Source organism: Etheostoma spectabile, unplaced genomic scaffold (genome assembly GCF_008692095.1).
Source record: "Etheostoma spectabile isolate EspeVRDwgs_2016 unplaced genomic scaffold, UIUC_Espe_1.0 scaffold00001614, whole genome shotgun sequence".
Taxonomy (NCBI): Eukaryota; Metazoa; Chordata; class Actinopteri; order Perciformes; family Percidae; genus Etheostoma; species Etheostoma spectabile.
Window position 1 is genome coordinate 24,623 of NW_022602782.1, and position 72,089 is coordinate 96,711.

Below are 72,089 nucleotides of genomic sequence, written 5' to 3' on the forward strand. Positions count from 1 at the left end.
TGACTCCTTTTGCCCATCACTGCCATCAGGTTCAACATGTTGTATATTAAACCAATTTTTGTGCCTTCCAGAAGCCTTTCCTGCTCTGCCTAAGACCTTGGCTCTCTGTAGACGACTATCTTCAGGTTTCATAAATGTTACAGTCTGACCTGTTTTTAACTTTACACCAGCAGAAGAGACAGAGTTGCCACCAACACTGTGATCTGTTTCACTTTGTGTCATTGTAGGCTGAACCACTTCTCCTGTATTCTTCCCCCTATCACTAGTGTTGTGTGTCTGTTGTGTGTCACTGGTGTGTGTGCTGTCTGTGTTTTCTTCATCATCTGAGCTTTCTGCTACATTGTTTAAACTGCCTCTCTTGCTTGTTGTCTCCCTGTTGTCTTGCACAGTTGGCTCATCCTGAGACTCCTGTGTGTTTACCTTACAGAGCCTGGATTGGTGCACTCTAACTAGAATCCCTCCATGTCTTACAAATACAACAGCTCCATCCTGACCAATAACTATCCCTGGTCCCTTCCACTCAGGACAATCTGCTCTTTTGTAATATACCTTGTTTCCTGTCACATACATGTCATCTGTGGGCCTGAGCTGCTTTTTTATTGCCCTTCTTATCCGCTCAGAAGACTCTGCTTCTGAGAATGCCTTCCTGGAAGCATGTAAAGCTGAAATGTGTTCTCCTACTCTAGCACTCATGGTGGTACCCTCTAGAGCAGGTAGTTTATCAACTAATACAGATGGAAGGTTAGGATTCCGTCCAAACACTAATTGATATGGACTGTACCCCTGAACATTCAGCATACTGTTCTTAGCCATGAGGGCCCAGTCAAGGGCAGTGTGCCAATCACATCCATTCTCTCGTTTGACCTTCTGGATGATCTCAGTCAGTGTTTGGTTATGTCTCTCGAGCAATCCGTTGCTCCAGGGGCTGTATCCTGCTGTTGTTTTTGTCTCAATGTTAAAGTTTTCAGCCATGTCTCTGATCTCTTCATTGTTGAACTCTCCACCATTGTCACTGTACAGCCTCTGGGGGGCGCCATGGACACTAATCCAAGTGTGAATGAAGGAGTTGACAATTTCAGACGACTTCTTTGTTTTCACAATGTTTCCTGCGCTGAAACGTGTGAAGTGGTCGATGATGTGAAGATACCATAAACCTGGTTCCAACTCATGCAGGTCCATGGCCACTGTCTCGTTATATTCCGAAGCTAAGGGCAAGCCCACAGCAGGCTTTGGCTTTGTCTTCTTGTACTTCTGGCATACATCACAGTCATATACTATTTGTTGCAAGACGGTAAAGCATTCTTTGTCCTTGTTCCCTGAACTGCGAATGAGCCTCTGTAGTCTGTCTGCAGACGCGTGACCAAACTGTTTATGGAGCTTCAGAAGGACTTTGTGTTTCTCATCTGGGGACATATTTTCTGTTACTGTTAGAACTTCTTCTTCAGTTGAACCTTCTCTAGTTTCACTGTCTCTGATGTCAACACAGTAATGTCCAGAGCTAGTGAATTCAAGAGGTATGGATTGCTTGAACATCACTGCACTGTCCTTTTCCATGTCCAAAATGGTCCCTGCCTTCTTAAGGGATGTTTTACTCAGCAGAAGTGGAATGTCAACCTTGACAACTTCAGTTTCAATGTGGCATTTTGTTAGTCCTATTTTAGCTGGTAGTTTAACCTTTCTTGTGGAATACACCAGATTGCCATCTCCGAACCGAAATGGTCTGCAACTGGGAGTTTCTGTTTGCATCAATTTGTTCACTTGATCTTGGGTGAGGTCATCAAGATAGCTTTCCAGCCATTTCTCCCCCCACACAGTACGGGTACAGTCAGTGTCAATAATCGCAGATCCCAATGATTCAGTCATAAATATCTCAGCATCTGACATGGAGGCCTTTGTAAACAATGTAATGTTACATTCCTCTACATTTGCATCTTCAGTTATTCTTACTTGTTCAGTTTTCTTGTGAGGACAGTCTTTAGCCCAATGAAACGTGTATTGGCAAATAGCACATCTGGATCTCTTACCAAACTTATCCAGTGGATTAGTCCCCGGTAATGGCTGCCTTAGTTGTCCACTTTGCCATGTTGTGTTCCGTTTTCCTCTTCCTTGTGGTCTTTGTTCTGTGAAAAACGCCACGTCCTGGTTCATTTGTATTCCGTTTAATGAACCTGTCGTTTTTCCTCCGAAGATCCTTTTTAGAGCCGACTTCATGGAGGAGAACTTCAACTCCGTGCAAGCCGTCAGTGCCAGTTGTCTGCTTTTCTCGTCGAGACAGGCCGTGTCTAACAGCTTAAAAGCCAGTATAGCATCAGGAAGCGTCATATTATACTTTTTCATCCGGTTGTATTGTTGTTCGAAGTCAATTATGTAGTCCGTCATAGAAACGGAACTCTCTTTCGTTATGCCATCAAAATAAGAATAGGCTTCATATGCGCGGTCCTTTTCTTCCTTTAAGAACACGTCGTCCAGTTTAGCTAACAACGTTTTCATACCGTCTTCACTGTCCAACTCTTCAGCGGGTATTCCCATCGCTGTTTCACGAGCTCTCCCCTCAAGTCCCAAGGCAACAGCAAGGGCTTGTTTCGTCTTGTCGAGGTCGGTAACCCTCGTCCAGATACTGACTTCATTTTTCCAACACTCGTATGGTCTGGCTTCATCAAACTTCGGCGGAACTTTATAACTAGCTGCCATCTTATAACAATCCTCTGCTACCAATGTTACTGCTAATAAACACAACGTTTATTCAGTTCATACTTTTATTCAGTGCACAGCTAGCTTGGACACACGTGTCCACCATAAACCGCACAACCAACTACACAACTCCACGCATGCGCCAACCTGCACACACTGGGAAAACCTTCTGCCGTAGTGAACAGTGTAGAGGGGAAATAACATGTTAACAGTGATGACTGGGGGGAGAGAAAACAAAAGAAGTAAGTAACTAGTAACACAGGGATTTAAATGTTCAACACGAGCGAGAGGCTTGTTACAAGTTTCACCAGGGTGAACGAAGCACCGATCAAGCGAGGAGTGGATGGAGAGCTGGGGTGGATGTACTGCCGTTAATTGGAGATGGCAGGCAGGTGTGGGCGGCGGGAGCAGGTGACTGTGGATGGAACTCACGTGTGGATTGTCAGCTGGCGTCACCAGGAGGGGGAGTGAGAGACAAGACAGCAGGGAAAAAACAGGGTAGGCCGATACCAAACTCAGAAAAATAGAAAACAAAACAAATACTCACGGCCAGCCGGACCCCAAGCATAACATGAAACATATTTCAAATATAGCTTTAATTGGACATGTAACCCTTTAATTTTAAAATCATACATCAGAATGGGCTTAAATGTCTTATTTCCATCAGAAACCACTGTTCACAAACTGCTCCAAACAGCTCTATTGCAGTCCATATATATATATATATATATATATATATATATACTGTAACCAGTGTTGGTTCTGGTGTAGACTTAGATCAGTAGTGGGAAGGAGCCCCAGGATTGGCCAGCACAGTATGTAACAATTCCCAAACTCACTCGGCAAAGGAAAGGTACAACGCTTAAAATTAAGGTAATGGGCGGATCCCTGATATCAATCGGCTATAACCTTGTTTTCCCTATTTTAAATACACAACACCTGAATAAACCCCCCCCCCCAACACTACCAACACCCTAAATGCCTTTAGGCCGGCTCAATAACCAGGCTATTTAAAATAAAAAGTAGACCATAGATTGTAAGTTTAACTGCGTGTATTAATGACACAACTTATTACACATCGGACACACCCCCTCCGTACATACACGTCAACGCACTTAAAAGTGACCCACACATTTAAACACTTTTCCCCCAAAACACCCCAACGTCCCAACAAAACCAATGTCATTCAATAAACTTAAATAGTCCGGATCCAGGGTAGCAAACAAACAAACAAAACAAAACAAAACATGGCCGGAGAAGCGTGGCAAGAAGCCGCAGTTAATAACTGTCCGCACGGACAACTCACGCAACCTCGCCACGGTCCGCTCAGCACCAGGGTCGCCGCCGTAGTACCAAGGAGTAATCCCAGTTTGTAATCCACCGAAAATGTATTTGATCCGGAGGCTGGGATCTCCTGGAAAAACTGCCACGCTGCGCCCTCTGAACCCGACCGCTTCTCTCCGTCCTTCTCTCGCCCAATCGATCAGCCTTCTCCTTCACGTCACAACCCAGTATCATTATATAGAGGTATGCATTAGAAAAACATTTCAAAATAAAAGGAAATAATACACCAACACCAGACCATACACGTGATACCAATCCTGGCCACTGATAACTAGGCTACATACTTTATCAACATGGGAAAAACAACAATACACTACTGCATGTTCCCCACATATAATGTAGCCTCTATCAAAGATGGACATGGGCAACCATTACAAGTATACATTTGAATAGTTTTGAAAGGTTTTGTACTGGCTCTAATAAAGATGAGAGGTGAGAAATTGTCTGGGTGCCATCATTTAACTGTCACTTGCATGTCACGCTGTGCAATTTGGGAGGCCTGTAATCTCATAGGGAATCCCGTGACTTAGATTTAGTCTCAGTCTGGCTGCAGGAGAGAGGCCAGGCCTGCTGCTAAAGAGAGAAGTTGTGCTGTAGTGACGTGTTTGCCTGAAGCGGGAACCTGCCAAATGGCATCTCCTGTGACTCTTGTGTTTCCACACACCCATGTACATCGCCTTTCCAGGTATAATTTATTTTACATAAGCCTAAAAATTTTAGATTTTTACCGAAGCTGGCACCAAATTCTGCTGCACAGAGATCTTTGGAAGATGGTCTTTGAATTCAAACATAGATACTCACCAACTTTTTATACAGTGTTTTCCCTCAACTTGTAGAAACACTTTGGTGGGGGGGAGGGGGTTTAGGGGCCCTTTTTTAAACCATTATTATTACCATCTAAAATGCACAGGGCCAAAGTACTGTAATTGCTGTAATCCTCCGTTCCCCTAGATGGCGCTGCTCAATGCTTATAGGCTGAACCGCTCAATGTTGCGCGGCTGAAGAAGATCAACGTCTTCTTCTTTCTTTTTTTTTCTCTTGTCGCAATATAGAGCTAGTAAAAGTGGCAAGAAGCCTTAGATATTGTGAACTGCCGTTCACACTTTCATTTCCTTTGGAAAGAAGTTTTAGAATCTCCGGTGAGGGAGACTGAAAGTTAACTACATGCTAGCATGCTGCCTTAAGTTCATTAAAAGAGCAGAGAGATAAGCTACTTTTATAATTATATATTCTGTGCATTTTATGTTACTTTGCTGTTCCTGTTATGTTATAACTTAAGAAAAAAAAAACAGTCGGAGATGATTGATATGTTATCTTTGCAAAGCCGCCATTACAAGTTGTGGAGCCTTCTTGTACATGTGCGTTGTTGAAAATAAGACGGCGCAACGTGAATCCATGCATTTTTATTCCTCTACAAGGTTGCTCTAAAGGGCTAATATTTTGAGGCCTAGAGCAAGCATAAAGGGTGTTTGCATGTCTTTTGCCGTGCTATTTGTAGCTATACAGTTTTAATGAGTCCAGTTACCTTTTGGTTAGCTTAAACCTGTAAAATGTAGCATTATTCACGTGTCTTAAGTCATATTTGAGGTGGTATGTTACAGTGTGTTTTGTTCATGTTTAAACTGAGTAATATAGAACTGGATTTGAGTGACAGGAATTTCAAATGTGTTAATGATAAAGCCATGTACAGCTACTAATTGGACATTTTCCATTGCTGTATGCAGATTGGTTTTTTTGTTGTGCATATTCTGCCACTGTTGAGAGAGAGAGAGAGAGAGAATGAGAGATACGGCGAGCCAGCGACCCAGTGATTCAGCGATTCAGGGATTCTGGACCCAGTGATTTCAGTGATTCTGGAGTGTGGACCAGCGCCCACCAACCCTGGTGGACTACACTCTTTTGGATACAGATAAGATTTATGAGATCTCCAACCTTATCACACTGCCGAGTAGTGATTTGAACAAGGCCTAACCGAACTGAACTGCATTGAACTGACTGACTAACTGATTTTCTTTTAAGCTGACTGACTATTATTTTGGGGGGAATCTTTTGTCCTTGTTGTTTTCCATGTGTTATTAATATCTGTGCAATATTGAAATAAATGTTTTGAAACTGTTTTGCTACTCAAACAGTGGTCGTAGCCAATTCACTTCAAGAGCCGAACCTAATTCTGATTCCTAGTACTAAAATATAATTAATACAGATCATAGTGATATTTACGTTGATACCTCAAGTTACGAAAGTTACACATATATGTGCATAAAATGTAAAAAGAAGAAACTATAGCACATAACAAACAAATATTACATAAAAAGCTTAAAGAAAAGATTTGCTAAAGAAATCTACAACTAAATCATTAAGAGATAAGATAATTTGTTTATTAGTCCCCAATGGGGAAATTACTGCACTACACTCTGTGTACACACTTTTTGTTAGTACTCACACACAGGCCTGAAATACACACACATGCTCAGGACCTATACATGCACTATACATGGAGAGATGTCAGAGTGAGTGGGCTGCGGAGTGGGTACGTGAGTACTGTGAGTGGGTACAGTGCCTTGCTCAAGGGCACCTAGCAGTGCCCAGGAGGTGAACTGGCATCTCTCCAGCTACCAATCCACGCTCCCAACTTTTTTTGGGTCCATACGGGGATTTGAACCAGTGACCCTCCGGTTCCCAACCCAACTCCCTATGGACTGAGCTACTGCCACCCCACTAACTCTTAGAAGAATCCTTTAGCTACATTCATTTGCCTTATGTAGTGCCCAAAACAGCTTGGGTTCTGCGCCTAAGCCATATAATGGTAGGCATATATCTTTTAAAGTCTTTACTTGTCCTAACTGTGCATCTCTAGTATGCTGGCTCTAAAACAAACTGATAAACTGAGCCTTGTTTTTTGTGGAAAGAATTTTGAAATATGGCTTTTCGATAGTTGGCTCATTATGATGTGTAGATTCTTTGATAAATCATTCTAGAGCTAAACAATGTTGATATCCTTCTCATGTGACTGTCATGACTGACCACGTCTGCCGAGTTAACTGGCTACGCAACGCTACCATGGAGATGTCATGCTGCTGTAATTTGAGCGGCTGACATCCAGCAGACTCTCACAGCTGGTTGTGCCTCTGTGCATGAGAAATAACTGCTATTTTAGGCTAAAAATATATAGCAGGAGTCTTTATTATAGCAGGAGAATTAATATTATTCAGGTCCAACTAATAAGATTTCCTCCCAGCAAAGGTCCGAACGTCATAATGTCTCAATTACGTCCTGCAGCCTTTCCCTATGTATCAAATAAAATCAACAACCTACGTTTCCAAATCATCAACAATATGTGTTTTTTCAATTTCTTTTTTAAGTAGGATACTATTAACATGCAGACACGTTGAACTTGTAGGAAAAAAAACAAAAAGCTATCTTAACCAGAAATAAAATTAGTCATAACTGCACGATTCAGGGAAAAATATGAATCACGATTTTTTTGCTGATGTGATCTCGCTTACGAGTTCCAGTGAGGAGACGAGCGGCAGCATTTTGAACCAGTCAACACAAGACTGTCACACAAATGTATGAGAATGGCACTAACTCCATTTAAGCCAGGATTTGACTGCAGGGCAGTCACAGGCCCATACCTCTCTCTAGGAAAGGAAGCAGGACAGAAAAAAAAGTAAAAACATCAAGAGAAAATGCTGCTCAAACATGTGCTTGCACTTTTTCTAAAAAAAATATATATTTTATTTTGATGTATTTTATTCTATTTTCTTTTACTGTAACTGTAGGCTTTAAGTTTATTGTGGTAGGACTAGGCCTGCACGAGTAAATTGAATTATATTAAATAACTTTGATTATTTGTTTATCTTTTTTTAATGTTTTTTACTTTATTAAATGACTTCAATTCTCATTTAATTTTACGAGCCCACTGCATCACAAACTCTACTACTTTCTTCTGTTAGTTTTAAACATAGACTGTATAAAAAGATTTTAAAGCTCTGCAATGCTCCCCCTTCTCTTCATTAAAGCCTCTACGTTCACAGGCTCGTGGGGATGCCCCAAAAAAATCTTTGTTTGGTACTGCAAATTAGTTTTGTTTTGTCACGGTTGATGTGTGCAATAAACATTACACTTTGTGTACAACAAAAGTCGTAGCAGAGAATCGTGATATCAAATTCTAACATGCAATTCACAGAAGATCAGTAATAATTTGTGAATTTAAACCAGATCCTACCGCACAACAGATATGCAAGGCTGTAGTAATTATGTCACTTTATTGGATAAAGGACATGTTCTGATTTACAGCCGGGAGCCATACATTTAAAAAAAAAAAAAAAAAAAAAACATTTAAATGGATAATCTTTAAAGGTGCACTATGAGTTCCTGCATGATTTCAGCGCAATGTCATTTTTGTCTCAAATAGTAGGCATCTCTCTTTGATCCGCTAGCTGCTCGCCATACTGAAACCATGCAGGAACTCATAGTGCACATTTAAACAAAAAAGCCCGCAGAACAGAGTGTCTCACTAGTTCAATGTCCATGCCGCTGCTCTGTGAATTGCATTTTAGGGTAGATGTAACCCAGTTGGTTGTGCATGAGCGTTTTCTACCTTCTTTTTAACCAGTATTCTCTGATGTCTTTCTAGATTTTTACAAGAGTGAAGTCATACAAGACTCGCTGGTGAGTATACTTACTTTAACCTTGAAACTATTCCTGTCTGCCTCCTGGAGAGGTTCAGCCCACCGGCAGCCCACCTACGTTAGTACACCACTCATCATATGAAGTGCCACAATGACGGAAGACAAGCTTCCTGTAGTATTTATAGCATTTGTACCTGCTGCTTATCTGTCAGTGACACATTTGGACTTGTTGTTTTACTATAACCTTACTTAAAGTGGTTTTCAAAGTACGGTCATGCTGTGAAACCTGCTCTGTTGAATAAAATGTCAGACTTATGTGCTGTTCCCTTGTACAACGTTCTCTCTTGGTCTGTAAGCATCAGCCAGTTGTGTAAATTACCCATGATTCTTTGGCTGTTCTACTCCTATTTGCGTGGCAGATGTAGGAAGCTATAGAAGCAAGCAGCCAGAGCCAGTTCTCTCTGCATTTTGCACAGTGCACAGACGTCTCCTGCCACTGTTCCACACATGTTGTGCAACCAATAATGCTTCGACAACACAGTGTGAAGACGGGCTCCTCGATGAACTCTAAAAAAGAAAATATTTGTCTTTCTCATTTATCCCGTCTGTCCTCAAAGTTTTCTTCATGTATTGGATGACAGTGTTTTATTTTTACTAAACAAGTGTACAACTTTAGTGCTTAAACATTACACTTTGTTTTTGTAACATTACACTATGAGCTGGTACAAAAAGGTTTGCATCAGTAGATGCAGTTAATTGTTGTGGATGAGACAGCTGATCTTGGGTAGAGAATGTAAAAATGATTTGTATTTGGAAATCTCAAATTCTGTCACACAAAAAATAAAATAGATCCAGAATTATCTTTCATGTGGGACAATATCTATTGCATACTTAGTTATACAAACAACACAGCAGAGTCCTTGCTTGATGGTCTGTAGCTGTGGATGATTCAGGATGACTCTCTGAGTGGCAGCCAGGTTGGTGAGCTCTCTGATTGCTGCAGTGATATCTGGAAGGCTCTGGGATGCCAGCACAAGCTCTTCTAACTTCTCAGTGACCTCTCCAATGCCTGCAGCTTCGTCATCTTTTCGGCTGTTACAAGGGAAAACAATGTTAATAAATATGTACTTGTTGTTTTATTGCAGCTTTGCTTAACTGTGGTGGGGTGGAAGCCTAACCTTTTGTTTGAAAAAGTTAGAAAAGGGGAAAAAACAACAACAACTTAATAACAAAAGCAAGGGTTTTATTCATGAATGTAGCTTGGCCAAGTCAGGGCAGCTACTAATGTAATTCATCAGTTCAAAACAAGACTCTTGTCTAACACACAACAAAACAGCAGGGGGATGGGGATGAGCTCAAATTCTATCTCAGATTATTGGACTTAATAAAAAAAGTTGACAGGTAGACTGTCATGGGGCCTGTTGCACGAAACTAGGATAAGGGATTAAGCCGGGATATTCAAGTTATCCTGGATGAATTTAGCTTGGACTCGGTTGCACGAAACCAGATTGAATCAAGCCCAGCCAAGTAACTATGGAGATTTATTCTTTGCGGCTAGCCTGGTCCAGAGCAGGCTAACAGCCAGGCTAAGATTAATCCTGGAGTCTCATGTGTCAAATCAGCTGCCGTCTGATCCGAAATAAACGTGTTTAACAGTTATTCATTGTCTTCTGCATGTGTTCTGCTTTATTTTTATTAACATGCATTAGCCTATACTCGCGAGTTTGATTTAAACCCTACTACATTTGTTTAGATGTTAGGAATGGTTGCACTGGCACTCTGATGTGGAGTGGGACTTTTCCCGGTGGGACGGTACTATGTCGAGGCTGCCTGGCGTGCGGCCGCTGCCCGGTGGCTATTGCCCGCCAGCAGACTTGCGAGTCGCGTCAGTGTCCACTCTCTCTGTAAAAGTAGAGATGAGCAGCGCAGCGTCCGTGGTCTCAGCTTCAGGTTTCTACAGGACGCTCCGGAGATTAAGTGTGACGATATTAATGTAGCGATATTCCAAGATGATATTAATGGCAGACTGGTCAGAGACCAATACATTCATGATTTCATTTTCTTGTTGCTTGTCCTTCTCTAATAAAGGGTAGTTTGTGTTACTCCTTAATAAGTGGGCCTATTGTTTTTTGTTATAGCTTACATTGGTTTCATAACTTTCTTAATTAGTCTCCCATCCCTGGACCAATAACGTGGCCTATGTACAGCACGTATGTAGTGTAGTTTACATTCATCACACTGGGAACACCACAATGCTTCTTAATCTTTTTATTTTGGTGCGGTCACTTGTCAGAAGAATAAAAAAAACGTGAATATTGTTTTACATATATGTTCACAGCGTGTATTAAAGTCATTTACTTTTTTTTCTAGTTGTTGTCCCTTTCTGATTGTTCTGTATGAACATTAATTGTACAAAGAATTAGATATAGCTTATAGAGATTTGGGCATGGTTGTAAAACATGTTCTCACGTTGTGAATAAGGGTTTGAAATTAAGCCTAAAGTCCGTAGGGTCCATTTCCCGAGGAACATTAGTTCCCTCTGCTCTCTTTTGAGGCAAAGTAGATATTTTTAAACCCCCACACATTCAGTCGGGTCCGCTATGTTTTTTTTTTTTTCTCCGTTTGATAAGAGCCGTATTTCCCTTTTTGCATATTCTTCCCCTCCTCGTTACTGTCCATTAGAAGATGCTGCTCATTGGGTGAAACATTTGGCGCATGCGTCTTCTCATCTCTGCATCAGTAAATCTGTGATCGATACCGTGGTCTATTTGAGAAAGCCGTGAACGTGCACTTATCCCAGCTATCTACACCTGGCTTGACATAGCTTCCCCTGTTCATCCTGGCTCGGCAAACGTGCAACCGATGAAGCCGCGATGAGCAGGTCACACTAAGTCAAGCTGCGCTTTTTCACTTATCCTGGATATCTTTATTCTACTTTCGTGCAACAGGCCCCTGGTCGGGGTCCAGCTGGCCTTGAGTATTATTGTATTATTGTTTCCCTGCATTTTTCTTCTGTCCTGGGGCTGTTGCACGAAAGTAGAATAAAGATATCCAGGATAAGTGAAAAAGCGCAGCTTGACTTAGTGTGACCTGCTCATCGCGGCTTAATCGGTTGCACGTTTGCCGAGCCAGGATTAACAGGTGGAGCTATGTCAAGCCAGGTGTAGATAGCTGGGATAAGTGCACGTTCACGGCTTTCTCAAATAGACCACGTTATCGATCACAGATTTACTGATGCAGAGATGAAAAGACGCATGCGCCAAATGTTTCACCCAATGAGCAGCATCTTCTAATGGAAAATAACGAGGAGGGGAAGAATATGCAAAAAGGGAAATACGGCTCTTATCAAACGGAGAAAAAAAGCCCGACATAGCGGACCCGACTGAATGTGTGGGGGTTTAAAAATATCTACTTTGCCTCAAAAGTGAGCAGAGAGAATTAATGTTCCTCGGGAAATGGACCCTACGGACTTTAGGCTTAATTTCAAACCCTTATTCACAACGTGAGAACATGTTTTACAACCATGCCCAAATCTCTATAAGCTATATCTAATTCTTTGTACAATTAATGTTCATACAGAACAATCAGAAAGGGACAACAACTAGAAAAAATAGTAAATGACTTCAATACACGCTGTGAACATATATGTAAATCAATATTCATGTTTTTTTATTCTTCTGACAAGTGACCGCACCAAAATAAAAAGATTAAGAAGCATTGTGGTGTTCCCAGTGTGATGAATGTAAACTACACTACATACGTGCTGTACATAGGCCACGTTATTGGTCCAGGGATGGGAGACTTATTGAGAAGGTTATGAAACCAATGTAAGCTACAACAAAAAACGATAGGCCCACTTATTAAGGAGTAACACAAACTACCCTTTATTAGAGAAGGACAAGCAACAAGAAAATGAAATCATGAATGTATTGGTCTCTGACCGGTCTGCCATTATTATCATCTGAGAATATCGCTACATTAATATCGTCACACTTAATCTCCGGAGCGCGTCCTTTATAAACCTGAAGCTGAGACCACGGACGCTGCGCCGCTCATCTCTACTTTTACAGAGAGAGTGGACACTGACGCGACTCGCAAGTCTGCTGGCGGGCAGCGGCCACCGGGCACCGGGCAGCAGCCACCGGGCAGCGGTGGCCACCGGCCACCAGAGGCCGCACGCCAGGCAGCCTCGACACACTACCGTCCCACCGGGAAAAGTCCCACTCCGCATCTGGGTGCCAGTGCAACCATTTCTGACTATAAACAACTGTAGTAGGATTTAAATCAAACTCGTGAAAACAAAAGTGACAAGTAGGCTAATGCATGTTAATAAAAATAAAGCAGAACACATGCAGAAGACAACGCAATAACTGTTAAATACGTTTATTTCGGATCAGACGGCAGCTGATTTGACACATGAGACTCCAGGATTAATCTTAGCCTGGCTGTTAGCCTGCTCTGGACCAGGCTAGCCGCAAAGAATAAATCTCCATGGTTACTTGGCTGGGCTTAATTCAATCTGGTTTCGTGCAACCGAGTCCAAGCTAAATTCATCCAGGATAACTTGAATATCCCGGCTTAATCCCTTATCCTAGTTTTGTGCAACAGGCCCCTGTTTTCTGTTTTTGTTTCTCCCTCTTCCTCCCCCTCTCCTGTCTGAAGCCAGCTGATTGCCTACACCTGCCGCCAGTCTGCCAGCAGCAATCCTCTCCGCCACACCTGCTCATCATCACCCGCTCCCGCCAATCACACCTGCCTGCAATCTACATCAGCCACAGTATATCTACCCCGGTCCTGCTCTCATTCTTCACCTGATCGTTGCTTCCGCTACTCGGGTGAACCTCATCAGAAGAGAATTCTGAACTTCTTCACGTTTTTCCCTTGTGTCCCATCTCATGTACTCACCTTCCTTGCTCTACTTTTCAGTAATCCTCTCCTCCGGTCAGCTGGCTCCGGACCCTCTCCCTCGGCGCCCTCTTCTCGTATCAGCATCCGCTCTTCGGCCGCTCTTCACCAGCCTCCTCTCCGCTCCTCCGTGTGCCAGTGTCTCCTCCCCGCTCCCCAGCCGGGGCTCCTCTCAGTTCCTGACCCCTCACCTGTCCTCCGGTCCTCCGCTCTAGTGCTCCATCGTCCGCCTCCTACCTCGCTCTCCCTCTCTCTCCCCGCAATATTACAATAAAGGCTGCTGGTCCTGATGGTATCCCCGGACGCGCACTCAGGGCCTGTGCTGAGCAGTTGACTGAGGTTTGGACTGACATATTTAATCTGTCAATAGCCCAGGCAGTTGTCCCAGCGTGCTTTAAAACCTCCATAGTGCTGGTGCCAAAGCACTCTATGACAATTCACTCTGCCTTGTCCCACCTTGACAATAGCAACACCTATGTATGAATGCTGTTCATTGACTTAAGTTCTGCAAAATTAAATCACAAGGCCCTCAATATCACCAGTTTTACATGTTTCCATATCAGACCCTTATATGAAACTAATTGGCATGCAGTACAACATTATAACGGTCCAATCATACCAAGAACATGTCTGTGTTCCACCCTAATAAGTTTGTGAAGGTTAAAGATAAGGCATTTCAGAGACTGTAAAAATGATAAAAGTCAAGGGTGAAAACATTGGAATTTAACAGGTCTTAGTTTTGGGCCCTAAATGTTAGGTTAACAAACTTTGAGCTAAATCTGAGATTGTCCACCAAACATTTTCAAGGATTTTTATCTGATTTAACACGGAATGACTCATATTATATTTTACTTTTTTTATTTTTTTTTGCATTTTCATGCAGTGGTAATTTCTTGGAATTGAATTTGTAGTTGTATGTAGCACTTTTCTCCAAAGCAACTTCCATATGTCAATTATTGCAAGGGCCAGCTTCCCCAAGATCAACTACTGTAGAAGTTCAGTGTCCTGTTCAAAGGCACAACAGTGACAACTGGGAATGGAACCCACAACTTTTCTGGTTAATTAATGCTAGCATAGTTCCTTAGCCAGTATGCTACCCCACTTTAACTGAAATAATAGCCAATCTACTGGTAATGCACTCATTTTTCCCTCCTATACAAACCTTTTGATGTCTTTCACGAAGGACATTGCCATCAACGATTTCCTGGTGGCAATAGGAACAGTCTGAAATGAAGATATACTTGAGTGAGTATATATCCTACTGAAAGCTAAAGAATCACAAATGCAGAAAATAAATATGTATGTCCTACAAAGTATTATGCTACATTGTACATTTCCACTCTGTTCTATTTGGTTAACAACTTTTCAATACATTTCCTACCATTACTTTTTCTCCTCTCCTTTTTCTTCCTGCTGAGATCTACACTCACCGGCCACTTTATTAGGTACCCCATGCTAGTAACGGGTTGGACCCCCTTTTGCCTTCAGAACTGCCTCAATTCTTCGTGGCATAGATTCAACAAGATGCTGGAAGCATTCCTCAGGGAGTTTGGTCCATATTGACATGACGGCATCACACAGTTGCCGCAGATTTGTCGGCTGCACATCCATGATGCGAATCTCCCGTTCCACCACATCCCAAAGATGCTCTATTGGATTGAGATCTGGTGACTGTGGAGGCCATTTGAGTACAGCGAACTCATTGTCATGTTCAAGAAACCAGTCTGTGATGATTCCAGCTTTATGACATGGCGCATTATCCTGCTGAAAGTAGCCATCAGAAGTTGGGTACATTATGGTCATAAAGGGATGGACATGGTCAGCAACAATACTCAGGTAGGCTGTGGCGTTGCAACGATGCTCAATTGGTACCAAGGGGCCCAAAGAGTGCCAAGAAAATATTCCCCACACCATGACACCACCACCACCAGCCTGAACCGTTGATACAAGGCAGGATGGATCCATGCTTTCATGTTGTAGACGCCAAATTCTGACCCTACCATCCAACTGTCGCAGCAGAAATCGAGACTCATCAGACCAGGCAACGTTTTTCCAATCTTCTATTGTCCAATTTCAATGAGCTTGTGCAAATTGTAGTCTCAGTTTCCTGTTCTTAGCTGAAAGGAGTGGCACCCGATGTGGTCTTCTGCTGCTGTAGCCCATCTGCCTCAAAGTTCGACGTACTGTGCGTTCAGAGATGCTCTTCTGCCCACCTTGGTTGTAACGGGTGGTTATTTGAGTCACTGTTGCCCTTCTATCAGCTCGAACCAGTCTGGCCATTCTCCTCTGACCTCTGGCATCAACAAGGCATTTCCGCCCACAGAACTGCCGCTCACTGGATGTTTTTTCTTTTTCGGACCATTCTCTGTAAACCCTAGAGATGGTTGTGCGTGAAAATCCCAGTAGATTAGCAGTTTCTGAAATACTCAGACCAGCCCTTCTGGCACCAACAATCATGCCACGTTCAAAGTCACTCAAATCACCTTTCTTCCACATACTGATGCTCGGTTTGAACTGCAGGAGATTCTCTTGACCATGGGCGTTTCTCAATACCAAGTAAGCAAAGAACGGACTTGTGTTCTTTGGGAGACCGTACTTGCTAGCTGTACCTGGAAGACTGAACTCGCAAGTTCAGAAGCAAACAAAACGCTGTTGACAGTTTTGAGACGAAGCGTTCTTCCTGTTATTGCGCAACACCCCCAGCAAAGAGGGCGCTTGCCACTTTATAGTTAGCTTTGATGTGTGTATTCATAATAAAACATGGACGGTCACCCTTCACACCGCCTTGTTTTGTTGTTCAGTCTTCCAGGTTTCATTTAAAGTGCTAATAAGTATCACGGGCCAATAACTATATGAATACCGACAACGGCGGGGAAAAAATCCTTGTAACATTGTTCGGGATTCAAGTTTAATTGAAATCAGAAAAGAAACGTTAAAATAGGTATTAAAATTATAGATGGACTGGGTAAAGTTAGTCACTGCCGTCGGTACTTTACCGAGAAGCATAAGAGGAGCCTGAGAGGCAGGAGAGCAAGGGATGAGGAGGACAGATTTATATAACAGCGGTAAAAATTGTTTAAAATATCTTACAATTGTGGACCTGGCTTTGCTGCAGTGGTCTGTCTAAATGTGGGGCCAGAGTGGTCTGTCTAGACGTGGGGCCAGAGGGGTCTGTGAGCTGTGAGCTGACTGACGGACCGGCTCGCGAGAGTCATTCCCGGCTGGCGTAGCAAGCTCGCCCGCCGGGGTTTGCGGAGCTTTCAAACTCCGAAGGCTTTTTTAATTCACCGTCAATTTTTGTTGAACTGCCTATATTCAAAATCTACACAGCTGATTTCTCGCCTTAAAACATCTTAAAAATGAATTTATTGATTTAATAATAGACGTAAATTGTGAAAATATGTGTACCGGAAACCATAAGCGCTTTACACCCGAATTGAATGCTGGGATACCTGCCCGGCCAAGTTCACACAAGTCACCATCCGATGTATCCTCGGTAAAATGGGCGTGTCGAGATCACATCCGGGGATTTTAACTGTTCTTGGCGAAATGCTAACTTGTGTATTGGGTCAGTACTTTGGCCACCAAACATGACGTTTCACAAGAACACAAGGACACAAGTCCATAGAAGAACACATATTGAGAAACGCCCCACGTCTACATGCCTAAATGCACTGAGTTGCCGCCATGTGATTGGCTGCTTAGAAATTAAGTGTTAACGAGCAGTTGGACAGGTGTACCTAATAAAGTGGCCGGTGAGTGTACAGCTGAGGCAGGTAGAGTGGTGGCAGTGGCTGGTAGGGTGGAAGTGGGCAGGGTAGGTAGGGTGGGAGTGGTGAGGTTAAGAGGAGGTAGAGTGAGAGTTGAGAGGGTAGTTGGAGGTACGGTGGGAGTGGTGAGGGTAGGGGGAGGTAGGGTGGGAAGGGTAGGTAGGGTGGAAGTAGTGAGGGTTAGAGGAGGTAGGGGGAGAGTGGAGAGGATAGGGGCAGTTAGAGTGGAAGTGGGGAGGGTTAGTAAGGTGGGAGTGGTGAGGGCAGAGGAAGGCAGGGTGAGAGTAGAATTTATAGGGGGAGGCAGGGTAGGAGTCATGAGGGTTGGTGAGGGGAGGGGGAGCCAGGATGGGAGTGCTGGGGTAACGTGTAAGAGGGGTGGATGCAGCAGGCTTAGGCACTATGGAATACATATAAAATGTAAGTTGTCAGGTTTAAAACTTTTACCTCAAAATTCATAGTGCACCTTATTTGTAATTGTATGCTATTATTAATTAACTTGATTTATACCTTTTTTTGTAATGGTTATATACCATTTTTCAAATCAATACATTTGAGTATTGCAATATTTTATTTAGCAATACTGCATACATTTTCAAAACAATTGTATGCACATGATAATGCCTTTATAATATCACAGAACTCCTTACACACAGTATTGAAACATATACACTGTGGGGTCCCGGAGCAGCTCCTTCGGCAGCAGACTGATACACCCCCGGTGTAAGAAGGAGAGGTACCGCAGGTCCTTCATTAATTACATATATTACTATATTATTTAATTACAGATGTTACTAAATTATTTAATTACAGATATTACTATATTTCATTACATATTTTTCTATTTAATTTCACATCACTTGTTCACTTACATTTGAATATTGTTTTGTACTATGGCCACCTAACGTTACTTTACAATACCCTTTTATAAAAATGCCACTTCACATTCATTCAGTACTTTTTGCACATTGTCTGTTGTTTGCCTATTGTTGGCTTGTTTGTTTTGGTGTTTTTTTTACTGTTGAAAATGCTGCTGTCACAAGGGAATTTCCCCATTGTGGGATGAATAAAGTATTATCTTACTGCAGTACATTTAATTAGAAACCCTGCATAGTGTTATTTATCATATCACAACAAAGCCCCTTTCTTGTGATCGAAGGGTGGCCGACTGGTAGGAGACACGTGGGTGGGGGGACTCAACCACATCAACATCCATGGATGAGGTGCCCTTGAGCAAAATACCTACCCCCCAACTGCACAGACGGTGCTAGATCAAGGGCTGCCCACTGCTCTAGTGTATATGTACTCTTGTCAGCTATGTGTGTAAACTAATCCCTGATAGGTAAAATGAAGTGGAATATATTTCTTGGCGGAAGAATGATTATCTAGGACAAAAAAAATCCACTTTCTGTTTGCTGTAACTTTAGTATTAATTCCAGGTATGTGTAGTAAAAAAATTAAATGACAAAAAGGTTGTTGGTTCCACTGATTTTACAACAACTAAGGGGAACAGCTTTCATTGTGCCTAAGAACGCCATTAGTTAAATTGGAACCTGTGCTCTATCTTGGGGCTCATTGCTTAAATAAACACTACAAATATAATTTGCATATATGTAACTTTATATGTTACTTTACTCTGACTGCAGGGCAAAAAAAACACCACCATAACATTGGATGTCAATGAATTGTCCACAAACCATTCCTATGAAATGTAAATTAAACAAGAAAAAAGTAAAATCTGTAGGCCTTGTAAAACATGACAAGGAATGTACTGTTATGTGGTTCAATAAAGTAGGAGAAATGTATTATTTCGTTTACAAACTGAATGTATGTACAGTAAGTATGCTTACAGTTGAGGACGGACTCGAAGACCACTTTAACTGTTGCAAAGGCCTTCATCGTCTCCCTGGATGGCTGCCAGGTGGAGCAGCTGGGCCTTAAATTTCTTGTTCCTCTGCTTCGCCACCAGCGGCAGGGGGTAGAACCCCACTGCTTTCAATTTATGTAACTGTAACAAATCAAGAACAAAACATGACATGTTTATTGTTTGCATATACAGATACCTGAATGAACAATTAACTAGAAAATAAATTAATTCAACATGCTTACATCAATAAAGGCACTATCCAGTGCCTTTACGGCATTGCCCTTTGTTGGTGGTTTTTCTTCAATTTTTTTTTAACTTATTCATTTTAATTGCCTTGTATGGCTGCTCTCTTCCACAAAGGTGGCACTTCTTTCTTGCCACGCCAATCATGGTAGGGCAAGAGATACAGGACTTTTTAGTCGATCCAGGCATCTTTATGTAGGACACAGTAGGGACAGAGCTGGGGTGAGAGGTTTGAATGGAGAAGGATAGAGTGGAGAAAAAAGAGGGTGAGGTAGCATGAAAACTGACATGACTTCTGCACAGACACAACGTTTCAACACAATGTCCACAGAAGAGTTTAAAATGTTCACAATCCTGTTCGCAGCCACATATTGGTTTCATGAGGACATGCTTGTGGCCCATAGATAAGACTGTTGTTGTGAAGCACTACCCTTACAACTTACCTAATAGACAAAACATCATTACATCTGTTATTTTAGGTTGTATTTTGGTTCTAAATGGTCTTCATACCATGACAATGCAATAGTGAAAGCAGAGGTAACAGAATTTACATGTAAATAGATCCCATTCCTCTATTTGTATATGCACTAACATTATATGCTTGCTACAGTCATGCAACGTGTAATACAAAAAATAACAAAGTTAAATTCTTTTAATATAATTTTATTTTAAAAATTAGTCAGTAGCTCTGCAGGCTCCCCCCAGGCCGTAGCTAGTTAGATGGGGATAGGGACATGAGGGGGGACTTCAGACTCTCCAGGGGATCCTTCTACGGTCTGATGGCCGTCGTCGCCCCTAGACGTGCACATCAGAATATATACAAATTGTTAAGATCACACATTTAACACTTAAGTCTTCTACAGTGGCACAATAGTTTAACACAAACAACAATATACTACAACACATGTAACGTTATTGTAGCTTATAACTTATTTGCCAATATGGTTAAACTGCCGCTGTTAGCTAGCTAAGGTTAGCTTGCTAGCACGTCAAATTACGGTACCAATAAAGGTTATAATTGGTGGTACAAAATCATTACAATGTGCAATAAGGATATAAGGGCATTTTCACATGTCTTTTGTTTTAAATGTACCTTTAAGGGTATTTGACATGCAACTGCTCCCATGTGTTTTACATCAAAACGTTCAGAACAAACTCAGCTTTCCATACAGTGACGCCCACATTTTTTTTCTGTAGCAATGTGTAACAAGATAATTTGGCGCTAAAGTAGAAGTTTGCTTTTTGAGATTCCTCAAATCTCTTTTTTAAACAAACCTCAACTTGTGACGTGTTGTACTACTTGTTTTGGTGCTTGAAATGAGTTTACCAAAGTCTTTAGGTTATATATGTTTGAATAGTAAATAAATGTCAAATAAAATTTTGTAATATTGCTTTTTGAATAGAAGTTTTGTTAAATATTGTGTGGAATTACCAGTGCGCCTTTTGTCCTCAGAGGGTTAACGGGACCTTTTAGAGAGAGAAAATAAAGACTTCAGTAAATGTTCTTAGTGTCTTTCCATCAATAAGATAGCATGAATTTTTTGCTTCACATGCCCTGCAAAGAGAGGACAAAACGGCCTACATTAAAGATGGCTCCATGATAGGAGTAGTAATAAAGGCTGTAGTAGTTGGAAAAGAAACTGCGAGTTAGCAGTCTAAGGATAGCCGGACACTGATGTGATTTGTGGCATTTATTAGGGATCGACGGGGATCAATTAGGGATTTATTTTTGCGCCAATACCGATTACTAGTAGTTAATGAAACTGTTATTTGGAATTGATTGAGTAAACCAGTGTTTAAGGCTTAGGTGCACATATTTGGCGGAAAGCTTTAGGAGTCTTTCCTCAAAAACCTTTTCATGTTTTTTTAATAAAAAGAATACGCAATTTGACATCATTTCGGTCTATTATTATTACAATATCTGTGTTAAAATCAAAAATGGATGAAGAAGTCAACTTACAATCATTAGATTTGAGAAAACTCAGTTTGGTGCTTTTTTCTGTTTTTGGCATTTATTGCCACATTTCACGTTCATTCAGCTTAGGTTCTTAGACTTGTGGCGGGGATAACCCTGAAAACATAAATAATCAAGACTGTGTTTAATAGAAAATCTCCAATACTGCACGTTGTTTTTTCTTTGTATCCATCTGCAGTTAAATTTAAAAGAGAGAGACAGCAAAAAATGTATGATAATTTATACTTTTTATTGATTTTATTATTTTATTGAAAAATTACAATTTACACTCAGTTTTTGTTAGAAACACTACACACAGGCCTGAAATACACACACACGCTGAGGTCCTTTACATGTACTAATGGAGAGATAAGCCTGTGCCTTCAGTAGATCTCCCATGATGCATTCTGAGTTTGTTTACGGATGGAAAGGCAGGTTTGTTACACATTATTACATATATTATATGATCATCCGAACGAGAGCAATTTCTGGTTGAAGGCTTTGCTGAAAGCATGTTGAACATGTGTTAAATACCCGCTGCAAGACTACATGGGAGACTGGACCAGGTTTTAGCTTTAAAAACTGAAAAAATTGTTACAAATTTGTAGATTTCTTGTTAGTCACAAGTTTTAGAGCTACTGGTTTTCTTGTGTTTTGTTTAAAAGCAGGACTAATTAGTAATGTTTTGTTTCTATACTTTTTAACTCTGAAGAGTCCTCTTCTTGTTAAATTCGTTTATTGGTTTTAACCAGCATCCACAGGCCCTTTTTTCATTTGTAGTTTGTGCACCTGTGATTCTGTTAATCCATGTAACTCATATGTTAATAAATACCTTGATTCTAGCAAAAAACTGTTTTTGTTACTTCCCTTTACACTAATAAGCTAGGTTGTAACAGGCAAGCTGAACAAGGTCACAAGCTAATGTTCATACCATAAAATTGATATACAACAAATACTGTTTTGTTTTGTTTTTTAGTGTTCATTTATTTATTTATTTTGATTGTGAGAGTAACCGGTTTACCTGGGGCCTGTTGCACGAAAGTAGAATAAAGATATCCAGGATAAGTGAAAAAGCGCAGCTTGACTTAGTGTGACCTGCTCATCGCGGCTTAATCGGTTGCACGTTTGCCGAGCCAGGATTAACAGGGGAAGCTATGTCAAGCCAGGTGTAGATAGCTGGGATAAGTGCACGTTCACGGCTTTCTCAAATAGACCACGGTATCGATCACAGATTTACTGATGCAGAGATGAGAAGACGCATGCGCCAAATGTTTCACCCAATGAGCAGCAGCTTCTAATGGACAGTAACGAGAAAGGGAAGAATATGCAAAAAGGGAAATACGGCTCTTATCAAACGGAGAAAAAAAAAACGACATAGCGGACCCGACTGAATGTGTGGGGGTTTAAAAATATCTACTTTGCCTCAAAAGAGAGCAGAGGGAACTAATGTTCCTCGGGAAATGGACCCTACGGACTTTAGGCTTAATTTCAAACCCTTATTCACAACGTGAGAACATGTTTTACAACCATGCCCAAATCTCTATAAGCTATATCTAATTCTTTGTACAATTAATGTTCATACAGAACAATCAGAAAGGGACAACAACTAGAAAAAATAGTAAATGACTTTAATACACGCTGTGAGCATATGTGAAAAAAAATATTCATGTTTTTTTATTCTTCTGACAAGTGACCGCACCAAAATAAAAAGATTAAGAAGCATTGTGGTGTTCCCAGTGTGATGAATGTAAACTACACTACATACGTGCTGTACATAGGCCACGTTATTGGTCCAGGGATGGGAGACTAATTGAGAAGGTTATGAAACCAATGTAAGCTATAACAAAAAACAATAGGCCCACTTATTAAGGAGTAACACAAACTACCCTTTATTAGAGAAGGACAAGCAAAAAGAAAATGAAATCATGAACGTATTGGTCTCTGACCAGTCTGCCATTATTATCATCTGGGAATATCGCTACATTAATATCGTCACACTTAATCTCCGGAGCGCGTCCTTTATAAACCTGAAGCTGAGACCACGGACGCTGTGCCGCTCATCTCTACTTTTACAGAGAGAGTGGACACTGACGCGACTCGCAAGTCTGCTGGCAGGCAATAGCCACCGGCCACCGGGCAGCAGCCACCGGGCAGCGGCGGCCCCCGGCCACCGGGCAGCGGTCGCACGCCAGGCAGCCTCGACATAGTACCGTCCCACCGGGAAAAGTCCCACTCCACATCAGTGTGCCAGTGCAACCATTCCTAACATCTAAACAAATGTAGTAGGGTTTAAATCAAACTCGCGAAAACAAAAGTGACAAGTAGGCTAATGCATGTTAATAAAAATAAAGCAGAACACATGCAGAAGACAATGAATAACTGTTAAACACGTTTATTTCGGATCAGACGGCAGCTGATTTGACACATGAGACTCCAGGATTAATCTTAGCCTGCTCTGGACCAGGCTAGCCGCAAAGAATAAGGCTGAATCCCATTCATTCCCCTTACCCCTACCCCTTACCCCTACCCCTAGCTTTTGCGCGTTCACGCGGGACCTAGTGCTGTCCCAATACCTATTAGGACCGAGGGGTAGGGGATAGACCAAGGGCTGTATAGCCCTTGAAACCTAGTGTGGACGCGACCTCACTTGAAAACACACAGGCATCAATGGCTGCCCGTTGACCAGAGAGACACAAAAATGTAAGTACTGTTGGAGAAATCCTTCTATAAACTGACAACTGACTCCAAATGTATTAACACAGCGTTTATTCTTGTGGTCAACAGATGAAATGTTTCCGAGCAACACGTGCCTAACTGAAACTTTTTAAAAATTGCTAGTTGCAAGGCTAACGCTAACACTAACGCTAACGTTGAACAGTCCCCATATTTCTGCCTTGAATGGACTGTATACATCGCTAGATTGTTAGCTATATTATATTCCCTCGGTCTACGATACATCGCTACGTGCTTCACATATACCGCCCTGTATCACACAGGAGGACACAGGAGCTGGTCCAGTTTGGGCTGAAAACGCAGACGTCCTAAATCCTGTGTTCATGTTGTACCCATTCATTATTGCATTGGTACTGTATTATTGTAATCATTTGTAATTAATTCCTGTTCATTGTTCATGCACTTGTATATTGTTGTTGGTTTTGATATGGGACACTGATAAAATATGAGGGGGGGGGGGGGGGGGGGGTTACTGGCCAACAGGCTTCAGACTGGTCTGGAATATCAGAACAGCTGTATTAATTTGTTTATTTGTGGTCTTTTTGTATTTTTTAGTTTTACACATTTGAAGCCTTTTATGTGTGCGACATGTTAGTTATGGTTCTAATAGTTGATAATGGTTCTGTAACATAATTTTATGTAACGTTTTGCCTGTTATGTTCAATTTATCACCAATAAAGACAGATTTTGTCAACAAAATGTTCTTGTGAACATCAATAACATTCAAAACGGTGATAACTGAAACTGATATACACACACCATGTATACACGGTGTATATGTATACACCATGTATACATGGTGTATATGTATGTATACACCATGTATACAAGGGTATATGTATGTATGTATACATGATACATGTGTATACACATATGTATTGCAAACAGACCTAAGTACTACACAGATAAGAACATCTGCCTCTGCACCACCAAAGTGAACCTAAAATATATAAATATTTAAATCCATATGACACTGTTGTCCAAACCCACACAATCAACAGACAGAGACGGCATCTTGGAGGTTTGTGCTCAATACTGCATGGTGATGTCACCAAGTGGTGTCCCATTTCATAGGGGTATGTTTTCACCCCTACCACTTACCCCTTGGTTTCAAGGGCCAAGGGGTAGGGGTAAGGGCCAACGGGTAGGGGTAAAATGGAGAAATGGGATTCAGCCTAAATCTCCATGGTTACTTGGCTGGGCTTAATTCAATCTGGTTTTGTGCAACCGAGTCCAAGCTAAATTCATCCAGGATAACTTGAATATCCCAGCTTAATCCCTTATCCTAGTTTCGTGCAACAGGCCCCTGGAGTAGACCTACACAATTGTTTGTGGACACAAAATCACCTGGAATGAACCCACACAATCACCCTTTCATGCTGCCAGGGATTGGAAATAGGTTGTTGCGGTTGTAGGAAAGTAGTGAGAGAAGCCTTAGAGTGTTGAATTCCCCTCCATGCGTAATCTTGATCAGTGGATTAGCACAACGCCCATATTTGCACATAGTCTGGTCCAGCAGTTTAGTGAAACTGGGACAGGACACCACCTTTGATTGTGTCTTGCTGCTGAATCTTTAACTGGGTCTGACGATGTGTCCCTGCACCTTATCATTGATGGTTACATGGTCCGGGTTTGCCGAGACCCCTCCATGCCTGACAGGATGTGGTGGAACTGGTGTCAACATGTCATCTGTATGCAGTGATCCATAATATGGCTGCAGGGGGGCCGAATTCCGCTATCCAACACCTTCTATCCTGCCCGCGACTGGATTCCAAATTCTGAGGTCAAAGAGAAAATAGTAGGGGCTTTTTAGACTATTAATCCTCTAGCTTGATGACCTCACGCCCCGAGTAAAAAAGCACCTCGATTCATATTTAATAACTCTTGAACCAACACGCGTTTACCACTTGTTTGTTAGACTGACGCTTTCGGCTTTAAGGAGGTCTTTTCCAATGTCTTTTAGCCTCTACAGGGGTTTTGTTATCCAGCCTAGCACGTCAATTACGGTACCAATAAAGGTTATAATTGGTGGTACAAAATCATTACAATGTGCAATAAGGATATAAGGGCATTTTCACATGTCTTTTGTTTTAAATGTACCTTTAAGGGTATTTGACATGCAACTGCTCCCATGTGTTTTACATCAAAACGTTCAGAACAAACTCAGCTTTCCATACAGTGACGCCCACATTTTTTTTTCTGTAGCAATGTGTAACAAGATAATTTGGCGAAAGTAGAAGTTTGCTTTTTGAGATTCCTCAAATCTCTTTTTTAAACAAACCTCAACTTGTGACGTGTTTACTACTTGTTTTGGTGCTTGAAATGAGTTTACCAAAGTCTTTAGGTTATATATGTTTGAATAGTAAATAAATGTCAAATAAAATTTTGTAATATTGCTTTTTGAATAGAAGTTTTGTTAATATTGTGTGGAATTACCAGTGCGCCTTTTGTCCTCAAGGGTTAACGGGACCTTTTAGAGAGAGAAAATAAAGACTTCAGTAATGTTCTTAGTGTCTTTCCATCAATAAGATAGCATGAATTTTTTGCTTCACATGCCCTGCAAAGAGAGGACAAAACGGCCTACATTAAAGATGGCTCCATGATAGGAGTAGTAATAAAGGCTGTAGTAGTTGGAAAAGAAACTGCGAGTTAGCAGTCTAAGGATAGCCGGACACTGATGTGATTTGTGGCATTTATTAGGATCGACGGGGATCAATTAGGGATTTATTTTTGCGCCAATACCGATTACTAGTAGTTAATGAAACTGTTATTTGGAATTGATTGAGTAAACCAGTGTTTAAGGCTTAGGTGCACATATTTGGCGGAAAGCTTTAGGAGTCTTTCCTCAAAAACCTTTTCATGTTTTTTTTAATAAAAAGAATACGCAATTTGACATCATTTCGGTCTATTATTATTACAATATCTGTGTTAAAATCAAAAATGGATGAAGAAGTCAACTTACAATCATTAGATTTGAGAAAACTCAGTTTGGTGCTTTTTCTGTTTTTGGCATTTATTGCCACATTTCACGTTCATTCAGCTTAGGTTCTTAGACTTGTGGCGGGGATAACCCTGAAAACATAAATAATCAAGACTGTGTTTAATAGAAAATCTCCAATACTGCACGTTGTTTTTTCTTTGTATCCATCTGCAGTTAAATTTAAAAGAGAGAGACAGCAAAAAATGTATGATAATTTATACTTTTTATTGATTTTATTATTTTATTGAAAAATTACAATTTACACTCAGTTTTTGTTAGAAACACTACACACAGGCCTGAAATACACACACACGCTGAGGTCCTTTACATGTACTAATGGAGAGATAAGCCTGTGCCTTCAGTAGATCTCCCATGATGCATTCTGAGTTTGTTTACGGATGGAAAGGCAGGTTTGTTACACATTATTACATATATATATGATCATCCGAACGAGAGCAATTTCTGGTTGAAGGCTTTGCTGAAAGCATGTTGAACATGTGTTAAATACCCGCTGCAAGACTACATGGGAGACTGGACCAGGTTTTAGCTTTAAAAACTGAAAAAATTGTTACAAATTTGTAGATTTCTTGTTAGTCACAAGTTTTAGAGCTACTGGTTTTCTTGTGTTTTGTTTAAAAGCAGGACTAATTAGTAATGTTTTGTTTCTATACTTTTTTAACTCTGAAGAGTCCTCTTCTTGTTAAATTCGTTTATTGGTTTTAACCAGCATCCACAGGCCCTTTTTTCATTTGTAGTTTGTGCACCTGTGATTCTGTTAATCCATGTAACTCATATGTTAATAAATACCTTGATTCTAGCAAAAAACTGTTTTTGTACTTCCCTTTACACTAATAAGCTAGGTTGTAACAGGCAAGCTGAACAAGGTCACAAGCTAATGTTCATACCATAAAATTGATATACAACAATACTGTTTTGTTTTGTTTTTAGTGTTCATTTATTTATTTATTTTGATTGTGAGAGTAACCGGTTTACCTGGGGCCTGTTGCACGAAAGTAGAATAAAGATATCCAGGATAAGTGAAAAAGCGCAGCTTGACTTAGTGTGACCTGCTCATCGCGGCTTAATCGGTTGCACGTTTGCCGAGCCAGGATTAACAGGGGAAGCTATGTCAAGCCAGGTGTAGATAGCTGGATAAGTGCACGTTCACGGCTTTCTCAAATAGACCACGGTATCGATCACAGATTTACTGATGCAGAGATGAGAAGACGCATGCGCCAAATGTTTCACCCAATGAGCAGCAGCTTCTAATGGACAGTAACGAGAAAGGGAAGAATATGCAAAAAGGGAAATACGGCTCTTATCAAACGGAGAAAAATAAAACGACATAGCGGACCCGACTGAATGTGTGGGGGTTTAAAAATATCTACTTTGCCTCAAAAGAGAGCAGAGGGAACTAATGTTCCTCGGGAAATGGACCCTACGGACTTTAGGCTTAATTTCAAACCCTTATTCACAACGTGAGAACATGTTTTACAACCATGCCCAAATCTCTATAAGCTATATCTAATTCTTTGTACAATTAATGTTCATACAGAACAATCAGAAAGGGACAACAACTAGAAAAATAGTAAATGACTTTAATACACGCTGTGAGCATATGTGAAAAAAATATTCATGTTTTTTTATTCTTCTGACAAGTGACCGCACCAAAATAAAAAGATTAAGAAGCATTGTGGTGTTCCCAGTGTGATGAATGTAAACTACACTACATACGTGCTGTACATAGGCCACGTTATTGGTCCAGGGATGGGAGACTAATTGAGAAGGTTATGAAACCAATGTAAGCTATAACAAAAAACAATAGGCCCACTTATTAAGGAGTAACACAAACTACCCTTTATTAGAGAAGGACAAGCAAAAAGAAAATGAAATCATGAACGTATTGGTCTCTGACCAGTCTGCCATTATTATCATCTGGGAATATCGCTACATTAATATCGTCACACTTAATCTCCGGAGCGCGTCCTTTATAAACCTGAAGCTGAGACCACGGACGCTGTGCCGCTCATCTCTACTTTTACAGAGAGAGTGGACACTGACGCGACTCGCAAGTCTGCTGGCAGGCAATAGCCACCGGCCACCGGGCAGCAGCCACCGGGCAGCGGCGGCCCCCGGCCACCGGGCAGCGGTCGCACGCCAGGCAGCCTCGACATAGTACCGTCCCACCGGGAAAAGTCCCACTCCACATCAGTGTGCCAGTGCAACCATTCCTAACATCTAAACAAATGTAGTAGGGTTTAAATCAAACTCGCGAAAACAAAAGTGACAAGTAGGCTAATGCATGTTAATAAAATAAAGCAGAACACATGCAGAAGACAATGAATAACTGTTAAACACGTTTATTTCGGATCAGACGGCAGCTGATTTGACACATGAGACTCCAGGATTAATCTTAGCCTGCTCTGGACCAGGCTAGCCGCAAAGAATAAGGCTGAATCCCATTCATTCCCCTTACCCCTACCCCTTACCCCTACCCCTAGCTTTTGCGCGTTCACGCGGGACCTAGTGCTGTCCCAATACCTATTAGGACCGAGGGGTAGGGGATAGACCAAGGGCTGTATAGCCCTTGAAACCTAGTGTGGACGCGACCTCACTTGAAAACACACAGGCATCAATGGCTGCCCGTTGACCAGAGAGACACAAAAATGTAAGTACTGTTGGAGAAATCCTTCTATAAACTGACAACTGACTCCATGATGTATTAACACAGCGTTTATTCTTGTGGTCAACAGATGAAATGCGTTTCCGAGCAGTTACACGTGCACGGACCTGATGGAGACTTGTCTAGTACAGAGGTCCCCCAAAAGGCACTTAGACAATATTGTGCTCAGGGTTATATTGGTTCCCCTTGTGGGGCCTGATTGGTCAGCTATACTGTTGCTGGGTTACACTCCCTGCTCTGCCTCTTCCCTCTTTCTTCTTATTATTTTCAGTTATCATTTACCTCACCAGACAGCTATGTTTACTCCCTTCTTAGTTATCAGACCGTCCTGAACTTCAGTGTCCTTGGCCTCACCATCTCCTCTTCCCGTGTTCACTGTAGCTTATCTGACTAAGATAGCCCTGCCTGTTCTCTCCCTCCTGTAACCCAGCTGCAAAGCATAATGTATAATATGTCACACATACACACACTCTTATTTAGTCTTTGGTTAATTCAGTATATACTTTAAGCCAGCTTTTACGTGGCCGTTCCTGAGTGCCCTGTTCATCACCACCTCAGTCATTGTATTATTTTCCCACAAATTCCCCCTTTTCGCACCTACTAGGTGCGAACACTTTTTACACTAACTGCAGTGCCTCAACGTCCTCCCGTCCTCAGGCATGGTGAGTAATGGCAGCATCCCAGCGGAATAGGGAGGCGGCGCTTTTTCTTTGGACAAGGCAGTGGTGATGAGCCGGGATATCATGGTCCGCAGGCAGGGCACACAGCAACACCCACAGGTAACTAGAATAGCGAGAAAAACAGCAATAGATGTCAAACAAGCAGTGATAAGATTCTTCCATTTGCCAAAAAAGGTTGTCATCCACCCCTCCAATGGATTTGATACACCTGAGGCGTCATGCATCTCCTGGGAAAGGGCTCGAAGTTGGTTCAAAGCCCTGGTGACCTTCCCATCCGGGGCAGTGTTGTTAGGGATGACCGTACAGCACATCTCTCCGAACATGGAACAGACTCCTCCTTTTTCAGCCAACAGCATGTCCAGCGCCATCCTATTCTGGAGCGCCATGAGGGACGTTGGGGCCATCTGCTCGGCCAGGCCTTCGATGGCATCCCTAGTTGCATTGCTCAAGCGTAAAACATTATAATGCACAAAATTTATCCTATCTACATTTTTGCTGGGAGTGACGGGGAAGATGGCTGAAAGCAGTGGTATATTCTCAAATCCTGCGGCTATTTGATCTGCCAATTTGTATTCATTCGGGACACCCCTAGGAACTCCTATGCTGTCTATGTAGGTTGGGGTTCCCGCCCATGGATCAAAAGCCGGGCCTTGCATACTACGGGCCCTGCGCCTTCTCTTTACGGTCAGTTGCACAGCCTTATGGTGGGTATAGTGGACTCTACTCCCCACCAAAGATATGGGCATAGCTAATCTAACCATAGCACAAACTCCTGACGTTTGATTTGGGAACTTTATCTGGGAGTACAACCTAAGACCACCACAATAGTAGAATAGTCCTATTCTAGCCACTGGGCCTAGGGCTGTTTTGTTTTGTACAGTTGTGTTGCACCAGTCTGGGGGTATATCACCTAGTTTGATTGTGGGCTTGCTTGATCCGGTGAGATTGAAACAGTGATATCTTGCACCCTCCCCCTTTATGGCGGTAAAATACCCTGGTTTTTCAAAGCCTGGGGGAAAGAGGGATGCTAGGGTAGTACAATTGCGGGAAGCTGTCTTAGAGTGTGTGAAGTTCAACATGCATGCATATCCTGCTGGGTCCTCATTAGGAAACAACGGGGCCGGGTTAGTGAACATGACTGGTCTAGCTGTGGCACAGGCCACGCACCCTTCCATGTGTTGTTCTTTGGCATTCTGTATTAGCCACCTGATCCATAAATTGTCCTGGCCTGCACCTGCTGATAACTCTAACACATCTTCCACCCTCATTTTAGAGAAGTCCTGCACTATTATGTCTTCCTCCTTCAGGGGGGGTTTTACTGTAGTCTCTGCCATGTCAGTGTCATTCTGTGTGTGCGTGAGGGGATCCAAAATATTTATCTGCAGGGGGGTTATCTGGTCACTTCCTGCTATCCATACACCTATGGCTAACATCCAGACATCCTGACCGTTCCTGCTCCCAATTGCTCTATTTACTGACAGGGTTATGGGATTTTTCGTGGGGTCTGAACTATAGTCCGGCTGTATAGATAATATCTCCCATTCATCTTGTTGTACCCACCAATCTCTTTTGTCTGTCAACCTCGCCTATGGTTTCCACCCTCCTGTTGTCCAACCCGCGTCATACCAGCTGTTACAGAGACTACCTTTCACCTGTCCGGAAGCGCTCCTTTCACAGTCCTCTACCTTTTGATAGTCGTCACAGATGTACACATCTGTGTTTTTGTAGAAACTATTATACCCCCCGCAGTCTATAGCCTGACACAAATCAAAGGTAAATGACGTGGTTGAGTCTCTCACATAGGGGAGAGTCAATCTGGCACCGCACCTTGGGGATGGGCCCTTAGTGTGTTGCTTCACTACTGCCCAAACTGCTCTTCTTCTCTCTCGTCTAGTTTCATTTCCTTTGTTACTGAGAGGTGGTTGGACACTACCGGGTGATTGTTCTTTGTGGTCTCGGTCCCCATACGCATGTTCCAACCCCAGAACTAATGCTGCAACTCCCACTACTACTACTACTGCTAGGACAACTGTTGTCTTTTTCCCAAACCCCATTGCCTTCCAAGTTATGGGTGTACTACGCGGGGGCTGTTCCCCGCCAAAACATCTCTTCCATCTATACATTTTGGATTGCTTTTCTAATTTCTGCCAATGGGCGGCTAGGAGGTGCGGCTGGGGCACAATGTGTCAGGTGGTGCCAAGGTGCTCCTTTTTTACCTTTAACCTGGACCGAGTGTGAAGTAACCTCCCCCACCTCGTACGGCCCGGACCACCTGGGGTCAGTCCACTTCCTCTTGTGAACTTTGACCCTGACCCAGTCGCCTACCTTGACAGGTAGTGTTGCTTCCTCCTGCGGTTTCCTGTTCGCCAACTGGACCTGCGTAGAAAGGGCTGAAACCAGAGATGTTAGCTTTTTCATATAGTCTGTCATTTCTATTTGCTGAACATCTAACATTGGCATGTGGCCTCCATCTAGTGGAGGTCCTGGCATTTTTCTCCCTGTCATTATTTCGTGTGGGGTCAAATGTGTTTCTCGTCCTTCTGAGGACCTCATAGCCATGAGGGCCAATGGGAGCGCTTCTACCCATGTTAACTTGCTTCCTGCACATGCCTTAGCTATCTTAGCCTTCAATGTCTGGTTTGCTCTTTCCACCATTCCCTGTGACTGTGGATGATAAACTGATCCGAAGGCATGAGTGATTCCCAGGGCCTGTTCTACTTCTCTTAGTAGTTTGTTGTTAAAATGTGTGCCATTATCTGACCTTATTTGCCTGGGGACCCCATACCTCGGGATGAGTTCAGTTTTGAGCCATTTCACCACTGTTTTTGCGTCCTCTTTTCCGGTGGGAATGGCTTCTACCCACCTAGAGAACCTGTCTACCATCACCAGAAGATACCTTTTTCCCCCTACCACATTTTCTGCGCCCATATCAGTATAATCTATACTGATATCTTGAAAACAAGCTGTGGGGACTGGGTACGCTCCTTTTAGTGTGGTGTATGGTTTCTGAACATTATGCTCTCCACACACCCTGCATTCCTGACAAAAATGTGTCACCATGTCCCTCAAATTGGGGTGCCACCACAGCTCAGACAGATTCAGGAGAGTCTGTTTTCTTCCTTCATGTGTTGGTCTGTGTGCCTCAGGTAGCAACATTCTGCACATCTCGGCTGATGCTGCTATCTTTCCTTGATGAGACCTCCATATCCCATCTTTGTCTTTCGTGGCGCCGCTCCGCTGCCACTGATTCCATTCATAGGCTCCTGCCTTTTTCTGCATTTCTAGAATGTCTTTAGGCTCCAGTGCCATTGGTTGTGATTCTATCTCTTTCGATAGTACCATCTGCTTTGGGGAGTATCCTCCCGCTCTTTTGGCTGCAGAATCTGCTGCCTCGTTTCCTGCACTTACTCTTCCTTGCCCTGCGTCATGTCCTTTGCATTTCATTATGGACACCTTTAGTGGAGCGGCAATAGCCTCCACTAGCTCCATTATCTCCTTCTGATGTTTTATGGGCATTCCTGCAGAGGTGACGTATCCTCGCCTTTTCCACATGATCGCGTCCAAGTGTGCTGTTCCATGAGCATAAGCAGAGTCTGTAAAAATGTTCACTGTTCTTCCTTTGGCTAGCAGAAGGGCTGCGATCAGAGCTTTTATTTCTGCTTTCTGTGCTGACGCTGGTTGGTTTATTATTCCTGCTTCCAATGTCTGATGTGTTCCATCTGGGTGTTGTTGGACTACTGCATATGATGCTTTGTTAGTCCCATCCTTTGTTTTGTAGCAACATCCGTCTGTGTAGAGCCACATGTCAGCCGACATGTCTGGTACGTTTTCCAGATCTGACCTTATTCTGCTTTCTTGGGCTGCTTCTTCCTCGCAAACATGTGGCACTCCCTGTCTACTCATACTGTTGGCCATGTTTATTCCTTCTGATGAGTAGGTGATGTGCGGTTGGGTACAGGCAGTCTGCAGTTTTGTTCTCCTTGTGGCACTGTATGCAAATTCCTTGCTGGCCAAAAAAGCTGTGACACCATGTGTGGTGTGGATTGTTATTGGATGGCACATTACAATATGTGCTGTTTTGTCAATGGATTTTGCCAGCGCCGCTACATAGCGGGCACAGGTTGTCTGTCCTTTTTCCACTGTATCCAGCCTTGATGAGTGGTACATCAGTACATGTCTGTCTCCCCCTTTTTTCTGAAATAAAATGGCATTGAGAAAGCCATTGTTTTCAGAAACATCCATATGAAATGGGAGTGAGTAGTCTGGGGAGGTGAGTGTCTCTGCCCTTGCTAGGGCACTTTTGAGGTCAGAGAAGGCGGCCTCGGCCTCTGTTGTCCATAGGAGGGGGGCGGTGAGACAGCGATGACCAGCAGCAGCCACCAGTTCCCTGAGCGATGTAATTCTGTTGGTATAGTCAGGGATATGTGAGCGGCTGTATCCTGTGAGGCCCAGAAAAGACAGCATGTCTGCAACTGTGAGGGGAAGCGGGTGATGCAGAATAGCCTGTCTATGGCTGGGAGACACCCCAAGGCCTGCTGATGAAATTTGTCTGCCCAGAAAGAGGACTTGTCTCCTAGCAACTTGTACTTTGTCCCTTTTGACCTTGTAGCCTTTTGAGGCTAGGAATGTCAGCAGTGCTATTGTCTGTTCCACACAGGTGAGGGGATCTGTAGCAGCCAGCAGAAGGTCGTCCACATACTGTATGAGGACCACAGTTGTGGGGAGTTGCAGCTGCAGAAGATGAGATTTGAGGATCCTGTTGAACAGTCCAGGTGAGTCTCTGTACCCCTGTGGCAACCTGGAATACGTGAATTGTTGACCATTGAAAGTGAATGCAAAGTACTCCTGTGAGTCTTGGTGTAGGGGCACAGAGAAGAAAGCATTGGCCAGGTCAACCACTGTGAAGTGGGTGAAGGAGGGGTTAAGTGATGTCAAAGAGACATGTGGGTCCGGGACAGGATGCACAGCTGGGACAGTAATGTCATTAATGGGTCTGAAGTCCTGCACCATGCGCCATCCTTTTCCTCCAGCTTTGGGGACAGGTAAAATGGGAGTGTTCCAGGGAGAACGAGTGGGATATATGACACCAGCTTCTAAGAGTCCCTGAATGGTTGGAGCTATGCCTTGGACCTGGTCAGGGGTGAGTCTATACTGTGGTCTGTGAATGACTGTGTGGTGCTGCGGTCTGATTGTAACAGTCACAGGGTGTGTTTCTAAGAGTCCAGTGTCATATGGGCCGGTGGTGAACAGATGCTGGGGAAGAGTTAGTAGGGCGGTAGCTGCGCTGGGATGGTCAGTGCAGGGGAGTCCATGTTCTCTGGGGAGTGGGAGAACTTCAGGCAATGTTTTCTCTGTTGTGTGAGGCCCTTTAAAGCACCACATGTCTTCAGCGTCAGTGTCAGCTTTTAGAAGGCCAGGTGTGGAGGTGGGGAGCCATTTAAATGTTAGTGCACGTTTTATCATAGGGCCCAGGGATCTGGCCTGCTGGCCAAATCCTACTGCGAGTGTGACATGCGGGGAAGAAGAGTCCCAGAGTGTGTACCAGTCTTCAGAGGAGTGCGTCAAGACCACAGAAGCAGCTACCCCTTCTTTACCACAATATATGCCTCTGCATAAGAGAAGTGGGTGCTGTCCTTGCATGTTTGTCTCCCAGTCATCTTGATATGGGGTGTCCAGGTCGTCAGCTACATGTAGAGTACAGTGTACTTGTGGGAGTGGGGACATGTAGGGGTGCAGTCTGTATATGGCTGGTTTCAGGATGTTGAATGCATGTTGAATGGAGGGTGTGTCAGGGCCTGTGGGAAGCAGGCGTAACCAATATACATATTGGTGTAGTTCTGACACTGGGGTTGGTGTGAGGGAGAGAATGGTGACTGGGGAATCAGGAGTGGATACTGGAGGAACAGGAGTGACATGAATGCCATCCTCATTCATCCATATGCACAGATTCAATTTACACATAAGATCTCTTCCTAATAAATTTACTGGGCATGCAGGGGAAAGCAAAAAAGAATGTGTGTGTGTTTGTGAGTTAAATTCGGTTAACAATGGCTGTGTGAAGTGCTGTAAGATAGGGGTCCCACTGACTCCCATAACTGACTGAGTTTGAGCTGAAGGAGGGAAGTAGGTGGAATTTAGACAGGAGAACGTTGCTCCGGTGTCTGCCAGCATTACATGCGGTTTACCTTGAATAGTGAGGGTAATGAGGGGTTCTGTGGTCAGACCAAAATGAAAATCAGTGGGAGGACACCTTCATTGTGGACCCTGTTGGTCATACCATTGCTGTTGTAGGGCCTGATTAGCGGGGGACAGTGGCCATGGGTCACCGGGGTGTGGTTGGGGTGAGGGATTTCTCCCTGGCCCTCTAGGGGGCTGTGCTGGGGGCTCTTGGCATTCTCTTGCATAGTGGCCTTGCTGACCACAGTTGTAGCAAAGGAAGTAGGGCTGAGAGGTCCTTCCTCCAGGCCTGGGCCTAGTCATTCCTCCTCCTCTCTGAAAACCTCGCCCTCTTCCTCTTGTGGGCCAATTTTGCTGGCTCGTGTTCGCTGGCCATGGTGGTTGTGGGGGTGGTGGCCAGGAAGCTTGTGCTCTCTGTAAGAGTTGAGTGACTGCTTCCAACACTGGGGCTTCTGACTGTTGGGGGTTCTGTGAGACTGTCATTTGTTTAGCTTTGCTGGGCTTGGGCTTGTTTAATTCTTCCAGTTGTTTCTTTAACAATTGAGTTTGTAGTCTTTTTAATTCATCTTCTTGTTGCTCTGCTCCTTTTTGGTGTTTTGACAGGAAATGACGCACATTCTCGCCCCATGTTGCATCGGTCATTGTTTGCAGGCCTACTACTCCTCCTAACTGTGTCTGAACTGCTGTGGGTAATCCCCCTAGTACCCCATGGCGGAACAGCGCCACTGTGGCGGCGGACTGGTCCCACGGTTCCCTCATAGCACGCTGCCAAATCTTTTTTGCTCTATCTGCATAGGCATCAAAATTTTCATCACTTAGTCTTTTTAAATCATGCCATGCTGCATGATCCCCAACTGTGGGATACATGCGGTGCAGCTCAGCCCAAATGCCAGGGGTTACTGCTGATGCAGGCACTGATGCGGGAACAGTGGGTCCAGCTCCCCCTCTGGTGAGGGCAGCACTAGCTTCATCTGCTCCCATTACTCTACCCAATACTGCTCTGAGATCTCCCAAACACAGCTGCACTCCTGCTGTGAGACTATTGAAAGCTGTGAGGAAATGCTCAGCCCCTCCTGTCAGGGAGGGGAGTTTTGCACACAGAGCATCTAAGTCACCAAAACTGTAAGGGGTGTACATCAGCAGTCCTCCTCCTCCTCCTACTGGGCGGAGTGGGCATTGTAGCCCCGCCTCTGGTGTGTGGCGCGTCTGCTCTTCCTCACTGAGTTCATTCACTGTTCGACGCAGCTGCTCTTGCTGCTCTCTTATCTCTCTGAACTCTTTGTTAAGTCTTTCCCTTATTCTAGTTGATCTTCGTAGGATAACTTCGTCAGGGTCCTCGTTGGTAAATTTACCTTTAAATGTGCCTGCTACAAAAACGTCTTGAGGACTTTGTGATCTAGATCTGGGCCTGCGTTTATGTCGTTTTTTAGTCCTTTCCCTAGAGCTAGAGCTTCTGTCTGTTTGCTCACTTTCCCTGCTGCTGTCTGACTGTTCGCTATCTTCCTTACTTCCTGAGTCTTGTGGGGTACTGTGGTGAGGTGGACTGGGTCCTTTTACTGACATGTGAAAATGCTCTGGATTTTGTTGGCAAAAAGACGCTGAATATGGGGTACTAGCTTTGCTTGGGCCGGCTGGGACTGTGACCGCTGGTTGTGGTGGAGCCGCTGTTGCTCCCCCTGACGCTGACTGTACCATTAAATTTAGATAACATTCTAAATCCTGTACGCGGCCCTCTAATGCCGGTATCAATGGATCCTGTGGGACGTCTATTTGTAATGCATTTGGCTGTAAATGGGCAGTTACCACTGGGGCTTGGACTGTGGGTTTTGATGCCGTTGGACCTGTATACGGCGGAGGTGGAGCGGAAATTCTTAGGTTTCTTATGTCTGGATAAAAAGGGTTTGTTGGCGGGGGCGCTTCAGCGGGCAGCGGGGTTTTCTCTGCGCTAGCGGTTTTATTCTGTTCGGCTTCTGTCTCAGTTTTTGGTGAACTTTTGTCATCTTGTTTTGTCAATCCCAATTGTTTCTGTATTGCATTTGTCATTTTCAACCCCACCCCATATTTCTCTTTCTGCGCTTCATACTCCTTGTGCTTTGGTTTAGTCAATTTAAACCATTTTCTTTTCTTTTCCTCCTCTGCCTGCCTTTCCGCATACTCCAACTTACTTTTTTCATACTTCACTATTTCATTCACTTTCTCCGGGGACGGCGCCCCTTCTCCCTCAATCCATCCTCCTCTCTCCCATTCTTTCACAATCTCTTTTGCTACTTTCTCCTCTCCTTTACTGCCATACTTTTTCACTGCCCCTACTAACACTTTACCATAAGGGGTCGTCATTTTACAACAAATAAGCAGTGAGAAAAAATCCAACAAGCCAAACCACAACAAAAATCACACATGCAACAACAAACAACTTTTTCATTAAGACTCCATCTAGAGCCTTTTTATGTACATCTCTATAATCTTTACAACTTAAAAAGTGACCTCTCACTCCTTTGCACAAATACACTCGCGGTGGACTCGTAATATTACAATGACAATCTGTTAACTGCAATTCCTTTTCGGGTTGTTCACACAGAACCAAGGGTGGCAATTCACAATCACTCATCTGAACTATCTGTCCTTAGCAGTCTCCTACCTCGTCAACCATCTGGACGTATTTTCCTCTGACTATTTGTCCCTTTTCCTCTCCTACCGCCACCCGTATTATTCAACAATTCTCTCACAACTCTCTAGTTGTTTTTCTCTGTTTAATCACATCACATGCCCCAACATTTCATCTGTTTATATCCCTTTAATTACAGCACATTCAATCAATACTTTTCGCTTAAAACAACACTTACGACAGTTGAAATGTGATCACATCAATTTAGTTTTCAGCCAATAACAGAATTTTGATTTTAAACAGGCTTCTGCCTACCTTTTTGTTGAGAGCTCTCAGTGATCACACCAACGAGTCGCAGTATCGCCGCTCAGTCCCCTTCACGGGCTGCGGGATGTCAGTCCGGTGGCTGAGCTGAACCGGACCGTGGACACAATGTCAAGGTCCAGTTGGATTCTCCTGTCCAATTACGTTATCACGTCGGGGTTCACCAAATCTGTTGGAGAAATCCTTCTATAAACTGACAACTGACTCCATGATGTATTAACACAGCGTTTATTCTTGTGGTCAACAGATGAAATGCGTTTCCGAGCAGTTACACGTGCACGGACCTGATGGAGACTTGTCTAGTACAGAGGTCCCCCAAAAGACACTTAGACAATATTGTGCTCAGGGTTATATTGGTTCCCCTTGTGGGGCCTGATTGGTCAGCTATACTGTTGCTGGGTTACACTCCCTGCTCTGCCTCTTCCCTCTTTCTTCTTATTATTTTCAGTTATCATTTACCTCACCAGACAGCTATGTTTACTCCCTTCTTAGTTATCAGACCGTCCTGAACTTCAGTGTCCTTGGCCTCACCATCTCCTCTTCCCGTGTTCACTGTAGCTTATCTGACTAAGATAGCCCTGCCTGTTCTCTCCCTCCTGTAACCCAGCTGCAAAGCATAATGTATAATATGTCACACATACACACACTCTTATTTAGTCTTTGGTTAATTCAGTATATACTTTAAGCCAGCTTTTACGTGGCCGTTCCTGAGTGCCCTGTTCATCACCACCTCAGTCATTGTATTATTTTCCCACAGTACTTTCGGCTTAAATAATTGATTAAAAAGTTACGACAGTCTTGTTTTGTGGTCTATGCAGTCCTGTACATGTATACTAGCAACCATGTTCCTAACTGAAACTTTTTAAAAATTGCTAGCTTGCAATGCTAACGCTAATCACTAACGCTAACGTTGAACAGTCCCACATATTTCTGCCTTGAATGGACTGTATACATCGCATAGATTGTATAGCTATATATATATATATTAATAATAACGGTCTACGATACATCGCTACGTGCTTCACATATACCGCCCTGTATCACACAGGAGGACACAGGAGCTGGTCCAGTTTGGGGCTGAAAACGCAGACGTTTCCTAAATCCTGTGTTCATGTTGTACCCATTCATTATTGCATTGGTACTGTATTATTGTAATCATTTGTAATTAATTCCTGTTCATTGTTCATGCACTTGTATATTGTTGTTGGTTTTGATATGGGACACTGATAAAATATGAGGGGGGGGGGGGGGGGGGGGGGGTTACTGGCCAACAGGCTTCAGACTGGTCTGGAATATCAGAACAGCTGTAGTTAATTTGTTTATTTGTGGTCTTGTTTGTATTTTTTAGTTTTACACATTTGAAGCCTTTTTATGTGTGCGACATGTTAGTTATGGTTCTAATAGTTGATAATGGTTCTGTAACATAATTTTATGTAACGTTTTTGCCTGTTATGTTCAATTTATCACCAATAAAGACAGATTTTTGTCAACAAAATGTTCTTGTGAACATCAATAACATTCAAAACGGTGATAACTGAAACTGATATACACACACCATGTATACACGGTGTATATGTATACACCATGTATACATGGTGTATATGTATGTATACACCATGTATACAAGGTGTATATGTATGTATGTATACATGATACATGTGTATACACATATGTATTGCAAACAGACCTAAGTACTACACAGATAAGAACATCTGCCTCTGCACCACCAAAGTGAACCTAAAATATATAAATATTTAAATCCATATGACACTGTTGTCCAAACCCACACAATCAACAGACAGAGACGGCATCTTGGAGGTTTGTGCTCAATACTGCATGGTGATGTCACCAAGTGGTGTCCCATTTCATAGGGGTATGTTTTCACCCCTACCACTTACCCCTTGGTTTCAAGGGCCAAGGGGTAGGGGTAAGGGCCAACGGGTAGGGGTAAAATGGAGAAATGGGATTCAGCCTAAATCTCCATGGTTACTTGGCTGGGCTTAATTCAATCTGGTTTTGTGCAACCGAGTCCAAGCTAAATTCATCCAGGATAACTTGAATATCCCAGCTTAATCCCTTATCCTAGTTTCGTGCAACAGGCCCCTGGAGTAGACCTACACAATTGTTTGAGGACACAAAATCACCTGGAATGAACCCACACAATCACCCTTTCATGCTGCCAGGGATTGGAAATAGGTTGTTGCGGTTGTCGGAAATAGTGAGAGAACCTTACCTGTTAATGCCCCTCCTGCGTAATCTTGATCAGATGGATTAGCACACGCCCATATTTGCACATAGTCTGGTCCAGCAGTTTAGTGAAACTGGTGACAGGACACCACCTTTGATTGTGTCTTGCTGCTGAATCTTTAACTGGGTCTGACGATGTGTGCCCTGCACCTTATCATTGATGGTGTACATGGTCCGGTGTTTGCCGAGACCCCTCCATGCCTGACAGGATGTTTGGTGGAACTGGTGTCACAGGGCTGCCAACTCTCACGCATTGGCCGTGAGACACACGCATTTGACTGGTTTCACACGCTCACACGCCACACCCCCGATTTCTCACGCTGAAGTGTCAGCCCGGTCGGTCAAATTTCTGAAAGATGAGTTTATCTATGTTTTTACCTGTTGAGCCACTTGTGATCGACTAGTTGTGCTTTCAGAGACTGTGAGGGGGTTCAAGAGCGCTCCCTGTCTGTGGAATTTTCAAATTGTCGCAAAATGAGAACATTTTTTTCACGAGCCATCCCAGGTGCATTTCCCCGGCTTCAGGTATGTGCTCTGAGTATTACAGACCCGTCCGGCGCTTCAGGTATGAGCTCTGATTATCACAGACCGTCCGTCGCTTCGTGTCCACTCTCTCTGTAAAGATGGAGGTGAGCAGCGCGGCTGGTAGTGTAGCAACTTCAGTTCATTGTAGTGGACTCGCTCTGCTGGGGGGGCAGTGACGCGTTGCATCCATGCGTAGACCTCCGATAAAGAGCAGCGTACGGCCACCTCTAAACTCTGTCAGAGACCAGAGACCCAAATGGGCCTCTGCGTCTGTCAGACGGTCTGAATGAGATCTACCATATCAGCGGAGGAATGACATGCACAGCAGACTATATTAATACAACTCTCCACATCTCGGACAACAGAGATGGGGGGAGTTATGTGCACAAAGTTGTAAATATGAGCAGAAATCTGGTGAAACACACCTGAGCTATACTAGCCTATATATACTATAATATATATATATATATATATATATATATATATATATATATATATATATATATATATATACGATACTGCAACGTTGGGCCACTATTGTGCATCTCTAACCTCTGCTTCTCTAAATGTAACTGTAAATAATTAATTTGATGTTTTTTAAAATGAACAAATAGTCTTTATTTTCACAAAAAAGTAAAAACAGTAAGTGGGGCCCAGAGGACGAGGGCCAAACATTACTGAGCCTTGGCACAAAGGTTAAAGGATTAGAATTTATGTAACTTAGTGGTTCTCATTCTTTAGAATTTCAGTGGTCTTAGTTGATCCCTCAACATTAATTTAACTTTGGGTCCCTGGTCCCTACACCAGGGACCCCTGGACCTGTTCACCACAGACCCAAATCTTCTCAGCTGTTGCTGACATATGCTACTGTCTCTTCATGTGGTTCATTATGTTTGGCACATTGTGTGGGTCAGTTCTTATATCATAAGAAGTTAATAATGTAAATGCTGAATGCCCTAAAACCTGTTGATACAACAACACAAAGGCTCCTAACCCTACAGTTTTGCACATATCATGTAAGACTTGATTTCTCCATTTTTTTTTGCAAAAAAACTCTCCAGAAAGTGCCATTTAATGGTTTATTTTTCAAATTTTTTCCCTGGGGGGGCATACCCCCAGACCCCCCTAGGGAGACTTCTGATCTTCTACAGATTGTGAACACATCTCTTCTTTCAGGTATCTTTCCACAGGCCCTGAAAACTGCAGTAATCAAGCCACTCTTAAAAAAGAACAACCTAGACAAGTCACTAATGAGCAACTATAGGCCAATATCAAACCTTCCGTTTTTAAGTAAAATCATTGAAAAAGTAGTCTTTCAACAACTCAACCATTTCTTGTCACTAAGCAACAGTTTTGATACCTTTCAGTCGGGTTTCCGACCACACCACAGCACTGAAACGGCTCTTGTCAAAGTCTTTAATGACATCCACCTTAACACAGATAATGGCAAAATTTCAATCTTAGTATTACTTGATCTCAGTGCTGCATTTGACACGGTCGACCACGATATACTACTAGACCGATTGGAAAACTGCGTTGGCCTTTCTGGCTCAGTACTAAACTGGTTTGAATCCTACCTAAAGAATAGGGATTACTTTGTGTCTATAGGTAATTATGCATCTGAGCGTACAAATATGACGTGCGGAGTTCCGCAAGGCTCCATTCTGGGGCCTCTTCTGTTTAACATCTACATGCTTCCACTGGCTCAGATTATGGAGAAAAACAAAATAAGTTACCATAGTTATGCGGACGACACACAAATTTACATAACCTTATCGCCAGGGGACTATAGTCCAATACAAAAACTGACTAAGTGCATCGAACAAATTAACGGCTGGATGTGCCAGAACTTTCTGAAATTAAATGAAGGAAAAACTGAGGTGGTTGTTTTTGGAGCAAGAGAGGAACGATTAAAAGTCTGCGCTCAGCTTCAAACAACAATGTTAAAAACAACAGACAAAGCCAGAAATCTTGGTGTAGTCATGGACTCAGACCTGAACTTTAACAGCCACATTAAGACAATTACAAAGTCAGCCTACTATCACCTTAAGAATATATCAAGGGTTAAAGGACTTATGTGTCAACAGGATTTGGAAAAACTTGTCCATGCCTTTATCTTCAGTAGACTTGACTACTGTAACGGGGTCTTTACAGGTCTCCCTAAAAAATCAATCAGACAGCTGCAGCTGATTCAGAACGCTGCTGCTCGAGTCCTCACTAAGACCAAGAGACTGGATCACATCACTCCAGTTCTGAAGTCTTTACACTGGCTTCCTGTGTCTCAAAGAATTGATTTCAAAGTACTCTTGCTAGTTTATAAATCACTTAACGGTTTAGGTCCAAAATATATTGCTGATCTGCTACTACACTATGAACCACCCAGACCTCTCAGGTCATCTGGGACAGGTCTGCTTTCTGTCCCCAGAGTCAGAACTAAACAGGGTGAAGCAGCTTTCAGTTTCTATGCTCCTCATATCTGGAATAAACTCCCAGAAACCTGTAGATCCGCTGCTACTCTCAGTTCTTTTAAATCAAGGCTGAAGACCTTTCTATTTGATGCTGCCTTTCTTTAAATGACTAATCATTTCTTTAAATTTCTTATGCTGCACTGTAAATTTTATTCTTGTGTTTTATGTTTCTCTTTGTTTTTAACTGTCTATTCATGTGTTTTACCGGTTTTTAATGCTTGTGATTTTTAACTGTTTTTACTTGTGTTTTATCTGTTCAACTGATTTTGTGTAAAGCACTTTGAATTGCCTTGTTGCTGAAATGTGCTATACAAATAAAGCTGCCTTGCCTTGCCTTGCCCCATCCACCCACATATACCAAATCCCAATTTAAACCCTAAAGGATAAAGACCAAAAGAAATTGCTTTGTATGCGGCAAAATATGGGTCGGCCCCCCCCAAATCTCACTCCAAGGTTTTTGGAAAAGTTGGCAGCCCTGGTGTCAACATGGAACATCGTATAGTATATGAATTTACAAATCTGTTCTTTAACTCAACATTGTTATAATCTTAATTTGTTCTCTGACATTTACTAGCTGTAGTTAAGCATCTTAACTTGCTTCTCTCTTCAACCTTAATAAACATTACATTGTTACAACTACACACTGACGATGTCAAGGAGCTGCAGCAAAAATCAACAAAAGTACGACATTAGGGCCGCCATCTTGTGACTTTGTTTATATACCGGAGCTAGCAAAACTTTGCAAGTGTATAGAAACACAAGTTTCTAACTCGAATAAAACACACATTTTCTGCCTCAATTCTTCTCAGATAATGTTCTAAATGGTTTTATAGTGCTTCGAAACATATTTTGGTGATGTAACACACACTTACGGACCTGTTTTGATGCAGGAAAAAGCAACAGGACACATTAGTAGCGTCCGTTCGGCAGGCTGTCCTCTGTCTGAGGGACGGAAGCCGTTGTTCCAACTAGCGCTCACCTAACGATACTCCCTCTTGTGGCGTAAGTGCGTCATTACATTTGTAAAGGCATCAACCGAAAATATATTTAAACCAGGGGCCTGTTGCTCGAAAGTAGAATAAAGATATCCAGGATAAATGAAAAAGCGCAGCTTGACTTAGTGTGACCTGCTCATCGCGGCTTCATCGGTTGCACGTTTGCCGAGCCAGGATTAACAGGGGAAGCTATGTCAAGCCAGGTGTAGATAGCTGGGATAAGTGCACGTTCACGGCTTTCTCAAATAGACCAAGTTATCGATCACAGATTTACTGATGCAGAGATGAGAAGACGCATGCGCCAAATGTTTCGCCCAATGAGCAGCAGCTTCTAATGGACAGTAACGAGGAGGGGAAGAATATGCAAAAAGGGAAATACGGCTCTTATCAAACGGAGAAAAAAAAAAAAACGACATAGCGGACCCGACTGAATGTGTGGGGGTTTAAAAATATCTACTTTGTCTCAAAAGAGAGCAGAGGAAACTAATGTTCCTCGGGAAATGGACCCTACGGACTTTAGGCTCAATTTCAAACCCTTATTCACAACGTGAGAACATGTTTTAACCATGCACAAATCTCTATAAGCTATATCTAATTCTTTGTACAATTAATGTTCATACAGAACAATCAGAAAGGGACAACAACTAGAAAAAATAGTAAATGACTTTAATACACGCTGTGAACATATGTAAAACAATATTCATGTTTTTTTATTCTTCTGACAAGTGACCGCACCAAAATAAAAAGATTAAGAAGCATTGTGGTGTTCCCAGTGTGATGAATGTAAACTACACTACATACGTGCTGTACATAGGCCACGTTATTGGTCCAGGGATGGGAGACTAATTGAGAAAGTTATGAAACCAATGTAAGCTATAACAAAAAACAATAGGCCCACTTATTAAGGAGTAACACAAACTACCCTTTATTAGAGAAGGACAAGCAAAAAGAAAATGAAATCATGAATGTATTGGTCTCTGACCAGTCTGCCATTATTATCATCTTGGAATATTAATTATCATCACACTTAATCTTTGGAGCGCGTCCTGTATAAACCTGAGGCTGAGACCACGGACGCTGCGCCGCTCATCTCTACTTTTACAGAGAGAGTGGACACTGACACAACTCGCAAGTCTGCTGGCGGGCAATAGCCACAGGGCACCGGGCAGCAGCCACCGGGCACCGGGCAGCAGCCACCGGGCAGCAGCCACCGGGCAGCAGCCACCGGCAGCAGCCACCGGGCACCGGGCAGCAGCCACCGGGCAGCAGCCACCGGGCAGCGGGCAGCAGCCACCGGGCAGCAGCCACCGGGCAGCGGGCAGCAGCCACCGGGCAGCAGCCACCGGCCACCGGGCACCGGGCAGCGGCGGAGCACAGCACAGGGGCTTGTCATGCGATGTTAATGCATTTTTAAAGACATCAGTTCCTCTTCCAAGATATTTGCCAATATCCGTGTTAGTTCCTCAGTAGGGCGTCCGTCCCACCGGTCAGCAGATACCCAGAGGAAGTGGAGTATTCTACACAGGTGAAGAAGTCCACATGTCCTCTGCTCTTAAAGACTGTTGTAGACATTTTGGTTGTGGATGTCTTGGGTAGAGAAGCAAGGACCATTGTCTTGGATGAACTACCGCAGATAGCAAACGAGCTAAGTGATGGAAAGTATCGAATCTGACTGCAAATGTCATTAAAGATGTTGACCTTCACACATTGAGAATTAGGAAAAGGTTTAATGCAACAACAATGATGAAGATGATAAGACAAAGACAATCAGACACAAACAAACATGAAAACACTGCAACTGACAGCGGACTGATCCACGCTTCCCATATCATTTTGATAGTGTGGAGGAAAAAGTTTATTTTGCATTATGATCCTTGACAACAGCTAAGTGGGTCACTTGTATAACTTGTTGATTCACTGTTGTATAACCATTATTATTGTTTTATCAATTTATTATTGTTTTGTGTTTCATTTATCAATTATACAACCTGTTTTGATCGCTCATGTTTTGAGAACGGCTTTGCATGTTTCGGGAAAAGCTTTGCACCGGCGCTACATGTTTTGAGACCTGGCGCTCCTGTTTGGAAACATGGTTTCGGAGCAGGACGCCGGACTCACCAGGGGATCGGCTGAGAGCGAGGACTGGCTCCCCCGCTCACACACGACCCCTTGTTTGTTAAGAGAATAAAAAGACGGAGGGTCCCTCGACCCGACAGAGTCAGCTGCGAGTCACGTACGGGACGTCCAGCCACGTTGATGCTGCTCTGTCCGGACTGACGGCTCTCCAGTCCTGTGTCAAGGTAAGAGCTTTGGAGTAGTGTTTACTCTGCATCACGTATTGAGTTTTGTGCAAGCCTGTTGCTTGGAAGCCTGTTGCTTTGCTGTGTTCTGTGGGAAATAAAGAGACACATCTATTTTAGCAGTGTAAGAAATTCATAACTAATATCGCGTTCGTTGGATCTCTGAGGGTAAAGGAGGCTGGGGGTCAAATTGAGAATTGAGAAAAGGTTTAATGCAACAGCAGTGATGAAGATGATGAGACAAAGACAATCAGAGACAAAACAAACATAGTAACACTGCAGCTGACAGCGGACTGATCCACGCTCCTCCTGACGGAGTCACATGAAAGCAGTCCTGAAACTTCTTAGTTCACACTTTTATTTTTCTGCACCGGGGGGCTGTTCTTTTTCCCATGGTGCATTCAAATCCTTTCTCATTGGTCCGTTGTTGTCATGACAGCATGTTGAGTGCATCATTGCTGACCAATGATGGTCTGCACCTTTGGGGGTCGCTTTTGGTTGCAGGGCAAATGGTTATGTCGTGTAAATGTGAAACTCTGACATCAACATATTCCAATCAACATTGTATTGTTTTAGCCTAGACTAAAACCCCAGGGAACTGGAGACAGAGAGGACCACCTTTTGTTGTATAGCAGGAAGCCCCTTTCCATATGTTTATTGCTAGACTTGACCAGATCAATACTTTACAGTCAGAGAAACAGGGGGGGAAGGTGAGGAACAAATGGCCATCCTGCCCTCTTCACAGACATATGCACATTAATCCCATCCTGGCTGCATAACACACAGTTTATAACTTTTTATAACTCAACAGCAGAAAACAGTGTTTGTGATTATTGACAGTGTGAGTCTGTATCTCACAGCTGTAGGCTACTGTATTCTGTGGCGAGGTGAAGGGACAGTCCAGCCTGGCAGAAATAGTGTTTTTTCTACTGTATTCTGTGGCAAGGTAAAGGGACAGTCCATCCTGGCAGAAACAGTGTTTTTTCTACTGTATTCTGTGGCGAGGCAAAGGGACAGTCCAGCCTGGCAGAAAACAGTCTTTGAAGATTATCTGCTTGGAGCCGACCACCCCGCGATCCTGTCTAAAGATTTTCACAAAACAGATAGTGATTGTGACGTTTTTGTAATTTTTTTTTAAGCCTACAAAGGTGTCCTTCACTTCCCCCTAAAAGTGGTTGAAAAATGATCGGGCAAATCGTTTATAAAAGGTATTCTGATCCTTTGTTGAGGGAATTATGGTCTGTCTTTCTGGTATTTATTTTGGTCTTATTATTCGACAAGAAGGTCCTAAATTAGTGATTTACTCTGTTTTGTGGAGACACGTTGTTGACAGAATTTGAATTTACTGAGCATGACATGCAATAGTGTTAAATCTGCTGTTGCAACCAGACGGACGAAACCTCTTTATGCTACCGCAAACCCCGCACCATGCTCTGATTTACTGAGCTTAGACGCAGCTTGCTGGCGTAATGTGTTAGCCCATGCTGAAACCAGATTGATTGCATACAGACAGAGAAAAACTGAAAAAGGTTTATGCCATCTCCTGTTGGGCCTCATTACCGGGAATGACATTACATAACATGGAACCTTCACTCCAGAGCATGCGCAAACACAGTCCCAGACAAACGTTAGCTAATTTAGCTTGTTAGGGCGGCAGAGGGGTGGAAGTGCAGGCTGATGCCAGGATAATTGTTAGTATATTACGTTAGCTGGTATCTTAAAGGCCATTATCTATAACGTTATGCAAAAGAACACAACGCATTTTAAATTCAAGTATGAACACCATTAAAACAATTTCACTCTTTGTCCAGCAGGTGGCAGGCTGGTTGTGTAAATGCTGGGGGCCAGAACCAAACCCCCCTCTGTCCATCACATCAACACATGTCACCAAAAAATCAAATCAATACAGAACTGCTGCAGAAGGAACCACATTGGAGTTTATCCAAACTTAATGTTGTGGTTACTTCACAAACCTTGTTTTTTGTGTTAGTCCATTTGGGGAAAGGTTCCTTAAAGCAGCACTCCTGGTAAAACTAAATTGACTAGACCAGCGGCCAATTTGCATGTTCAGTTAGGTGGACAGTATGTTTATGTAAGTATACTGACAGCTGAGTTGGTAAATATACAGATTTCAATCTCCATAAAAAACATATTTTACGCAATGGGACTTAATTATTTTATACATTTTTCTTTTACCCACCTGAACACATTGACTAATTTGTCATCATTGTGGCAATTTTAGAACCACGTAGTTGAACAAGTCTGGCCTGAGGTGAACAATCGTGTCAATATCCACTGAAGACAGCCCTTCTGCAGTTGGTGCATCAAGAGGAACTACACATGGAAGATACTGTGTGTCCAGCTTGATTGGCCAGTTGTGCCAGATTGGTTTTACAAGAATGGTTGAGTCATGGAATGCTCACAGAATTCCAGGTCATATAAACCATTGCTGCAAAGATAAAAATAATTACAACAGACATTCACAAGTTTTAAGACTAACAGTATGTTCTTTTATTTTACAGGTAAAGGTATACCGAATAATTTGGCTGCCAGTGGGTGTCCAAAAGAAATACCACAGGAGCTGTTGCCTCATTCAGTTGAAGCAGCAGACCTTTACAGAGTTTTAAAAAGAACAACCTTTTTAAGGTTTTTTAAGATTCTTGCAACCTATCTCTGCAGCACTTTGAAGTGATGCAATACTGTATTTATAATTTATGTTTGATATTGCCATCACAATATGATATTGCCAGCTGGGATCTTCACTGACAACCCATTCTACTTTTGGAGTTGATCCATTTTTAACTGAACAGGACAAACTTGCCGTCGAGAATCAGTTTGCAGAGAAATATTCAGACATTTGAAACTTGTTCTCTAGAGCGGTTAACAATGACTTTGCTCCATACAAAGAGGCATTGCTCTATCTCATAACAATACCTCAGCGCAATGTGTGAAAACCATTTGCTCTATTTGAACTACAGAATGTGAATTACTGACAAAAGTAAAATGACTTGAAACTGTTTAAATCAGTAAAAACAGTGATGTCAATAAGAACAGTAGTCACATTTTCAACAAAAACAATTTCACATCACTTGTACAAGAACTCTGACCGACACATTGAATTGATAAAACAAACTTAAACACTGCAAAATCTTACTCCTCTTCAAAAAGGGATCTTAGAACAGAAAATGCCTCTGACAGACCATTAACCTGAAGTATGTGGTTGTCCGCTGTGTTCTCTCTGCATTTTGCACAGTGCACAGACGTCTCCTGCCACTGTTCCACACATGTTGTGCAACCAATAATGCTTCAACAACACAGTGTGAAGACGGGCTCCTCGATGAACTCTAAAAGACAAAATATTTGTCTTTCTCATTTATCCCGTCTGTCCTCAAAGTTTTCTTCATGTATTGGATGATAGTGTTTTATTATTTTATTAGGAACTCCACACAGAGAGTAACACGAGGGTCGGCCCGAGGAGACTGTGTTGTTCCTCTGCGGAGAAGTGCATTTAGTCAGAGTGCCTTTTCAGTCACAGCAGCACGGGAGTGGAACTCTGTCCCTCAGAACATCAGAGACCTCACCACTTACACTCTGTTCAAAAAACATCTAAAAAGCTGGTTCATAACACATCAGACATGTCGGCATTAATAAGAAAATGTATTTTCACTCTACCCAACCGTGCTGCAACTTGTGTCTCTATTGTGTAGTATCTTTTTTATTTTTATTTTCCCTAATGTCTGTATTACATTTGTAGACTGTATTTATCAACGTGTTGTAAAGAGTTTTATCTGTTTTACTACTTTTTTATTTGTATTGTTGACTGTAATTTTCTTATTGTTGTTGTTTTTTAGGGAGACAATTTTAAGATCTGTCCAGGGACAACGGATGAAAAATAGCCTTTTGGCTAATTCTGGTGCATTTACAGCAATGTTGATTAATGTACACTGTCCCTGTCAAATAAATTATTATTATTATTATTATTATTTTTACTAAACAAGTGTACAACTTTAGTGCTTAAACATTACACTTTGTTTTTGTAACATTACACTATGAGCTGGTACAAAAAGGTTTGCATCAGTAGATGCAGTTAATTGTTGTGGATGAGACAGCTGATCTTGGGTAGAGAATGTAAAAATGATTTGTATTTGGAAATCTCAAATTCTGTCACACAAAAAATAAAATAGATCCAGAATTATCTTTCATGTGGGACAATATCTATTGCATACTTAGTTATACAAACAACACAGCAGAGTCCTTGCTTGATGGTCTGTAGCTGTGGATGATTCAGGATGACTCTCTGAGTGGCAGCCAGGTTGGTGAGCTCTCTGATTGCTGCAGTGATATCTGGAAGGCTCTGGGATGCCAGCACAAGCTCTTCTAACTTCTCAGTGACCTCTCCAATGCCTGCAGCTTCGTCATCTTTTCGGCTGTTACAAGGGAAAACAACGTTAATAAATATGTACTTGTTGTTTTATTGCAGCTTTGCTTAACTGTGGTGGGGTGGAAGCCTAACCTTTTGTTTGAAAAAGTTAGAAAAGGGGAAAAACAACAACAACTTAATAACAAAAGCAAGGGTTTTATTCATGAATGTAGCTTGGCCAAGTCAGGGCAGCTACTAATGTAATTCATCAGTTCAAAACAAGACTCTTGTCTAACACACAACAAAACAGCAGGGGGATGGGGATGAGCTCAAATTCTATCTCAGATTATTGGACTTAATAAAAAAAGTTGACAGGTAGACTGTCATAGTCGGGGTCCAGCTGGCCTTGAGTATTATTGTATTATTGTTTCCCTGCATTTTTCTTCTGTCCTGTTTTCTGTTTTTGTTTCTCCCTCTTCCTCCCCCTCTCCTGTCTGAAGCCAGCTGATTGCCTACACCTGCCGCCAGTCTGCCAGCAGCAATCCTCTCCGCCACACCTGCTCATCATCACCCGCTCCCGCCAATCACACCTGCCTGCAATCTACATCAGCCACAGTATATCTACCCCGGTCCTGCTCTCATTCTTCACCTGATCGTTGCTTCCGCTACTCGGGTGAACCTCATCAGAAGAGAATTCTGAACTTCTTCACGGTTTTCCCCTTGTGTCCTATCTCATGTACTCGCCTTCCTTGTGCTCTACTTTTCAGTGATCCTCTCCTCCGGTCAGCTGGCTTCAGACCCCGGACCCTCTCCCTCAGCGCCCCCTCCTCTTCTCGTATCAGCATCCGTTCTTCGGCCGCTCTTCACCAGCCTCCTCTCCTCTCCTCTGCTCCTCCTTGTGCCGGTGTCTCCTCCCCGCTCCCCAGCCGGGGCTCCTCTCAGTTCCTGACCCCTCACCTGTCCTCCGGTCCTCCGCTCCAGTGCTCCATCGTCCGCCTCCTACCTCGCTCTCCCTCTCTCTCCCCGCAATATTACAATAAATCTGTCTTTGTGAGCTGTGCATTTGAGTCTGCCTGTCTGTCCCATAACATAGACAAATAAATCTCTGGCCCAAACATTATAGAAGTCACTGTACAGGAGTGGTAATGGATAGGGTAGGCCAACGGGTTGATTTAAAAAAGTAGTTTTTTTTAATAGTAACAAAAGGTAAGTGTACATTAACATTTAAAAACCATGCATTTCAATGTTTGTACAAAAAAGATTAATATTATTGTTTACAGGAACATGTCGACAGATTATTATTTTGTCACTTATTGGGAGCAGTAGGCTAGATGGAACCGGTTACCTCCAGGATCTGTGCTAAGCTAGGCTAGTGGTGGGCCACTTGGTAGAGTCAGGTGGAAAAATGAATGTACATAATGTAAATGAAATGCAAAAGTACTAGTAAATGTTATTACACAATAGCTACAAAGGAGACGAAGAATGGCAACTGTAGTTGATATTAGCATATCATCAAATGGTAACTAATTTTGGGTGTTTTGTAACGAAATTACATTTACGTTTTTTTTATTTCCTATCCTGTCACCTAATTAGTACATTTTAAAATATTAAATCATATCACTGTTGTTTAACAACCAATTTAGGAATACATTAGCTTTAAAATGTTTGAGGGACTGCTCTGGGGGAGGCGGAGGCCGTTGAACTCGCAGCAGTCGAAGGTGTTTGCACGAATGCGAAACGTTGGCCCGTGCTAACGTTAGTTGAAGCTGGTGAGGCGTCCTCGTCCTCACCGTGAACCTCATGATGACTTCTTGCAGTAAGGTCGAATGAGCTGAACACGCCAGATAATCCCGGAAACAATGCCACATTTGCATCGTTAGTCAGGTACAGACTACGAGTTGAGACCTGTTAAGAAAGTGTACATTGCATTTTCTTCAGTGAATGCTGAGAGTAAAACTCCAAATTCTAAATTTCTGAATGACGTTTAAAATTAGGCTAACAATTAACGATTGAAACAGCTCGTCTAGGGTCAGGTTACCAGGCTACCCTCACAGACTGATGCCGTAGCCTAGAGAACATATGGATTGTTTCTACCTGAAATATGTGACTGAGTTTTTCTCCAGTCATGTCTTCTTCCCTGAGACACACTTGTTTATTGTTCCTGAAAAAATACTGGTCCATGTCTTTCTAACGTAGCAAATAACAAGTTTTAATTTGAACAGAAATATGTGTCAGGCTAGCTAGGTGAGCGTTAGGCTACACGTGAAGGAGCCTTTAAGAGTAGGCTTAAGACTTTCCTCTTTGATAAAGCTTATAGTTAGGGCTGGCTCAGGAGAGTCCTGAACCATCCCTTAGTTACATCGCTATGGGCAAAGAGATACCTGTTGTTGTGATTAAGCACTATATAAATAAAATTGAATACTTTCTCTCTCTCTCTCTTGCTCTCTCATATCCACCTCCTCTAGACAGAGGGATGCTCTCTTCTATCTTCTTTTATTTATTTATTTATTTAATTTAATTTTTTATTTTCCGCTTCCCCCTATTTCCTAAACTAGAGGGAGACAGGGCATACAGCCCAATCTGGTTGGGGAAAATGTTATTTTAGATTGTTGCAGAGGTATACGTCTTTGTGAAGTGTGTATGAAGCGGTATTAAAATATCATGCACTGTGGATGATTGGGCCATTTTTATAGCTAGAACAGTACGTTTTCCCATTGACATCATGTTTCTAATGTGGAATATGTCGTTTCACTAGGTTTTTACGTGGGTTAGACCACTGCACAACCCCTCAACCCCCTATACCTGGTGAGCCCAAATATATTTTTATCTTTCTAAAACTGCTTTTTCATGTCTCACCTTGATAAATAATTGTATAAACACAGATATTTGTGCATTTACCTAAAATCCATGAAAGTCTGGGATTAGTATTAGTATGCAATTCACATACTTTTTGATTTATACTAAGACACACTGCTTTTCTCAGAATTCTGTGAAATGAACACGGCACCTTATCTCAAACTCTGTGGCAGATTCACGGAATTAGACCGTGGCCCCCCTACAGTGACTCTGAGAACCCCCTAGGGGTCCCTCAGAGAAATAACAACTTTGAAATATGCTGAATATGTATAGCTGTTGCCCTCCCAAAAATATTGTTTTTGTTACCGGCCTCAGACCTGGGGGAATCTGGGCAGGTACAAAGCCACAGGCTGGGTAGCACTGTGGATTGGTTAGAATTGGAGATACAAAAATTGTCTTTCTCAAGTGCTGGCTGTTTATTTCTGAGCTGAAAATAATTTGCATCTCTCCATTTGTGCATGTAAACACCTTAGCGTGTGTGTGTATTTCAGGCCTGTGTTTAGTGTGTCTAAAACAAACTGTAATTTGTAAATTTGTTGGTAAATTGTAATTTTCCAATAAAATAATATAAAGTATAAATTATTATAAATCGTTGCTGTTTCTTAATTTGAAATCTAACGGCAGATGGATACAAAGAAAAGACAACAAAGTGCAGAATTGGAGATTTTTTAACATGATGACATACATAATTAGATACAACAATTTATTTTTTTCACCTTCTTTCTAGGGTAACTTGTTTTTTTGGCGATCTTTTAAACATAACAGGCTTTTTTCATTTTTTTGGGGAGCTTTTATTTTCCCACAATGACATTGTTACATTTAGCTAACCAGACTTATACAATGTGTCTGTTGTTGGAACACAACTAGAGAATAATCGTCATTATCATCAGATTGATTCCAGGCAGATCCAGGTGATGATGATGATGATGATGATGATGATGATGATGATGATGTGACATTGTCAAAGTGACTAACCCTCTAAGATGTTAAACTGCTAAGTAGTAATTAGTGCAGGAGTAAAACTAAGACTGAAGTCGTCTTTCTGATTAAGCTGTTATAAAGCTCTCTTATACTGTACTAAAAGTTCAAATTTAACAATATTTATTGCAGGAATTTCACCATTCATTATTAAAGAATTATATTTCCATTTTATCTCATTGACAATGTCCGAAGAAATTCAGGCATCAATTGACTAATGTATATGACTATTAGGCTTACGAGCTGTTCCATAAAGTAGTGATCTTGAAATGAAGCTTCACAGATCATATTCTTTATTCCCTGAGCCAAATAGATGGCACTCTTTATTCAACAAAGGGTTTGAAGCACACTAAATAGTAATTTGTTGAGCCTTGTTCTATCAACCAAGATGGTTTGGTTCTCAGTAGACCCATCTAAATGGGTCAACAAATACAACTAATTATTCATGTAGCTTTATTTGGCAATCACTAGCAATAAATAGCACACTGCATTAAAGGTCCATTATTGAAAAAAAGTTTGATTTTTTAAATGTTATTTAACATGTGTCTAAAACAAATCTATTCATAATAGACTGCTTTCTGTCAACCAAAGCAAAGGGTGTATCCAGATTTTTTTTTACCAGCTCTTTTTTTTGCCGTTACTTAGGGATGTAACGATACGCAATGGGAAAAGAAATTTGCGACACTCCGATCCACGAACCTGTGTCTCGGAGTGAGAAGTGAGAATCGCCAACTCCCAGAGTTATGCTTCCCATCCAGATGCAATGCTACCACATCTTTAAATTACTATTACTAATTTAGCCAACTGTAAAGACGACTAAAGCGAGTAGGAGAGGTGGAGGGACGGAATAACGTTTGGAATGGCGAGGTGGAGGGACGGAATAACGTTTTGAATGGCCGCTGCTCTGACTTGAGTGCCTAAGAGTCCTTAGTACCAGAGTTAAGTGCTGACCAGAGTGGCTGCTAGCTGGCTGGGGGCTGACTGTGGAGAGGCTGTGTCCCCGGGGCTTTTGTCAGCTCTCATGAGTGAGGCAGGCAGATGGGGGTGTTCTAGCTGGCTAAATTAACATTAGATTAGTCGTCTATCTATGCAGTTAACGTTACTGATGAATTTGTGGGTTAGCCCAGAGTTGTTAACCATAGTCAAAACAATCAAACTAAAAATAACTGAGTGCGTTATGTTACCCACTAAGAATTAGCGGTACAGACCAAGCATTAGCATTAGCTACTTGCTTGTCAACCAGCACCTCAGTAGGCACCAAAGCACGTTTCCTCTTTGGTCCCCCTATAGTTTGGAAGCGGATTTGTCCATTACTGTTACCATTCCCATTATTCCCGTGTCTCCTTTGAACAAGTTAATGAACCACTGAAACTATTTTGGAAGCATTATTTTAAGGTACAAAAGAATTGTTGATGTTCCATCATGTTTGGTGGATCGATTTTATCTCTGTTGTTTGTTGCAAAGTGGCATATAATTAATGAGAAAACAATGCCCTTTGGCAGAAAAATAATAACTCTCCTCCAACCCTCCAATTTCTCTTGTCCTTTAATTTTAACATTGTAAAGTCTCCTCTGCAGTTGTTCAACTTCTACCAGCAGGCATTGATGGCATGGAAGTTATGTTACGTAGTTATGTTTCTCTCCACACAAAACAATAATCTGGAATGATGAATATATTACTATTCTATTTACTTTAACAAATTGGATTTAGAGCACCTTTATGCTGATACTGTAATTTTTTTATTTCAAGACAAGGGACAGCGCATAATAAAACATTAGTCTTGTCCCTGGGCAGGTTGATGGACAAATACATAGGAAATTAGTATGAAGAAAGATCATTATTAAATAAAATAACAGAAAAATGCAATAAATGGGCAATATATACTGGAAATATATTAACTTGTGAAAAAATGTCCTGATAACCAAATCATTTCCTATTACTTTTAATATAGTTTGGTAAGCAAAGCTTTACCGTATGGCATCCACCAGCTAATGACAGCTCAAGCTGGAATTGGTGAGAGAACAGAATTAAAGTTGCATCTCAATGGAATAGTAATTGAAAGTTCTAAATATATAAACAAAAATATCACAGAATTATTTCAGAACAAAAGCAGATTACACCAAGAGGTAAATTCTTTACTTTAAGAGGTAGGATGGGAAAACGATTGGCTTTTACCCTGTATAAATAACTAAGTAAAGGAGATACACCCTAAAAATCTTGCATCATATATACCCATCCAATTTATCTAAAATTGATGCCAAAATTAGCTTTTGTGATAGTGACATGGAAAAATCGGCACATTAAGTATTTCATGAAGCTTTTGTCAGGCTTGGAAGAATTTATACTATGCAAAACAAAGACGCAAGTTAAAATAGACTGGAAGAGTGTCATCACTGGTTTTGACTACAGCGAAATATATTAACCTCATGTTATTATTAGGCAAATATATTCATAAATCTAAACCATGCTTTAACCCTCTTAACCCCAAAACCTGCTGGGGGGCTTTGAAAAAAGCCTGTTTTGTTTAAAAGATCGCCAAAGAAAAAACACTTACCCTAGAAAGAAGGTGAAAAAAGAAATTGTAAAATGTTTTTTTTTCTATATTTTGTTTTAATAAATAATCAAATACCATTAACTAACGTGTATCATTTTTATGTTTTATGCCAATATAACTGTGTTATACTGTTCAACAGACATTTAGGAGATATTCCTGGCCATGGTTGTGTTTGGTAATGTTAGATACCAGACTTGCATATGGAGTGAAAAATGAGCTCACAGTGAGTAATAATGTGACATGAGCAAAAAAAAAATATTTCTTTGATTTAAAGCTGTGAATGTTGAATTGTTATCTGCTTTTAGAGATGCAATGAGATAAGTTGTATTCAATTGTATTCAAAAGTTGCAGTCAATTACTAATTTCTGTATTTGTATGTTATAAATTGTTAAATAAAGTTTTTTTTTAAATCATTCACTTCATAACAAAATATGACATCATCATTGGCTTTCATGTGAAGAATGCGTTGATCTTTTACTGAGGTCACTATCTTTTACTTAGGTCAGTATCTTCGATCCATTGCACATTTGGTACGCAGACACAGAACGTTACACACAATTGTGAGAACTTGCAGCTCAAGTTTCAGCACTCCAGAACATAGAACTAGAATTCTATTCATTGCTCCAGACTGCTAAACTCTCAGCACAATTGCATTGTTATCATTCAAACTAAACCAGGATTGACATCTTAAGGGTTGACATTTTAATTCTTAAGCAACTCTATTAACTGGTTAATTCGGTCGGAGGACCTAACTGAGAACGCTAAAATGGATTCTAGAAGTGAACTTACAAAGACGGACAAAATGTTTACTGCTGAAAATGTGCAAGAGATTGTAACGCTATTTCATGAGGCGGATTCTGATGGAGATGGACGATTGGACATTGAAGAATTCTGTGAAGGACTGAAGCAGTTATTCCCTACTATGGATGAAGAAGATCTCATTGCCCTCCACATGAAGATTGACACAAATGGAGATGGAGGTGTGGACCTCGGGGAGTTAACAGACTACCTGGTGAACAAAAACAAGGCATCACAAAATATGGCTTTTAAAAATCAAATCTTTCCTAAACCTATAAAAATGATATCGGTGGATCAACATAGATTGATTGTTCGTCTGATTCACCGTCCCTTCGAGAATGACAGGAAACCTGACCATGGTTCAGAGGTTTTATTAGGACAAACCAGCACTTACCAAAAAGGTCAATACCTCTCCATCACCTCGAATGGTATCCTCAACTTCTGGCCTGACAGCTTTGACACCTCATACCCAATTCAATTATACAAAAAGGAAAACACACTTCCTTTTTCACACAACAAGAAAATGCACGTTAATGACATGGTCTACATCAGTGAACTCAAGCAACTGGCTATCTCCACTTCTGACAGGGAACTAATATTCTATCGCTGCAATGAATTCCCTAAGTTGTTTTCAACCAGCCACTCTTTAATAGTAGAGGACAACATAGTGAATACCATGAACTACTGGTCCAATGGCACTAAAGCAGTGTTTTCCTTTGGCGATGTAAAAGGTTTTTTGTCTGTGTTTGTCTCCAACAACATATGTGAAAACGGCCTCTTCTTCAGAGATGCATATGAGAAAATCTCTCTGCAAAAGTACCCAACTGTTTATGTTTCTACCCTGTTAAAAAACCCCTCTAAAGACTTTCTATGTGTGAAGGTCAACATCTTTAATGACATTTGCAGTCAGATTCAATACTTTCCATCACTTAGCTCATTTGCCATCTGCGGTAGTTCATCCAAGACAATGGTCCTTGCTTCTCTACCCAAGACATCCGCAACCAAAATGTCTACAACAGTCTTTAAGAGCAGAGGAGATGTGGACTTCTTCACCTGTGTAGAATACTCCACTTCCTCTGGGTATCTGCTGACCGGTGGGACGGACGCCCTACTGAGGACGTGGTTTCCCCATAAAACAGTGTCATGCATCCAGGAATTAAAGGGACATGCCAAACCCATCACCCATATAATGTTAAATCCCAAGGAAAAAGTTTTTGTTAGTTTATCGCTGGACCACCATATATGTGTTTGGTCAGAGGATGCAATGATCTGTTTGCAAAGCTTCAAGATAAAAGAAATGATGCAGAGTCCTATCTCCAGTGTGTGTTACAACACACACAACAATGAGTTAGTCCTAGCTAACACAGATATTGGCAAATATCTTGGAAGAGGAACTGATGTGTTTAAAAATGCATTAACATCGCATGACAAGCCCCTGTGCTGTGCTCTCTATCACAACATTTTCAAACAGGTTGTCTCTGTTTGCCAAAATGGCGTGGTGACAGTGTGGGATATCTTAACAGGAACGGCCGCCATGCAGTTCAAGGTGACTCCAGATCAGTACGTGGGGCATGTTGCTATTTCATTTGATGGACTAAAGCGCAGACTGATCACAATTTCCCAGGATGGAAAAGTTAAACTTTGGAACTTCAACAACGGAACAGAGCTTGCCATTCTTCCTGTTACCGTACAAAGGGAGGTGACAGGTATCGTCTGTGTAGACAATAGGGTGTTTGTGTCGGGAAAGAACTCCAAGATCATTTATGACCTGGACATACACGGATATGACAACAGATTTTTGAAGCATTATTATTTAGATGACATTTGCTCAATGGATGTCCATGAAAACACACTGGTTACTGCCTCCAGCTATGGAAATATTGTCATCTGGGAGGCCGCCAGTGGCGAAGTTCTCTACTGGCTCAATGGCAGCAACAGCCCTCGGACAAACATGGCAGACAAAACCACTCAGGGCCAGACAGGGAGTCTGCTTGGTGACAAGAGTCCAAAGCATGTCAGAGGCACTGGGAAAAGACCTCTAAAAAGTAAATCCCTGAATGGGAATGACATTGATGTGATTAACATACCTCTTATCATATGTCTGAAGACCAGGGAGGTTAAAGTTCACACAGCCACACTGCTGACGTCTTCAGATGGCAACATATATGCCTGGTCTGTTATTAGCAAGGGAGGATTGATTGGAAAGTTCAGAGCAGTGAAGGATGAAGGAGCAGTCATTACCACCATGTCAACTGATCCCAATGACCAGATATTAATGACCGGGGATAGTACCGGAAAGATTTATCAGTGGGACATTCAGGCTTTTGGGTTTAAAAAACAGGCAAACAACGAGCCATTTGAGGATATAAATGGGTGGTGCGTGTCATTGTGTCCACCTCCTCTGTTGCACTCTTGGCAATCTCACATCACAGGGGTGGTGAGTGTTCACTGTAACCCAACTTGTGAAAAGTTAATTACCGCAGGGAACTGCAATGTCTGTCTGTGGGAAAACACAGGAACCTACATAGGCCTCTTTGGGAAAGACCAATGGGGTGCTTCACAAATCAGCCTTGAGGAGAATGCTGAACAGGAGGAGACCGGCAGACCAAGCACAACGAAGACAAGCAACTTTCCATTGGCACGTCCTGTCTTTCCAACAAAATCAAAGTCAGAAGAACTGACAGACAGCATTAAAAGCCTCTGTGACAGAATAGACAAGGTAGTCAGCCCTAAGAAGCCTGGAGACAAATTAACAGAGGATCTACTTGATCGTGTAAATAGACGGATGATGAAGATTCAGTCAGGACTTGACTTAATAAAAAGCGAAGCCAATTACAATTATTTTGAACAAACTAACAAACCCCTGGAAAATCTGTATTTTAGTGAGGTCCACCAGGGGTCTAAAACTACATCAACACCATGTCCACCAAACACCAGACCAACTACACGTTGCACTAATGACACCATCAGCTTAGCAAACATGCAGCAATCTGATGGTGCCGTGAAGCAGGGGACTGAACCCACTTCAAAACAAGTACACATTACAAGGCAGTGTCCTGACACCAGTTCCACCAAACACCCTGCCAGGCATGGAGGGGTCTCAGCAAACACCGGACCATGTACACTTTCCACCCATCAAGGATAAGGTGCATCGCCCACATCATCAGACCCGTTCAAAGTTTCAGCAGAGAGACACCTTAAAAGGCGGTGTCCTCACACCAGTTCCACCAAACACCCTGCCAGCTATGAAGACCTCGCCACACATGCAGCTGGACCCCTCTAGGTCCAAATATGGGCGTGTGCTCAAGACTCAGAAGAGAGACACATTACAAGGCAGTGTCTTCACTCAAGTTCCACTAAACACCCTGTCAGGTACAAAGGGGTCTTGGCAAACACCGGACCATGTACACTTGCCACCCATCCTTGATAAGGTGCAGAGCTCACATCCTCAGACCCAGATTCAGCAGAGAGACACATTCAAAGGCGGTGTCCTCACACCAGTTCCACCAAACACCCTGCCAGCTATGAAGACCTCGTCACACATGCAGCTGGACCAGACTAGGTCCAAATATGGGCGTGTGCTCAAGCTTCAGCAGAAAGACACATTACAAGGCAGTGTCCTGACACCAGTTCCACCAAACACCCTGCCAGCTATGAAGACCTCGCCACACATGCAGCTGGACCAGACTGGGTCCAAATATGGGCATGTGCTCAAGACTCAGGAGAGAGACACATTAAAGGGCAGTGTCTTCACTCAAGTTCCACCAAACACCCTTTCAGCCATGGAGGGGTCTCAGCAAACACCGGACCATGTACACATGCCACCCATCGATGATAAGGTGCATCGCCCACATCATCAGACCCGTTCAAAGTTTCAGCAGAGAGACACCTTAAAAGGCAGCTTCCTTCCACTGTGTCAACCAAACACACTACCAGCTTTGAAGACCTTACCACACATTCAGCTCTCGGCTAGTACAGTCAAGCACGGGTATAAAATCACATCAAAGTATGTACCCTTACCACCCATCTCTGATAAGCTCACCACAGACTGCACTAACGCTACAAGGAGCTCATCAAGATTACTCAGGAGAGGCATTAAAAGGTGAGGTTCTCTCACTATTTCCGACAACCACAACCACCATTTCCAATCACTGGCAGCATGAAGGGTGATTGTGTGGGTTTAGTCCAGGTGATCTGGTTTCCTTAAACAATTGTGTGAGTTCATTCCAGGTGATCTGGTTTCCTCAAACAATTGTATAGGTTTTCTCCGGGTGAACCGGTTACTCCCACAATTAAAATAAATAAATAAATGTATACTAAAAAAACAGTATTTGTTGAATATCAATGTTTTGGTATGAACATTAGCTTGTGACCTTGTTCATTGTGCCCGCTACAACCCAGCTTCTTAGGAGAGATCTACCGAAGGCACGGAGAAAAAATGAGCAAAAACATGATAAATTATGGACATCAAGTGGACAAATCCTGGATTTAACAGTTTGGACTTAATGCTCAACGACCCCGAAAAAGGCACACGTTCCAGGCTGGATAGAAAACCATTCACTTCATAACAAACATCCTTATGGGTGTTCATGTGACTTTCATGTGAAGAATGCATTGATCTTTTACTTAGGTCTCTATCTTCGACCCACTGGACATTTTGGCACACAGAAACACAATTCTGAGCGCTTGCAGCTCAGGTTTCAGCGCTCCAGAACATAGAAACAGAATTTATTCATTGCTCCAGACTGCTAAACTCTCAGCACAATATCATTTTTTTCATTCCAATAGAAATTTGAACTAAACCAGGATTGACACTTTAATTCTTAAGCAACTCCACTAAACTACATTCTAAGAAGAGATGTGTTAGAAATTATCTACAGAGTGTGCTCAAGGACAACAAGCAAATGTGTGTGAATCATTTGTATGTATATATATATATATATATATATTTATATACATACTACCGGTCAAATGTTTGGGGTCACTTAGAAATTTCCATTGCACTCCATTATAGACAGGATACCAGCTGAGATCAGTTGCCTTGTTTTTTTAACCAGGGCAGCAGTTTCCAGATTACATTATTTGCTGACATAATTGTAAATAGGTTTGCCAGTGTTTTTCTAGTTAGTTTTTTAAAATGATATCAGATTAGTAAACATAATGTGCCTTTGGATGATTGGAGGAATGGTTGCTGATAATGGGTAATGTAGATACACTACCGGTCCAAAGTTTGGGGTCACTTAAAAATTTCCATACCACTCCATTATAGACAGAATACCAGCTGATCTGAGTGGGGGGGCTGATCTTTAATGCAATATCTACATTACCCACGCGTTAGTGCACCATTTGTACCATAATTGTATTAAATTAAATGGTAAGCCTTACTCCTACGAGATGGGCGAGTTTTTCTTACGTTACACACAAAGCTAACAGGCTATAGTTAGCCTGTACCATAGACAGTTAAAGAAGGCCTGTACGTATGCTAGCGGATATAGCTAACGTTGCGTAGCCAGCCAGCAACTTGGGCAGTAGAGTTTTGGCGAGCTAACCACGACAGCGTTGTCGACCACAATCAACCTGCAGAGATGTGTGAAATGGAGACACGAATAACGTTTCCTTTCCCAGAGATCCTGAACGTTATTTTCATTTGTGACGTTAAAGACAAAGGAAGGGTAGCCCGAGTGTGAAGGGACTCAATTTGGCCACAAGTTGGTGTGGAAGCATGGACTGTATACTGGTTCACCCTGGAAGCCTGGACATGCTTTTCCCCCTCGGAAACCTAGACTCGATACTTCAGTACTTTAAATAAAGCTGTTAATTCACACTCCTGGCTCTGCGTTCTGTACACCATTCACACCTAACAGTTACCACTTCATAAATACGTATTAGGCATATCATTTATATATTTTATTGGATGTACTGTATGGATGTTTTATTGTATTTAAACTGTTAGAATTAGATCTTGACATGCATGTCCTTGTATAGTTTTTAGTTTTCACTTTAAAAATGTAAATGCAGTAAATATTAGGTAGATTTGATTCGATCATTACATTGAATAAGTTTTTTTTTTCCTATGCAATTTGTGATCATACTTTTGTTATAATACATTTACAATAACCCTACACAGATTAAACAGCAATTATTGCATTTTCAATTACACTTGATTTAATTATAAATTATACCAAATTACCAATGTCCTCTTGTATGACTACAATACTGTTTGTCCCTATAGTTACGTCAGAAAAACAAAATGTAGCTCTAGAAAGACCTTTATTGCACGTTGAAATGGGCATTAACTTAAAAATTACATAAACCACAAACATTGTATCTTTTTATTTAAGATTATGTTGAAAATTGAATTAAAAAATGTAGTTCACCTTTTACAATCCAGTGGAAATTCCATACATAAAACACTGTGGGTTAAGGTAAATAAATAATTGTCACAAGACAAGTCTACATAATAAAAAGAAGTAGTTGAATCTCTAGTGCCACATTGTTAATTCCAGTAGTAGCTGCAGGTCCTCCGCCATTCCTGCGACCAGGTTGACGGCTTCGACATCTCCCAGGTCATTCCCGCCACAGTGTAGGGACTGGAAAAAGAAAGGGAGAAGGCTCTTCCACCGCAGACCACCCCAGCCAAACCAACAGATGTAGACATCTTCAATTCAATTTGATTGTTTCAAGTATTGGTACATACTGACAAGTGTCTGGTGCCAAAACCGGCTTCATTTGTCTCCGTTTCCGTCCAGTATCTGCCCTGTGACCAAGAAAAAATTCCTCTGGCTGGACCAGGTGAAATCTTTCTAAAAAGTGTGTATTCTTCATTTTTAAAGGAGGAGGTCTATGTCAAACATTTGTTTGGCACTTTTAAACTGTCCCATTAGTAGCACAAGTTCATGTGGTGCATCCATATTTTTAGAATATATCAAGGGTTAAAGGACTTATGTGTCAACAGGATTTGGAAAAACTGGTGCATGCTTTCATCTACAGTAGACTTGACTACTGTAACGGGGTCTTTACAGGTCTCCCTAAAAAATCAATCAGACAGCTGCAGCTGATCCAGAACGCTGCTGCTCGGGTCCTCACTAAGACCAAGAGACTGGATCACATCACTCCAGTTCTGAAGTCTTTGCACTGGCTTCCTGTGCCTCAAAGAATTGATTTCAAAGTACTTCTGCTGGTTTATAAATCACTTAACAGTTTAGGGCCAAAATACATTTCTGATTTGCTGCTACACTATGACCCCCCCAGACCTCTCAGGTCATCTGGGACAGGTCTACTTTCTGTCCCCAGAGTCAGAACTAAACAGGGGGAAGCAGTTTAGTTTCTATGCTCCTCATATCTGGAATAAACTCCCAGAAACCTGCAGATCCACTGCTACTCTCAGTTCTTTTAAATCACGGCTGAAGACCTTTCTTTTTCATGCTGCCTTTCTTTAAATGACTGTTCATTTCTTTAGTGTTTAATTTCTTATGCTGCACTGTAACTTTTATTCTTGTGTTTTATGTGTCTTAATGTTTATATTTTTATCTGATTATTCATGTGTTTTATCAGTTTTAATTTTTTATCTGCTTTTTAACTGATTTTGTGTAAAGCACTTTGAATTGCCCTGTTGCTGAAATGTGCTCTACAAATAAAGCTGCCTTGCCTTGAACCCTGATGAAACAGAATTTTGTAATGTAGCTACAGTTGTTTCCACAAGTGTAGTGATTGAAAACAGGTATGTGTCCAGAACAAACCAGGACGGGAGGCCAGGTACAAAATAAAAATGGAATTTTATTCACACAGTTTGCATAGATTCAAAACACTACAAAAATAACGGCCAACAAGCACCAGTGTGGAACTACACAGTAGCGACTTTAAAAAAATGCAATGGCACCGTCTCAATTACTTGATATAAAAAGCAAAATTGTACTGGAATAGTTTAGAGGCTATTAATGCGTTAGGACCTAATACACACAATAAAAGAGCAATAGAACAAAACATCACAGCACACTTTAAAACTCACACATTACATGCAGGGACAATAGAAAGCAACACCTTCAACCACCCTAGCAAGCAATAAGGGGTCTCTAAAGCTATCTTGGAGCCTATAACCAGCCCTAAAATTGCGCAGCGTCCGTCAGGGATATTGCTCTTTACCCTTTAACAATAATAATAATAAATTTGAAATGGACAAAAACAAACCCAATTGAAAAAGAAAACAAGTTGTAGACATACTTACTACTTTAAATTAATGTGGGAAAAAACAATGACAGACAATGTTGCACTTGAAGACAGTCCTATATAAAAAAACAAACAATATTAGACCACTTTCCAGCATATTTTAAGACAATACATTTCATAGAATGGTCGGACAGTCTGCCGTACCTTCAAGTCATTTAGGTTTCATGCAGACCAGCAGCATGTTTTGTGTCGTTATGACCGTTACTAGAAACTAAAACGATACACTGAACATCTCAGTTAAATTCTACTATGTTTGCTAGATAGCTTACAGTCATTACTTCCGCTCCAAGTTGGAGCTCGTCTAAACAGCTGAAATGTTTGGCCTGCACATGTCGCCTAAACGCTGCACTTCCTGAAACTGCGAGGCGAGAGAGAGAGCGTAAATTACCTTTGTCCCTAAATATCGTTATTTGTTGAATGAGTGTGACGTTGACGTCACACCCAAACTTTCGAACCCCACTGTATAGTTCACATTCATATACTGTACTTACAATCTATGCAATCTATGAAAAAAGTAAAGTACATAGCTAATTCATTGTATTTATGAAAATGAAAAAACTGAGCTTTCACTGCTTTTTTCACTTTGCCCTCATTGGACCAGGTCCAGAATCAAAACCATGATGCAGATTTGACAAGTCTGTGTATTGTGGACATGGTCCAATATGGACTAGCTACGTGTGAAAAAAGCTGTGAAATTGGACAGACCCTCATTCACACACACACAGTTCATCTTTACATTTTCCCAAATCTGAAACTGTAGTCTTCAGCATCATGTGCACTGGTTGAATTAACACAACTTGTATGCCTGTCACATCTACTGTAGTAATTGTCGCTGTGTTCACTTTGAAGGAATCACTGCACATGGCTCAGCACTTGTAATGACATTTTGAGCATGTTTAGAGGCTATAAACAAGTTTAAAACTTGTTGGGTGCAAACTCTAGCAGGAGGATAACATGGTGTAGGCACCACTGAATGGTTTCATTTTTCTCTCTACTGACAGACCTCCAAATTCACTAAAAGAGCTATGTGTTGAAATTGACGAGAATTCTCCTTTAACAGAAGGATTCCTTTTTAAAGTAGTTAAAAAAAGTTAAAATATGGCTTTAACAGGCTGAAGAAGATTTCAAATTATGCTTTAATTGGACATTTAAGCCTTTAATTTTAAAATCATACAGACAGGTCCGATGTTACCCAAGTGACACATTAGTTATGGCTCACCCTGTTTTGGAATGAGCCTGACATAAGTGTACCCCCATCAGGGAGATTACCAAGAGAAGCATCACTGAAAACAATAACGTGTAGAGCATCACTGTTTCCCAAATGCTGAAACCTGAGAGACACCTTTTCAGATTTAAGCTTTCTGAGGACCTTATTTGTCTCATGAATAGACTGGACTGTGGCATCTTTTATATTTGACGCTAAGTTGCTTGCATCAAACATAATGTCTGGTCTGGTTTGTTTTGCAACCCATAGTATCTGGCCTATTTTTGACCTAAGCTGCTCCTTTTCAGTTTCATTAAGAGAGGCATCTCTCTGCACAGCACGTGCTGCTTGCAGTTGGACAGGCTGTAGGTTTTCAATGTAACTATTCTGATGTACATGAACTACACCATTATTACTAACAAAGTCCATTCCCACATAGCAGAATTTTTTATGTTCCTCACGCCCAACATGGAATGCAGACTTCAGCGTAGGGATCACTTCTGTTGTGAAAGTTTCCGAGCCTGCCCAAAGGAAGTCATCAACATGACATGCAAGTACTCCAATCACTTTACACTGTTCATCCAGCCAATAAAATACTGCTGGATCTACCTGAGACATTTTTCCACCTGTACCCAGCATTATTTCTTTCACCTTGTTGTACCAATACAGTGATGCATCTGCAAGGCCATAGACACATTTGTTTAGTTTCCATAGAATATTTCCCTTTTCTGCTTCAGGAGGGGGCCGGACATAGATTTCTCTGGACAACTGCATGCCCTGTGAGAAAGCAGACTTGATGTCCATGGAATTGACTTGCCACTTGTTTTGACATATTACTGCTAATAATAATCTGAGAGATTCAGAAGCACAGGTTGGGGAATCTTTCTGCAGCTCGTGAATATTCAGCTCTTCATAACCCCTGGCTACGAGTCGTGCTTTTGGCACTATACCATTGGGAGTATCCTTGAGACTACAGACCCATCTGGTAGAGACACACTTTTGACCTGCATCATTAACTTCCTCAAATACATTGTTTTTGTACCAACTCATTATTTCCTCCTGTTTGGCGGCATCAAATGAAATGTCTTTTGTTATGAGTATATCACTCTCCATTTCAGACTCAATGTTAAGATTATCAACACTTGACATATCAACTGACTCCTTTTGCCCATCACTGCCATCAGGTTCAACATGTTGTATATTAAACCAATTTTTGTGCCTTCCAGAAGCCTTTCCTGCTCTGCCTAAGACCTTGGCTCTCTGTAGACGACTATCTTCAGGTTTCATAAATGTTACAGTCTGACCTGTTTTTAACTTTACACCAGCAGAAGAGACAGAGTTGCCACCAACACTGTGATCTGTTTCACTTTGTGTCATTGTAGGCTGAACCACTTCTCCTGTATTCTTCCCCCTATCACTAGTGTTGTGTGTCTGTTGTGTGTCACTGGTGTGTGTGCTGTCTGTGTTTTCTTCATCATCTGAGCTTTCTGCTACATTGTTTAAACTGCCTCTCTTGCTTGTTGTCTCCCTGTTGTCTTGCACAGTTGGCTCATCCTGAGACTCCTGTGTGTTTACCTTACAGAGCCTGGATTGGTGCACTCTAACTAGAATCCCTCCATGTCTTACAAATACAACAGCTCCATCCTGACCAATAACTATCCCTGGTCCCTTCCACTCAGGACAATCTGCTCTTTTGTAATATACCTTGTTTCCTGTCACATACATGTCATCTGTGGGCCTGAGCTGCTTTTTTATTGCCCTTCTTATCCGCTCAGAAGACTCTGCTTCTGAGAATGCCTTCCTGGAAGCATGTAAAGCTGAAATGTGTTCTCCTACTCTAGCACTCATGGTGGTACCCTCTAGAGCAGGTAGTTTATCAACTAATACAGATGGAAGGTTAGGATTCCGTCCAAACACTAATTGATATGGACTGTACCCCTGAACATTCAGCATACTGTTCTTAGCCATGAGGGCCCAGTCAAGGGCAGTGTGCCAATCACATCCATTCTCTCGTTTGACCTTCTGGATGATCTCAGTCAGTGTTTGGTTATGTCTCTCGAGCAATCCGTTGCTCCAGGGGCTGTATCCTGCTGTTGTTTTTGTCTCAATGTTAAAGTTTTCAGCCATGTCTCTGATCTCTTCGTTGTTGAACTCTCCACCATTGTCACTGTACAGCCTCTGGGGGGCGCCATGGACACTAATCCAAGTGTGAATGAAGGAGTTGACAATTTCAGACGACTTCTTTGTTTTCACAATGTTTCCTGCGCTGAAACGTGTGAAGTGGTCGATGATGTGAAGATACCATAAACCTGGTTCCAACTCATGCAGGTCCATGGCCACTGTCTCGTTATATTCCGAAGCTAAGGGCAAGCCCACAGCAGGCTTTGGCTTTGTCTTCTTGTACTTCTGGCATACATCACAGTCATATACTATTTGTTGCAAGACGGTAAAGCATTCTTTGTCCTTGTTCCCTGAACTGCGAATGAGCCTCTGTAGTCTGTCTGCAGACGCGTGACCAAACTGTTTATGGAGCTTCAGAAGGACTTTGTGTTTCTCATCTGGGGACATATTTTCTGTTACTGTTAGAACTTCTTCTTCAGTTGAACCTTCTCTAGTTTCACTGTCTCTGATGTCAACACAGTAATGTCCAGAGCTAGTGAATTCAAGAGGTATGGATTGCTTGAACATCACTGCACTGTCCTTTTCCATGTCCAAAATGGTCCCTGCCTTCTTAAGGGATGTTTTACTCAGCAGAAGTGGAATGTCAACCTTGACAACTTCAGTTTCAATGTGGCATTTTGTTAGTCCTATTTTAGCTGGTAGTTTAACCTTTCTTGTGGAATACACCAGATTGCCATCTCCGAACCGAAATGGTCTGCAACTGGGAGTTTCTGTTTGCATCAATTTGTTCACTTGATCTTGGGTGAGGTCATCAAGATAGCTTTCCAGCCATTTCTCCCCCCACACAGTACGGGTACAGTCAGTGTC

At 42.0% G+C, this 72,089-nt stretch overlaps 1 protein-coding gene, 1 long non-coding RNA gene and 1 pseudogene across 4 annotated transcripts; 1 reads left to right on the forward strand and 2 right to left on the reverse strand.

The window, feature by feature from the left end:
- Positions 1-8,395: 8,395 nt before the first annotated feature.
- Positions 8,396-21,534, reverse strand: LOC116675184 (uncharacterized). Its single transcript, XR_004328311.1, has 3 exons — positions 21,525-21,534; positions 13,628-13,634; positions 8,396-8,480 (listed from the first exon to the last, which is right to left on the reverse strand). It is a non-coding gene; the product is annotated as an uncharacterized LOC116675184 (long non-coding RNA).
- On the reverse strand, positions 8,914-45,953 carry LOC116675183 (velvet complex subunit B-like). 3 transcript variants are annotated; one of them, XR_004328310.1, is made up of 6 exons: positions 45,707-45,953; positions 41,824-42,038; positions 19,454-19,671; positions 19,195-19,352; positions 13,575-14,798; positions 8,914-9,761 (listed from the first exon to the last, which is right to left on the reverse strand). XR_004328310.1 is itself a non-coding variant. In XM_032507202.1 (3 exons), the coding sequence occupies exons 2-3, from the start codon at positions 19,241-19,243 to the stop codon at positions 17,416-17,418; spliced, it is 378 nt and encodes a 125-aa protein (XP_032363093.1). In that variant the 5' UTR covers positions 19,244-19,352; positions 19,454-20,269; the 3' UTR covers positions 17,337-17,415. The 3 variants fall into 3 exon arrangements, 1 of the variants encoding a protein (XP_032363093.1); XR_004328309.1 differs by having other exon boundaries at positions 41,824-42,059; positions 45,707-45,947; XM_032507202.1 differs by lacking the exons at positions 8,914-9,761; positions 13,575-14,798; positions 41,824-42,038; positions 45,707-45,953 and adding an exon at positions 17,337-17,744 and having other exon boundaries at positions 19,454-20,269.
- A 16,546-nt stretch (positions 45,954-62,499) lies between these two features.
- On the forward strand, positions 62,500-63,998 carry LOC116675188 (uncharacterized; annotated as a pseudogene).
- The last annotated feature ends 8,091 nt before the right edge of the window (positions 63,999-72,089 follow it).

Excerpts from the sequence above, each read along its gene's own strand:
- LOC116675183 (XM_032507202.1), bottom strand. The coding sequence starts at position 19,243 with ATGAAGGCCTTTGCAACAGTTAAAGTGGTCTTCGAGTCCGTCCTCAAC. Across the intron at positions 17,745-19,194 it reads CTTCGAGTCCGTCCTCAACT|TGCCTAAGCCTGCTGCATCC; the intron begins GTAAGCATACTT and ends TGTATTCCATAG.